Raw genomic sequence first — 66775 nt, forward strand, 5'->3', positions numbered from 1 at the left:
ATGCAAGAACGCTTTCTTGAAAGCCACCAGTTGACCACCACAGAGAGGCTTGCTATGCGCTCAATACGTGAAGAAGGAGGCTAGGTATATGTGTTTAGAAGAGTGAAGTCTCCAGCATGAAAATTTCACAAGAGTGGGAATGGTATATAGAAGAATTGGCTAGGTTCTTTTGAAAAACCTTAAGGAGGAACTCACCAACTAGGCGCACAAGAGAGGGAGAGAATTAGTGTATCAAATCAGAATTTTTACTTTACTTATAATGAAAGTGGCACACAAGTGAGTGAGACAAAGGTGGAGTTGTTGCAATTCAAAAATCCCAACAACCTCTCCTTTGAATCGTCATAAGACTAGGTCTTTATCTAGTCAAAATTCTGAACCAATGGTCATCATATGACCACCAATTCATGCGCCCCTATTCAGCCCAAAAAGGGTCCAGATACATTTGAGTTGTTGCATTCAAGTTTGAACCAACTAGCTCACTGATTCTCTCAACAACCAAATCTGATTGGAGCTTGTTGGTTTGAGAAGATGACAATCATCTCCCACCAAAATGGCGCCCCAAATCAGCCCTTGGAGATCTCCATAGATCGTCTCTTGATACAAGGGATTTGTTCCAACAAGATCTCATCTTATCCTTTTGTTATGAAACAACTTTTCATAGCCAATTCAAATTCGAATTCAAACATTTAAATTCAAACGTTCAAACATTTAAATTCTAAATTCAAATTCAAATTTCAAATTCAAATTCAAATTTCAAATTTCAAATTTCAAAATTCAAATTCAAAACTCAAATTCAAAATTCAAAATTCAAAATTCAAATTTCAAATTTCAAAATTCAAATTCAAAATTCAAATTTCAAAATTCAAATTTCAAATTTCAAAATTCAAAATTCGAATTTCAAAATTCAAATTCAAAATTCAAAATTCAAATTCAAAATTTAAATCTTTGATAATTAATTTAACTAATTAAATTAATTAGTAATGTCTTGGACCATCCAAGCCCATTAACAACACCATGCGCCCTCTCCCTCTTAGGTGGGCTTCCAAACTTCATCTTGGGCTAACAACCATTATTAGGCCCAATACCTTTAATGCTATATCATCATGACATTAAGGTGTTAGTGTGTGACCCATTAGGTCCAACATAGCCACTGACATAAATGGGCTCGGGCCCAACAAGCCCACAACTCATTTAATGACAACACAGAGCACTAGCAATGCTTTGTTGCCCCAGAGCTAGTTAGATTAATGACTTGATCATCCTATTACACATATTTGGTTGCCGTATGTATTTCTTTTCGTCTCGGTTATCTTCCCATAAAACCTAGGGTAAGGAAGCGTATCAACCCTTGCGGTTTAGGGTAAGCTTTATTCGAAATAGGGAATCTTCAATTTACTGACTCTAAAGGCAGATCATCTCATGATCTTTTTTACTATGCATAGATTCCCGAGTCCTGTAAATGTCATCCTGATTTCTCCGGTTTACAGATAACCTAATCTCTCACAGAGATTTGACGAATTCCTTCAGCTTATCACCCTAGCCCTGTGCTCTTTCAGGACAAGCCCAACAATATACCTATGAGTCTCCATGTTTCAGGCAGACGAGGTATACAGTCAAAGCATGCCTTCTAGAACACAGTCTAGGTAATAACTTCTGGTCTAAGGAAAGACATACCCAAATATAAAGAGACTACTCTAATGATACTCTCTGTGAGATTTCCTCATAGAGTCTCTTTTGTGGGTCTGTTCAGTGCGAGCTATACCCTTATAGATCAACCCACGACTTTAGCTAAGACATCTCTATATTTGTAGCTCATGAGGTCTTTACCTTGCATCCGAATACAAGTAGATAAGTCGTTCTAGTCTTACCCGAGATCACTGATCCCCATTCTCAGTGTCTCTAGACTAGGAACATAAAATTAGGAATAAATATCTAGTATCCTTGAATCCTCATGATCGATACTCAAGAGATACCTATTTTATTCCAAGGGGTTTATCCAGTTACTCATATAAAATATTAACAGTAATATTGAGACAAAATATGAAACAGGATAAATAGTGCTTTTATTTATTTGCGACAATACAAAGGTCCACATATGTCCTAATCTAATTAAAAGATTGTCTCTAGGACATCCGTATACTAACAATTGATAGCGACCAGTTTGACCTTCTGGTCTTCTATCAAGTCTCTGATATCAAAGACTCTTTCGACGGTGTGTAACCAGTCGATGAACTCATCTGGATGAGTGGTTCGGGATCTCAATCTTCACCCCAATATTGGCAAGAAAGGATTGATTTCCAGGTTGAATTCGTCCTCGTTGCTCCTGGTTCCAGTCCCATAATGGGTTTTCACTCATTTCCTCCTCATGAGAAGATTTTTCAGATTCTCTTCCTTCATCTAACTAGTCCAACTGTGTTTGGGCAAACTGTTGTTCGAGCTCCTGAATTTGTTTACCTTGTTCTGCCATTGTAGCGGCCATTGCTACAATTATGGTGTCTCGCACGTCGATGTGTGGTTGTTCGCCGTTGCCGTTAAGGGTGTTACCACGTCCTCTACTGCCGTCGTTGCCTCGACCTCGTCGTCCATGACCTTGACCTCGACCGCCATTGTTCTGTTCAGCCATTTATGTGGCAACCAGAGCTCTGATTACCAAATAATACCAAAGCATTAACTTATTGGCTAAATAGAAAGAAGAACGAAACAAGAATTGCGAGAAAATACTTTTCTCTTTTCTTAATTTTATTTAACCAAAAACAACCAAATAATAATAGGGTTCTCCAAGCCTTAAATAGGCAAAATAAAATAACAAAAAAGTAAATAACTATAATCATGTGCAATCAAAGGAGATAACACACAATCAACGCACACTCAAACATAATCTAAAAATAACAAAAAAGAAAATAATTAACAATTATTGAAAAATCCTAAACTATGGAATAAATTATAGAAAAGCCCAATCCAAGTCAGTCCCCAGGTGCATCATAATTGATCCCAAAAGCTTAAGCTGTTGGGAGATGACATTTTTAATGGTTTATATCATACCCCTCACGCAAGAATCATTTGGGCTTGAAGCGTGGATATTACACAGACCCAATTTTTTATTTTATCTTGTGCTTACTTAATTCCACTAGAAAGTAAGGGGGGATGAGAATCGAACTTGTGTTGTGATTTCGTGGTTCCTGAAGCTCTAATACCATATTAAAAAACCAATTCAACCCAAGAGGTTAAGCTGTTGGGTGACGACCTTTTTAATGGTTGATAAGATTTCGTAGTCCGTGATAATAAATGGATGGCCAATTGTTGTTATCAAAAGAATTAACAAATAAAGTGAAAAAGTTTTGAACAGTGGTACTTATCATTACACCTGAGAAATCTTTTGCATGCTTTAAGCGGGAATGTAAATTATATGAAGGAAACATCAAAATCAGTAACACAGAACTCACATTTAGCATAGATCTCATTAACTTTCTTGAAGTCTTTCAAGTCAGCCAACCTGGAGAAAATAAATGGTATAAACCCAGTTATCTTGCCAGCACTCAACACAATCTAAACTAATGAAGAGCTAAGAATTCATACAAAATTATGGTCTTAACAAATGATGAGTAGTTGGCACCCCCAAATTTTAGGATCTCTCCTCTGCTTTTAAGAAGCTGCAATGTGTAATTATTTCAAATGTCAACCACAAAATCAACAAGTGCACTTTCATAATAATGGAACATCAAGAAAACATTAATTGGATGTTACTGGGAAGCGAGAGAGGAATTTACATGGACCTACCAGACTATGATTAATGGCATTCAAAGAAATGTCGCAAAAAATGTTGATATATCTATTTTCCACTTATACATAAAGACATGCATTAAGAATAGGTGATATATTAAGTATCAACATTATTAGAATATTAGGATTCTAATGACTCTTCTTGTTTTAGGAGTCTAATGATTTTAGTGGTTTTAATGGGTTGGGGTTCTACTAGTTGTCCTAAACTAATACTTGACCTAGTCAATTAGAGAAAAAAGGAATGTTGGTGTTGATTGCCTTTTCTGCTCTTTCAATTTTAAGAAGGATTTCTTATCCTCCTTTCCCTCTACACTCTCCTTCTTGTTGTCTTAATGAAATTCTTCTATAATCAAATAAAAAGAGGAGTAGTAGTGTTTTGTATACGCATCTCATTTCAAGCGAAATATAATAATAAATTAATAATGAGATTCCAATAATCATTTTGTTCAAAATTTCCAAAGTTAGCTCCTATATCAACCAAGTTTTTCCCCCAAAAAATCCATTTTCCTGGAATGACCAAGGTCTCATGTTAGTTTCACTAGCATATCTTGACCAATTAAAAATTCTTTTGAAAAGAGAAAGTGTTAACTCAGCTTCATGCGTAATCAGTTAGTAAGCTTTCTCACTCATAGTGGTCATTCTAAAGCATAAACCATATAGGGAGGATTTATGTTGCGACTCGGCAAGTGCACCGGTCGTGAAGTAATAAAGTGTACCTGAGTACGAGATCGTTTCCACGAGGATCAGAATTTCAAGCACTAGTTCGCTAATCGCGTTTTAGTTGGACAATCAAAAATTTAGATGAAGAGAATTGTATTTGAAGAACTTAAAAATTAAAGACAAATAATGAGATGCAATTAAAGAATTTTCATAATTAAAAAGACAATTGGAAAAGATGATGATTGATTAAAGATTTAAAAAACAAGCGTAGTTAAGGTTTCGACTTCCCCCAATATCCTCGTGATGTTATGAATTAAAGAGTCAATAACCTTTTCTTAATATAATGCCAATCAATTCTATCTAAGTTAATTAGGGCTCAATTCCTTGTTACCCTAAATCTATGTGATCTTGAAAGAACTCTAGTTCCCCGATTATTCCCCAAGAAAACATGCATTAAGATCAAGAATTTAAAGATTGCACAATTACCCTATGTCTTTCCCTAGATCACAAGGATTATGATAAATTTATCAATTCAGGGTTCATGCACCAACATCCATATTGTCATACAATTCCCCTAAATCATTCTATAAGGAGCAAACTCATAGAAAGCATTAAAGACAAATAAATTTATTCAATTATAAAAAGAAAAGAATTCAAAGACAATTTAATTCATAAACATAAAGATTCAATTGGGTTCCATCTACCCCTAACTACATAAAAGTCTAGCCTAGCATACTGAATTCAAAAACAATAATGAAGAAAAGAGAACCCCAAGCCTCCATTGGTGTGATGTAGACTTGGTTCCTCAGTGTTTCAGCGCTCCGCAACAGGATTCCTCCTTCAGGTCTCTATGTAATTCTCTGGACTTGTTTTGGTGTTTTGGTCTTGACCTTCAGCTCCTTATTTATAATCATTGGAGTTGTATCCTTCATTCAATCTCCCAACAAATCTGTATCAGATTTGTAATTGATTCTATAATTGTTTCCTCTTTGCATTTAAGATCTTGAAGATTGGTTGACAGATTTGAGCTTTGAATCTTTGTTGTGATCTTCCATCATATCTTCCCATGGATTTATATCTATTCTCAATCAAGATTCATTTGTTTCCACTTTGTATTTTTTGTAAAATCTGATGCATATTTTGATAAAGATATAAGATATCTTTTGGATTTAGATTTGGCCGTGCATGGATATTTTAGCGTGCTGTTTGTGTGCTAAAACGTCCTCACAGTGTGTTGTTGTTGCCTATGGGCGTTTTGGCGTGCTGTTGGGCGCCAAAACGTCCTCTTCGAAGAGTTTTTGGTTGCTTCTGGAGCATTTTGGCGCTCTGTTATACCGCCAAAACGCTCTGGTCCAGGGAGTTATTGTGGTTTTCTTCATTTAGAGCGTTTAAATGTTCTTCTTGGACGCCAAAACGTCCTCCTCCAGCTTGCAGATGCTTGGAATCTTGCTTCCTTGAGGCTTCAACTCCTCTTGTTGCTTTCTTTTGGTTCCAAAGGGCCATAATAGATGTAAAAATCCTTTGAAATAAGAAGTATGACAACATGTTAGCAAGATATTCAATTATTGTGACTTCACGGTATAAAACCCTAATTTTCATGCAATTCATGATATATTTTAAGTATAATTAAGCCTAAAACCATGGTAAACCAAGGGTTTGTCAATTTCTCACTTCAAGATTGTCAACACTTAATATCATAAAAATTACTCATCAGTTAGGAGTAAAGTCATCTAATTAAACCACATCTCAAGCCCAAATTCTTATAAATGAACAATCAAACCTCATAAGCCCAAAGTAAAAAGAAATGTGACAAAAGTACAAATACTAAGAAAAGATCCATATATTACAAAATGAAATACTGCAAGTTTAGATTCAGAGTGATCTTCTTGTACCTGCTCTGTCTGATCTTCAATATTATCAGAGATAAACTTCCTCGTCTGCATCAGAAACAAAAATCTATATTATCAGGGCATCATTTCATCATGCAGCTAGCACATGTATTCTGATGCTGAAAGATTAGAAGACTGAATTGATGAGTGAAATTTAGAAGGACAACACCAAACCTCAGGAACAAGACCAAGAACACCTGACACAAACAAAAGGTTGTCGGCTTTAATTGCTTAAGAATATGGCCTCAACGCTGCTGGGGCCTTTTCAGTCTGAACAGCTGTGATAGAAGAGTTAAGGTACAATTTTGTTTCTACTTTCTACCTTTAATGCAACTCATTTAGACATAGGGGTTTATGGGGACCAAAACGCGCAAAATTTAATACAAACAAATTGTTTGATTGAATTAAAATTTAACCTTGCATATTTGGTGAAGGCTTAACAATCCACATCAAAAAGTTTTGGAAAGTACAAGAACACTTGTTCAACCCCCTCTAGGTGTTGTTCGTTTCGCATCCGCATCAAGTAGCCACTTGCCCAAGAGCAAAGGGGTTGAGTAAGCAAATGAATGCTCTGATTGCTCTCAGAATAAAGGTGGATAAGGTAAGGTTCAGAAATCTTGCTTGGAATGAGACCTATATAAAAAATTCCCTTTGTTTTGTATCCATTTATCCACTGATATAGCTGAATATATATGATATGGATATTCTTTATATCTATACAATGAGCAAAAAACATAAAATTTCTAAGTAATTCATGATGTTGAAGAATCTATGGATTAAATATGAGAACAAAATCCAACCTTTGGGGCCTTTTGAGGAGGAGTTGCAATCTAACGGTTCAATTACCATTTTGAAGGTCATTCACGTCTACTCATGGATGTGATTAATTAGGTTGAGATTAGAGATGAAAGGCATATTGAATATGGAAGTGGAGATTTTGTAGAACAAATAACTTCTATGACTTCCATAGAGGGATATAGACCAGCTTCAATATTAGATATCCTCAATTGGGTGTAGATGAACATGACCATACCAATCCTGTATCAACTATAAAAAGGCTTATCTTGAATCCGAAATATGACCAGTCATTTAGCAAGAAAGAGCTGAGACAAGCAAGAGGAACAAATAAGTATTGCCTTGAAGGAATTTTATCGTAAGCTTCAGCTTCAAAAATGCTACAGGTGACATGGCATCCGCCTTTCCCTGTTAACTTAATAGTGATGAGAGCTTGATTATCTTTTACAAGGCTAATCATTATGCTTGATTGGTATGCAGCTTCTTAAACTGGTTGGCATTCTAAAAAATTATGAAGAAGTATGACATGGTCTCCTCTATGATTTGAATGATAATCTTAGGTTGCAATATTTTGAGTTCGGTTTTGTCTGACTTATAACATTGCAGGCCAGTTCAAGGAAAGCATAAAAGGTTGCTTAAAGATGTTGACTATTCTTATGTTGGCAGCTCAAATGAAGTTGTATCTTAAATTCATATTCTCTTATATTCTTTCAGTTAATCAATTATCTTCCAAAACCAAAATGCTGCCTGCTCCATCATTTATTGTAGAAGTTAATAAACTGATGGAAAGGTTGGAGCATGCCTTAATTAAGCACTTTGCAAATGGGAGTCGCAGAAAAGGAATAAACACATTAAGACCAACTGCTAAGAGGGAGCGGAATAGAATGACATTCTTATTGGGTAAGGGCACCAAGAAGTGGTTGATTTTAAAATAATGGCAGCAAATCTTGAGGTGCATTTGTACTATGGTGAACGTTGAATAATAACCAAGGAGCAGTGCAGACACTAAGTAAAATGGATATATAGTAATATCTACTTATTTTTTACCATGTTATGAAACTATTTCCACTAGCTCTCGTGTTTGCAATCCTTGATTCATTTATGCTCACTAAAATTTCAATTCCTTCAATCTTTGTCAGCACTATGCTTAGAAAGAACAAACCATATTCAGTTTAATTTCTCACTCTGGCACTTGACTATTTCTTAAGTCAGGGTTGTTCAGTGGCTGCTCAATTAACCTCATTCTTGCACTTATTGCACTCATACATGCAAGAAATATTCTATAATGTGTGTTTGTATATTTGGAAAACACATTTCTTCTTTATAGGTAGGTTGGAGATGTTCATATCTGTTATGCAATTACATAATTGTGTGTTTGTATATGTAATATTCCAAAAAATTAACAGTAATTTATAATAATAATAAATTAATAATAATAATAAACTATAAATTAGTAGTAATAATATATATATATATATATATATATATATATATATATGATGGTTATATTATAGATAACAAGTTATAATATAAATTTTGATAAAATAATTGTGTGCGATATGAGTGCTATTGGAAAATAATTTTGATACTTTGTAACGCTCTAGATTATTTATAATAAAATAATATTAATATGTATATAAATAATCTAGAGTATTACAAAGTATCAAAATTACAAAGTATTACAAAGTATATATATACATATTAATATTATTATGTATATGTATATTAATATTATAAATAATCTAGAGTATTACAAAGTATCAAAATTATTTTTCAATAGCACTCATATCGCACATATATCGCACACAATTATTTTATCAAAATTTATATTATAACTTGTCTATAATATAACCATCATATATATATATATATATATATATATATATATATATATTATTACTACTAATTTATAGTTTATTATTATTATTAATTTATTATTATTATAAGTTACTGTTAATTTTCTGGGATATTACAGGAACGTTCCCAATTTAGCATGGAATCGAGGATGCCAGAAACTCTATTTCACTGGCTGTCAAGAATTTAATAACCTGTTTGGAAAGTAGGGAACTTGAACATCTTTTGTTCAGAGTGGGAACGACCGCAGAGTGGAAACGTCCTTAGTACTGGGAACGCCACATCTTCCAAGCTTAGGAATATAAGGAGTTTTACACCATGTTAGTTTATATGGACTACATGGTTGATGATATTAAGCTCATGTAAGATGTTCCGCATAATGTATGACTTACAACTAAGTATTTGAGTTATATTGGTTAAGAGGTAATTATTCAACAGAAAATAGAAAACGAGTAAAAGAAAAATTTAGCCATATTTAATTCAATTACTGTAATTTTAACTGCGCTTAATATCATATGCAATGCTAACAAATCGATTCTAGAACAGGTGTTAGACATAACACAGAAAGATCCTTTTTTCTTTCCTCGGGCTATTGCCAACCTTCCTTTGGGCGAGTTTCCAATTTTCCTGCATTGAAGTAGTTTACCTATTGAGATGAGGTTGAGTCATATGTTTGGAAAATGTTCGACCTCCTTTAAAATCAATTTTCAGCTCACATCGGTCATAATGGTGACTTCACAAATACCGACTATCTTGTCAGTAACTTAGTTACCCATCTTCACAATACCAAAATGGTCACTTTGATACAATGTGAAAAATCCTTTATAAGGAGTGACATGGAAGGATGCTCCTGAGGTCATAATTCATGAACAATCATCATATGCTACATTGAGATAATTGTCTTTTCCAATTAGGAAGACATTAACCTTTAGTCGTGGTACTATTCTAATCTTTCTTCCTCATACTTATTTGGTTTGGCTCAACATTGCCTCTTTTCTGATATCTCTTTAGAGTTCAGTACTAGGATCTCTCGTGACTCAGTTTCCCATAGCAGAAGCAAGTAAGGTTAGTATTGACTTTGACCAATTTTGAGACTTGTCTCATCCTTGACTTTTACTTCTACCTTGGCACTCCACTCTCCCATGGTTTTCAACGACATTTGCTTTATACTGGCTGGTTATCCCTCATTCTTTCCTCCTAGCCTCTTCATTCAGCAGGTTGTCTGTTACTAAGTCCATGTTCATCTTCCTTTCTGAGGCTGAGTAGTTTAGCGTCACAACCAAAGTATCCTAAGTCTCAACTCTCAGGCAATAGCTGAGAAGAAAAATAGCTTGCAACTTATCATCAATTGTCATATTGATCTTTATCAACTGATTTATGAGCCCCTTGTATGTGTACATATGCTGAATCATGATTTCTTCTCTCTGGTATTCCAATTTCATCGTACCTAAATGTGCTTTGTTATGTGGCGTCTTCTTCTGAATCATAGATCTAAGCTTTGTCCATAGCTCATGACCAATTGTGTAGGTCGAACATGCTTGAACAAACTCTTGTCAATATATTTGCAGATCATAACAATCACCTTCTAATTTATGAGCTCCCACACTTTTTCAATCTTCCTTTCTGCCTTCTCGACACTCAGGATTGACTCATACACATCTTTGCAATAAAAGTGATGCTCTATGAAGGGTTTCTAGTAGAACATGTCACCATCATAAGTGATGGTACCTTCTATCTCTAACCTCGCATAGCCCTTCATTTAAGAGCTCTAATACCACTGTTGTGGAAGGAACTAGATGCCCATAGCCAAGTTAGCAAAAATGACAAAACAAAACATAAAAAATTAAGGAGATAAGCAATAATACTATTCATATTAATATTACATGTATTATAAAATATGGATTAATACATACAATGATAAAATAACATCATAAACATATGATTACGTAAATAAAAAAGGGTTATACTTGTAACATCCCAAGAGCTGGCAAGGGCAGGGAGTGATCGCCGGTGCGAAAGGGCACAGACAATGAGCGGCTCATGCCAAATCTTGCAGCTTGGGGGTTCATGAATGAATCGAATCAACACCCGAAAGAGAGGAATTCCAGAGACTGTGCTGGTATGGGACGGTACAGTTAGGAATGGCTTATAAGAATTAATTGGTACTACCTATACTAACAAGATGCATCTACTTTTCGGTAGCCCGGATCGGAAGAACTCCACAGTTAAGCGTGCTTGACTTGGATCAATTCTGGGATGGGTGACCTCCTGGGAAGTTTTTCCGGGAAGTGTACGAGTGAGGACAAAACACACTGAAAAGTCTCGTGTTAGTGTGTGGGGATAGTCATTGATTCTTGCAAGTGGCCGGGCGTTACAAGTGGTATCAGAGCAGGGCCTCTCTTCCAGTACGGTGTGGTTCGAGGACGAACCAGGCGGAAGCTGGTGGGCATGTAACATCCCAAGAGCTGGCAAGGGTAGGGAGTGATCGCCGGTGCGAAAGGGCACGGACAATGAGCGGCTCATGCCAAATCTTGCAGCTTTGGGGTACATGAATGAATCGAATCAACACCCGAAAGAGAGGGATTCCAGAGACTGTGCTGGTATTGGATGGTACAGTTAGGAATGACTTATAAGAATTAATTGGTACTACCTATACTAACAAGATGCATCTACTTTTCGGTAGCCCGGATCGGAAGAACTCCACAGTTAAGCGTGTTTGACTTGGATCAATTCTGGGATGGGTGACCTCCTGAGAAGTTTTCCCGGGAAGTGTGCGAGTGAGGACAAAGCACACTGAAAAGTCTCGTGTTAGTGTGTGGGAACAATCATTGATTCTTACAAGTGGCCGGGCGTTACAATACTTCTCTCATTCTACATTAGATAAACCAAATTTCTACATATACATAATAAAGTTGGGTTCCACCTCTATTTTCTCTCTCTTCAATTATTTATGGATCTCACTTATAATTTTGTTTTAGCAACATAAGATAACTCATTTTTAGTAACAAAAGAAAAAAAATTTCCATAAAAAAATTGCCTAACTTAAATGGTAGAATTTAAAGATGTCAACCCCCGATCACAGGGTCTGCCACATATTAAAGATTGGGATATGACAATGTAGCATAATAGCGTAAATAAAAACTTTTGACATTCTACACCGCTATTTTTTATTTTGTCTTTGGTAACCAACCAAATATAAAGAAAAAATTCAAAAAAATTCATGTTTTAATCTCTTAAAAAAATTCAAATTCAATTAAAAGAATATTTTAAAATTTTCATTTTCTCAATAATATTATTATTTATAAATCAAATAATATTTTTTATAACTCTCAAAAAGTATTTCAAATTATATTTATAATTTTTTAATAAATCAAATCATTTCTCAAATTTTGTGACTTTATAGTATAAAGATAATTAGAAGCAAAGGTTAGCGTTAGGGGTGTTAACGGACCGAACTGAGCCGAGCTTTGATCTTAAAAGACTAAGACGTCTGTGTTTAAATGTGTCAGCCTGACCAAGCCTATTATTTGTTATGAATATAATTATCAGCCTGTGGACTGACTTATTTACAAAAAAATAAAAGCCTGGTTTAACCTGTTTAAAAAATAATAAGACAACAAAAATTTATCCAAACAGAATATACAATCAACAGCACTAGTAATTTTATATATATTCATAAATTAAATGTATATCCAAACAGCATGATATAGAACAAAATCATTCAAAAAGTTTGTTTAACCAATAAAATGCATGAAAAGGATTGAGGAGAGAGAATGAACTATTACAAGTAGTATAAAAGATATAAAATAAAAATAAAAATTAATTTATTAGGTCAGCTGAGAGGCTCTAAGGCCGAGTTTTTGAATCGGAGCCTGAGGCCTTTTTATTAAACGAGTTTTTATACAAGTTCAAGCCTGGTTCCAACAACTAATTTTAGACATGTAAGCTCAGGCCTTCACGAGGCAAGCCAAAGACCCCTGGTTCATTTACCACCCCTAGTTAGGGTAATGTTAAATTTTCTCAAAATACTCGCATAATAATCTTCTTGAGCATTATCATTAAAAGGTAAAAAAAGAACATATTAGAATTTACTATTTTTGTAAGCATGAAATTTTCATTTTTTTTATAAACCTTTTGTTTCTTCCTTGAATAATTATAAATATGGTTTATTTTTCTGCAGTCAATATAGATAATGTAGCTACATTGAGTCTAAAACAACATCGTCTTGTGACAAAAATCAAGGTATTTTTATAATTATAATTTATTTTAGGGTTATAATATTTTTTCTCTTTATAATTTTTGGCTTTAATGTGTCTACAGTGAATGTAGTCTAGGGTGTAAATGGGCCAGGCCAGCCTACAGGGGCTTATGGCCTGGCCTACGAAGTAATTAGAACATACGAAGTAATTAGAACAGGTTAAGGCTTGTATACGAGCCTGTTTAGAAACAAGGTCGTAGGCTAAAAATAAAATGCTTGGCCTTTTAGCCTATAGGTCGTCCTGTTTAATATTTAAATAAAAAATTATTTTACATATTTATTTATTTATTCTAAAAGTTAGATAACCTAATTGCTTTTGTTTTAGTATGTGCCGCTCTTCTCACTCACACTATCACCCAATTTCTTCGATCCCATTTTCTCTTAAGTCAGCAAGTTGAAGTCCCTCACCGCCGTTCATGTGTGATTCGTTGCCTGTTGATAAACCCTTGGTTTACCATGGTTTTAGGCTTAATTATACTTGAAATATATCATGAACTGCTTGGAAATTAGGGTTTATACCGCAAAGTTACAATAATTGAATATCTTGCTAACATGTTGTCATATTTCTTATTTCAAAGGATTTTTGACATCTATTATGGTTTTTGGAGCCAAAGAAATACAACATGATGAGTTCAAACCTCAAAGAAGCAAGATTTCCAATGTGTACCAGCTGAAGGAGGACGTTTTGGCGTCCAAGAAGCACATTTAAAAGCTCAAAATGAAGAAAACCACAATATCTCCATGGACCAGAGCGTTTTGGCGCCCAAACAGCACGCCAAAATGCTCCAGCAGCATGAAAACACCCTTCGAAGAGGACGTTTTGGCACCCATCAGCACGCCAAAATGCCCAGAGGCAGACAACAACACACTGTGAGAACGTTTTAGCGCACAAACAGCATGCTAAAATATCCAGGCACGGCCAAATCTAAATCCAAAAGAGATTTTATATCTTTATCAAGATGTGCATCATATTTTTACAAAAATACAAAGTGGAAACAAATCAATCTTGATTGAGAATAGATATAAATCTATGGGAAGATATAATGGAAGATCAAAACAAAGATTCAAAGCTCAAATCTGTCAACCAATCTTCAAGATCTTAAATGCAAAGAGGAAACAATTGTAGAATCAACTACAAATCTGATATGGATTCATTGGGAGATTCAATAAAGGATACAACTTCAATGGTTATAAATAAGGAGCTTGGGAGCAAACACCAATACACAAGTCTAGAGCATTACACCAAGACGGAAGGAGGAATCCTGTTGCGGAGCGCTGGAACATTGAGGAACCAAGTCAACATCACACCAATGGAGGCTTGATGTTCTCTTTTCTTTATTATTGTTTTTCAATTCAGTATGCTAGGCTAGTCTTTTATGTAGTTAAGGGTAGATGGAACCCAATTGAATCTTTATGTTTATGAATTAAATTATCTCTGAATTCTGTTCTTTTTATAATTGAATAAATTATCTGTCTTTATTGCTTTCTATGAGTTTGCTCCTTATAGAATGATTTTGGGAAATTGTATGACAATAGGGATGTTGGTGCATGAACCCTGATTTAATAATTTATCATAATCCTTGTGATCTAGGAATAGACATAGGGTAATTATGCAATCTTGGAATTCTTGATCTTAATGCATGTTTTCTTGGGGAATAATCAGGGAACTAGAGTTCTTTCAAGATTACATAGATTTATGGTAACAAAAAATTGAGCCGTAATTAACTTAGAAAGAATTGTTTGGCAATATATTAAGAGACAGATTCTTGACTGTTTAATTCATAACATATTGAGGATATTGGGGGAAGTCGAAACCTTAACTACACTTGTTTAAATTCTTTAATCAATCATCATCTTCATTCATTCTTTAAATTTTGAATTTTCTTTAATTGAATGCTATTACTTGTTTTTAATTTTTAAGTTCTTCAATTACAATTCTCTCCAATCCAACTTTTGATTGTCCAACTAAAACGCGATTAGCGAACTAGTGCTTGAAATTCTGATCCTCGTGGGAACGATCTCGTACTCCGGTACTCTTTATTACTTTACGACCGATGCACTTGCCGAGTCGCAACACCTGTTCACCACCGCAACATCTTCGTCGATTTTGATTTTTGTGATCTATCGAGGTTTACAAACCCTACCCTACCCCACAAACCATTTCTCTGTCGGTATGTCCCTGCTTCATGATTGTTCGATTTCATGCACTGATCGATTGCATTTGCTATGTTGATGCAGAAGTGGTTTGGATTTCAATAGATTAGGTGCTCACAGTGATTTCCCAAAAGCAAAAGGCAGCCTTCAGGGTTTTTTTCTTTGGATTTGCCTTCACCAAGCAGCAGGTACTGCTTTTTCTTTTCTTTTCTTTTTTCCCCCAAGAAAGGTGCAAGTAATGTGCTTATGTATGTTTTTCTTTGTTGCCTCTGTTTCTTTTTATCACCTAAATGTACAATTTTTAGATCTTTGTGAAGCTTGCTTTGAGATAGTTTGTTGTTTCTTTGTTGCCTCTGTTTCTTTTTATAACTTACATGTATAATTTTTAGATCTTTGTGAAGCTTACTTTGAGATAGTTCGCTGTTTCGTTGTCTCCTTTTTTTGTATTTCTTATGGATATACTGATGTGTTTCAAAAAAATTATAAATTTATATGCTTGTCATTGCATTCCTTCCTAAAGTTGTAAATGTAGAGATACAAAGTTAAATGAAACAGAAAAAAATTATATGAATGAAAAGCATAAGAAATTCTTGATTAAGTGTTAGGCTAAGTTGTGGTTTGGCTTCCCAATGAATAATCGGTTAATGAGGTTAGGAATTAGGATAAGGGTATGGAACATCGAACTCTGTAGGAGAGCGATCAGGGATGTCAATTTTCCATATGGTATGTCCATTTCTTGTTCTTGTGTATGTTCTTTTTTGGGAGTGTGAAATTGAAATGAGCTTTATGTATCAAATGAGTTATGAGATGGGATATTTAATATTTTGAATTAATTTGTATTACATTAATTTTTTATTTTAACCTAAAATACAAAAACAAAGATCGGTTCATTCCAAACTGTTTTTTAAATTATATTAGATTGAACCAAATTTAAATTTAGAAACAAACTAGTTAGATAATAAAAATATGACTCGAAATTCTTTTTTATATAAAAGAAAATTTAGAAACACCGTACGATTGGAATTTGCAATCTAATCAAGGAAGATGATAATTAAGGTGTTAGTCACTATCAAATTGGCAATAAATTCTTTTTGGCCACCTTGCTATTAGATATTAATATTGCTTTGATCACAGATATTGCTCTGAATGGAATGGATTGATTCTTAATGGAATTGATTGATTCTTAAGGGGTTAGTCACTAACATGTATTGCTCTGAATGGAATGGATTGATTCTTAAATTTGTGCTAGTTTCGTGTATTTTTTTTTTCAAGTTTGTCTGCTTTATATGTTTTGCAGGTTACAAGGTTTTTACCTCACTCACTCTAATGATCATAACTTTATTTTGCAGGAAGATGATGTTTCATAGATTCAAAAAGTGAAAGTGTATCAAAGTAAGAGGAAGATAAGAAGGCTCATTAGAAGATTGTGACATGCCAAGAAAAATTCAATCTTTGTTGTCATGAATTTTTATAATATGTGTTCTTGTTAAAAAATCTGTTGTAGAATTTTTATAATTTGGACCCATGCTAGAAATATTGTTTAATGAATGAGATATTTCATTCTTTTTTTTAAATTTAATTTGCAATATGGTAGGCCTAAAAGGCCTTATTGGCCATGTAGGCTTTTTATTTTTTAATAACAGGACAATCTTGACCTTTAAACTAAGCCTTTGATAGGCTCATAGGCTAGATAGGCTCAACATTTTTTTGTATAGGCCTAGGCCATGAAGGCCAAAGCCTGCCCTGTCCTGATCTATTTGCACCCCCTAAATGTAGATAAGTTATCTATATTTACTAAAAAAATGACATCTTTTTGGGTTAAAAAATTAAAAATAATAATAAGAAAGGTTGTTATAACTCTGAAATAAATTATAATTATAAAAATACCTTGATTTTCGTCCGAAAACGACGTCGTTTTAAGCTCAATGTAGATAACTTATTTACATTGACCGTAGAAAGAATGAACCCATGATTTTTTAATATTGCAACCCAAAATAACGTCGTTTTAGGAGTGAACGTAAATAACTTATTTATATTCACTGTAGAAATATTAAAGCCTTATAAATGTTATTTTTGAATGATTTAATCTTTTTCATAATTATACGATTTTATTTTTTATGAATAATCACACGTTTATTAAAAGAGTTTATCATTGGGCTCTGGCCCTTTAATTTACAAAAAAAGAGTTTATCATTTTATGTAATCATTATACGGAAATTTTAGATCTGTAACAATATATAATTGTATAATATTATAAAAAAAATTAAATTCCAATATAAAAAAACATAAATAAATAAATAAAAATTTGTCAAATTTGCACATGCCGTGGACTGGAATTAAACTTTCAATTAGAAATTATTTAAAATAAGAAATGGTGTTGGTATGAATGCTTTTTTTACTAAAATAATTTACTTCAATATTTTATTTTTTAAATTATTTATGTCGGAGCATTAATTTCAAAATATGTAAAAAAATTTATATTGGAATGTTCGTTTAAATACCTTTTGCTTTTGGGGGAGAAACTCACATTCCATGATGATTAGTTTTAAATGATTAAAAATCAAAACTTAGGAAAATAATTTGTCATTTTTAAATTGATGTTATTTTAAGTACTGAAATAATCATATTTTTGTGCATATTTATTGATTTTTTTCCTCTGAAATGCTTTTTTTTCTCTTTGCCTCTAATTTTATGAAGGAAGAAAAATTATAAAAGATCAACAAATATATACAAAAATATAATTATTTCATTTAAAATGAAAGAAAATTATACTTACAAATGTTTGCCAAAAAAAATAAATTACAAATGTTATTCCCAAACTTAAACCACTTTAAAAAATAATGTTTGGACACAAATAACTTGAGATATAAACTATTTAAACATAGGGATAATAAATTGTGAAAACTAATTAAAATTATTACCAATATTACTATCAATCAATTTCACTGTTAGATTGATTATGTTGATCTAACGATTATTTTTATTTTTATTTTTATATAATTATAATTTTTCATATTCAATACTTTCGCATTAAAAATAAAAAATTATATGCATACAAAAATAAAAATAAAAATAAAATATTAAATATGAAGAATCAGATTAATATAATTAGATCCTTTCCCCTTAACAACAACAGGCAAACCGTGTTTGTTTCTGGGTTTTGGTTACCCCTACTCCTATTCTTACCATGTTACTCGTAACTCACTCAGCTTCTACGCTGGAAATTCAAGCTCTTCTTCCTCTCAACTCAAAACCCCTAATCACCACTACAAAAGGATTTGTGGACCCAAAACGCTGCGTTTTGATTCCACTCACAGTCTCAGACTTAACCCAACTCTTCTTCTGACCCTGAGGTGGGTGATTTTTTGCTTTCTTTTTCTTGTTTCTTGTTCATTCACAAGATTACATCCCAAAAAAAATTGGATTTTGAGAATGAAATTTTTATTTTTATTTTAATTTTGGTAATGTAACAATTATTATTTTTGTCCCTTTGTAATTTTGTGAGAGCCAAGTAGTTAAATTATTATCACTGGGTTGTAATGGCAATGCTCTTTGAGAACTGTAAAACTGTAAACATGATTTTGGGTCAGCAATTGTGGTGAAAATATTGTATTTATTGGAGATAATGTGATATTCTCAATGTATACTTTTGTTGAAGATGAAGAAAAAAAGGGTTATTGAATTGAATGGTTTCTCTATATTTTTTGAAGTAACAAATGGGCAGGTGTTCTGAAAAAATTACTCTAATTATAGGTGGAAGTATTTATTTTGAATTGAAGATTGCAGTTTACAGATTTTTATGTGGTTAATATATTCTTTGAACAAGGCAATGCTGGTCTAAATTACCCCAGTCTAATTTCCTCATAGTTCAATGGAATTATTGTAGTTGAGCCCATGTTAGAAATGAATCCTTAAAGTTTGTTGATTTATGGCTCAATAATCCTGTTGTAACTTTTTCTGGCTTTATATATTGAAATTTTTTATTCAATTTAAAAGTTTTTCAGTTGTGAGAGTTTTTATATTATTATGTTCTTTATTATCCAACTTTCCAACTTGATGCCCGTTGTTCTTTATATAGAACAAATTCACACATGTAGAAACTTCTAACATTAACGTGTGAACTACTTTGGGGATGATTTTTTTATTTTTTTTTAACTAAAAAATAAATTAGTTTCATTTCGCGCTAACTTCAAGTTAATTTTTCAGTGAGAATTTCTCCTCTAGTTTTAATTAAGGGTTTTCTGAACTTATAAATAGGAATTTTCTCAAATATTTATCAAAATTGTGACTTTGTGGATCTTAGACCAAAACTCAGATGTTTTTAATTACTTTACCCTAGCTGCCTACAACCACCCGTCCAGGGTTTAAATAAACTAGTACTTTCATGCTGTAGGATCTATTAGTATCTGTAATCAGTTGAAAATATAGGTGATTTTAGCATTTTAAATTTTGATAATTCCTTCATCTAAACTACTTCTTCTTCCTTTCCAATAATCAATTTTTCTTCTGGATTCCAGTAATTAGAAAATTATTTCCTATGTTTATAATCATATATGTTCTACAATCTATTCCATACATGATGTTCTTAATCAATGCCTTGTGTAGGTAGATAATGCTGGCAATTTCCATCATTGCTTGAGAAGGATAAGCATGAGTCACTTTTTCAAATCCTTTCCAGGAAAGCCTTTGAAGTGCTCTTATCTCTAGCTACACTCTCATGGATGTTGAAGCAGTAGATGAAGGGGAAAACATTGATAGACCTGCTTCTGAAAATGTTGAAACTGAAAAAGGCCAGGGACATGTTATGACTGTAAACTTGGCTGAAAGAGAAGTAAATAATCAGTATGGTGATGCATATAGGAAACCACAAGTGGGCATGCTGTTTGAATCTGAAGACGCTGCAAAATCAATTTATGAGGCATATGCAAGACATGTAGGATTTAGCACCCATGTTGGTCAATTCAGTCGTGCTAAGCCTGATGGTCCAATTATAACTTGGGATTTTGCTTGTTCTTGGGAGGTATTTAAAAGGAAGAACGTAGTAAGTTGCAATGCAATGCTTAGGATTGAGAGAAAAGATGCAAACTGGGTAGTGACAAAATTTGTTGAGGATCATAACCATTCCCTTGCTTCCCCTAGAAAGGTGCAGTATCTTCGACCCCGTAGGCATTTTGCAGGTGCTACAAGAAATGTTGCAGAGACATTTGATGCCAGTAATGATTCTTATGTTCCCTTGAATGGCAATCATTTAGAAGCAGTTAGTATAGTTCGGAGTTCCTCTCCAGCAGAAAAAAGTCATCCAACAAGAAACATTGATTCTTTTACCAATGTAAGATCTTCCCGAAAGAGGACCCTTGGAAGAGATGCTCAAAATCTTCTAAATTATTTTAAGCAAATGCAGGCAGAAAACCCTGGCTTCTATTATGCAATACAGCTTGATGATGAGAACCGCATGACCAACGTATTCTGGGCTGATGCAAGGTCAAGATCAGCTTATAATTACTTTGGTGATGCGGTAATTTTTGACACAATGTATAGACCAAATCAATACCAAGTCCCATTTGCTCCATTTACAGGAGTCAATCATCATGGTCAGATGGTTTTATTTGGTTGTGCATTACTTGTAGACGAATCTGAGTCTTCCTTTACTTGGCTGTTCAGGACGTGGCTAACTGCTATGAATGATCGACCACCTGTTTCTATAACCACTGACCAAGATAGAGCCATACAAGCAGCTGTTGCCCAGGTGTTTCCAGAAACTCGCCACTGTATTTGTAAGTGGCACATTTTGAGAGAAGGTCAAGAAAGATTGGCTCATATTTACCTTGCTCATCCTTCATTCTATGGGGAGCTATATAGCTGCATCAATTTCTCTGAGACTATTGAGGATTTTGAATCAGCATGGAAGTCTCTCCTAGATAAATATGATCTCCAGAAAAATGATTGGCTTCAAGCAGTGTATAATGCTCGCAAACAATGGGCCCCTGTTTACTTTCGTGGTACTTTCTTTGCTGCATTTACTTCAAACCATGGGGTTAGCTCCTTTTTTGATGGCTATGTAAATCAACAGACAACCATACCTTTTTTCTTTAAGCAGTATGAAAGATCTCTTGAACATTCACTGGAAAAAGAAATAGAAGCAGATTATGATACCATTTGTACCACACCTGTGTTGAAGACTCCATCACCAATGGAGCAACAGGCTGCAAATCTGTATACTAAGAAGATTTTTGCAAAGTTTCAGGAGGAACTGGTGGAAACTTTTGTGTATACAGCAAATAATGTTGATGATGATGGTGTGGTCAGTAAATACAGGGTTGCAAAATATGAACATGATCACAAGGCATACATGGTTACATTAGATATCTCTGAAATGAAGGCAAATTGCAGCTGTCAGATGTTTGAATACGCAGGCATTCTTTGTCGGCATATATTGACTGTCTTCACTGTTACAAATGTTCTTACCCTTCCATCGCACTACATTTTGAACCGATGGACAAGGAATGCGAAATCCAGTATTGGAACAGATGATAGAATATCAGATCCACTTGGCATTGAGAACCTAACCATACGCTTCAATAGTTTATGTCAAGAAGCCATTAAGCTTGCAGAAGAAGGGGCAATAGCTGTAGAAACTTATAATGCAGCAATTAATGCTTTAAGAGAGGGTTCTAAAAGGGTTGCTTTTGTGAAGAAAAATGTTGCAAAAGTCATACCTCCAACCACTCAGGGTAATGGAAGCAGTCAGGAAGACAATGGCAAGAGGAGCCCTTCATCAATTTCTGAAGTCATCCCATCATTATGGCCTTGGCCAGATTCAGTGACACATCACTTTAATCTTAATGACATTGGGCTTCCTGTTACTGATCTGAATCGTCCTATTGCAGATCGTGTTTCTATTCACCGTGATGGTGGCCCTCCAGACAACAATGTATTTATCTGAATTACCCTAATATTTATTACTGTTAAGTTATGCTGGTCATTGCTTCAATTGACTATACTTTATTGATGCAGGTTGTCCTTACTTGTTTCAAGGCTATGACTTGGGTTATAGAAAATAAGAACTCAAGCCCACCCAGTAAAGTTGCAGTCATCAACATGAAGGTCTGTATATAGGAGCTTTATATGCCTGCAACCTCTGTTCTCTTCTGAGTTGCTGTGTGCATCTTTTATTTCTCAAGAAGCAGATATCTGAACATTTTTTGTCAGATACTCTGATTAAATTTAATGTGGCATCAATATGCTCTGTAGTTGGAAGAGATCAATTTTTTTCCAGATCTTCATTTAACATTCATGAGGACGAGCCTTAGAGCAGTGGTAAGGTTGCTCTTTGTGACTGAAAAGTCACGAGTTCGAGTCTGAGAAACTGTCTCTTTACAAAAAATACAAGGGTAAGGCTGCGTAGAATCGAACCTCACTCCTATCCTCACAATTCGGGAAGGTGTACCGGGGTTTGTGCTTTTGCTGTTTTCAGAAAATATTAAAAATCTAGGTTACTTCACTTACCATATTGCTTCCTATGCCTATGTATAGAGGACTATTGAATTGTGCGTGGATAACATGTATAAGGTGCTCAAAAGTCAAAACATTCTTTTTTACCTGTTAATTATGTTTTGCTCCCTTTTGTAGCTGCAAGATTATGGCAAGAGCTCTTCAGGAGAGACAGAAGTGCAATTCAGTGTGACGAGGATCACTTTGGAGCCTATGCTGAAGTCTATGGCTTACATCAGTCAGCAGCTCACTGCAGTCAATAGAGTTGCTGTCATCAATCTGAAGGTGCACAAACTTGGATCATGATCCTCTACTCTACCTAACTCCTAAACGTTTTACAATCATTTTCACTCACAAGTTTTGTGGGTGAAATCATTTTCTTCAAATGCTCTCACATCATATAAATGAAACCTCAGAATGGGAGGTTTACTACTTACTTTAAAGTTTAAGCAGTTTCACTGATAATTTTCTTTTCATTTTTTGAATGACATCCACCAATAATTTGCTGAAGAAGCCATCATTATTTATTGATAAACTGGTTAACCCTTCCATTGTGTTGGGTATCACCTCTACGCCTTTAGATGATTGAGGTAATGTACCACGTGTAGAGAGTCTGAGTAGTATGAGTTGAAATATGAGAAAATTTAAATATGATTTCTTCATACTTATTGATGTAGATTGGTTTGATCTATTATATAGTTACAATACTATGACAACATACACCCAATATTTACAATGTTTACATCATCAGTATGTTTCAAATATCACCTTATCTCCTCCAAAAATGTTGCTATGAAGAAATACTATGTCAAAGACTGACTATCCTAAAAGCTTAAGCTTAAGTTTTTATATGGAGGCCAATGAATTATTTATTCCTCTAACATGTGTGCAAAATCCCTTTGAGCTTTAAGCACAGACAAAACAAAGACTCACACATACTGTGTTGAAAAAATAGCTTATCGAACCATCCATTGTTTATAGATGCTTTGATCTAGAGAGTGTTTTACTGAAAGAATGTCACTGATTTACTAGGTGTACTGGTATTTTCATTTAACATGATAGCTTGAGTACAACTGTATCGCAAGAGGCAGTACAGCGAATATACTTATGAGAGAGTGTTCTACTAGCTAATATGTAATGTTAGATATTGATGGGCCTCTCAAACTCTATGACGAAGTCTACAAACGAAGAGCCCATAACCCAAAGTTAGTTACTGCGGTATAGACACGTGGCAGGCTATTAATGTAAAGGCGAATATTGGAGTGAGTGGAATGGAAGATTCAGTAATATAAGTTAGTTAGTGGAGAGGGAATGGGTGTGAAGAATATTGTGTAAAGGCGTGGGTAGTGGCACCGGGCATGGGTAGTCTCAGTTGTTGTAAAGGGATAGGAGTTCATTGTAATTCCTCTTTCAATTGGGTAGTTGATTGGGAGGATTGTGTCTTTCATTACTGTTCTGACTTTTGAGTTGTATTCATTGTGATGTATATGACTCCGTTTTTCCATTAATCAAAGCATTGTTAGTCAGTGTAGTTGATTCGCTCTCTTTCTCTATTAGTTATCTTTCTTGCTGAATTACTGGTATCAACATTTTTGTATCAGAGAGTTTACGATCCTTGAGTGTTGTATGTACGAATGAGAATGAAGAATCGACTTGAAGAAATCGAGCACAGGTTAGAGGGAATGGAGAACCGATTGGGTGGAGTGGAGGTAAAAGTCTGATAGTTGAGGGAGGCCTTCACGGAGTTCCTGAATCATTTTGACAACCGAGGAAGAGGTGCAAGAAGAGGACGGAGGATTGGCGGGCTAGAAACAGAGATGGGGAATGGTGCATCTGGAAGTGGATTGACTTGGAGGGATGAAGAGAGGACGCGTCAGGTGGTAGTTCCATATTTCTCCGGCAATGACAGTTATTGCTGGATTTTTCGAGCGGAGCGTTATTTTCGAGTAAACCGAATACCACCGGAGGAACATGTAGAGACAACTTTAATTTGCTTGGAGGGAGAAGCTCTTAGTTGGTTCCAGTGGAGCGAACCAAGAAATCCGCTGATCGATTGGGCGATATTCAAGGCCGCGATTTTGCAGTGTTTCCATGTCTGACCTTCAGGAAATCCATATAACGCTTTAATGGAGTTGAAGCAATCCGACACGGTGGCGGAATTCCGGAAGCAATTTGAAGTGTTGTCGGCTCCATTGAGACACGCTGATGAAGAGATGATGCAGGACGCTTTTCTGCTCACGCTGAAACCAGAGATTAGAGCAGAGTTTCGCATGCATTCACCTAATGACCTTGGACGGATGATGTTGCTCGCTCAACACGTAGAAGAAAGGGAAATCGTGTTCTGAAGAGCGGAATCAAATATGGTCCGAAACAGATTTAGGCTTGGAAATGGTTACCATTCGGGTGGGAGGCCTGCACTAACAAACAAAGGTGGGGGTCAAGTTTGGGGGGGGGGGGGGAGTGGAATGGGCCAGCTGCTTCGGCCCAAAACACTACATCTACATTCATGGGTTAGCTAGCAACTCGAATCCCAACCTAACGAGGAGTGTGACAACAAGGCATGGAGGGTCGTCGCATCAAGCACAGACGTCGGTCAGCACGATGGACGGATGCCGTGGTAGTCGATTCCTCCGTCTAACACCAGAGGAAGTAGAGGATCGTCGGCGTCGAAACTCATGCTTCCGTTGTGATGGACCCTTTGGTCTAGGTCATGTTTGCCCGAACTTGTAGTTGCATGTAATGATTATGTGCGAAAGCATGGAGGAACCGATGGAGGAAGAGTTGTGTCAAGGAGTAGACAGAGAGCAGACCGACACTCTCCAACTTAGTGTTCAGAGCATGGTGGGGATCACTTCCAACCGGCCCTTGAAGTTGTGGGGGGATGTGGTGATGCTCTATGAAGCACGGATACGGCTAAAAAAAAAATTTCACGTATCGGATTCGCGTTTTAAACGGGTACGCTTTGCAGACGTTATTTCACGTATCAGAAAAGTCAAAAAATTTAATTCGGTCAAATGGCAAATTTTGTAAAATTTTAAAAAATAAAGGGTGAAGATTTTAGCTTAAAAGAAGCCCTAAAACTAGATGTAACTCACTATATCATCGTCTGAAACCATTCTCCCAAATCGAAATCTGACTCAAGTCATCTCTGCTGCTGGTCGCCTCTGCTCGTTGCCTCTGCTCGTCGTCGTCTTTGCTGCTGGTCGCCTCTGCTCGTTGCCTCTGCTCGTCGCCTCTCGCCTCTGCTCGAGTCATCTCTGCTCGTCTGCCATCTCTGCTCTTCTTTCATCTCAGCGCGTCCATCTCTGTTGGACTTTCAGTTAGTTTTTTTCTAATCTCTCTTTCGTTTTATTTGCTTAGAATTCGTCTGCCATCTCTTTCGTTTATATGTGCGTTTTATTTTGCCGTTTATGTGCGATTGTGCGTTTCATTTTTTTTATATTTGCTTCTTTTATTTTTTGCTTTATTTAATTTCTTTTGCTTCTGCCATTTTGTTTTGTTTTGCCTTTTTATGTTTTGCTTTTATTTTTTGCTTTTTATAAATTAAAAAGAATCATGATTCTGCCAATTTTTATTTTATATGATTTAATTTTTAATTTAAATTTTTAATATGATTCTATATTTCTTTATATTTTCCATTTATGTGCCTTTTCTTTATATATTTTTTATATTTGCTGCTTTTAATTTTTCTTTTTAACATGATTATATATTTTCTATTATTAAATATGATTCTGTTTTTTTTAATATGATTATGTTTGTAAATTATATTTTTTGATTTTAATTTAATATATTATATGATGTTGTTTATGCTGTTTTTAATCTGTTTGCCAATTATGTTTTTTTAATTTATTTGTAAATTCTGTTTTGAATTTAATAGAATGGAGTCAAACATAAATGAAAGCAATAGTTCAATACAATCCAATGTACAAGTTGTGGACACTGAAGTTGAAAACTTGAACAGACCATTGTGGAGGTATGTTACTAGAGTTGAGGATGGAACAAATGCTGGAGGGAATATGAGTTGGAAGTGTAAGTTTTGCCAACTTGAATACAAAAGTTCATACACAAGAGTAAAGGCCCATTTGTTAACATACATAGCAACCTTCGGCTCTTGTCAAGAAAGAGTCCAAAATATAATGAAGGAGAAAGTCAATATTGGGACATTAGTGGAGATGCAGTTGATACCTTTAATGATGTTGGAGCTTTAGATGGTGCTGCCCTTTCCCTAGATGAGCCAGAGTTGGAGGCAAATATTATTAGTAGCACTCCATATCCACATACTAGTTGATGTTTTTATCAATTTTGTATGGATAATCTATTAATTGTGCTTATGATTTTCCTTTTATTATATTTTGTTAATGTGAAATACACTATATATTTAAAAAAATATTTTTATACTAAGACGTATCGGGAATGTATCGAAATATTAGTATTTTGAAGTAACGTATCGACATCGCGTATCGGGAACGTATCGAAAACGCCGTGTCGGTATCGGTGCTTCATAGGTGATGCTGATCGATACTGGAGCATCTCACAATTTCATTGGTGAACGCACAATGAACACTTTGGGGCTGCTGGTGCTCCGATCGAAGTCTTTCAGAGTGGAGGTTGGAGATGGCTACCAGGTACAGGGTAAAGGAACTTTTTGCAAGGGAGTGACATTGGTATTACCGAACTTGTTGATAACACAAGATTTCTTCGTCTTTGACCGTAAGGGTTTTGATTTGGGTTTTACTTGACTGGAAGGATTGGGGGACATTCAAGCTAATTTCAGCAAACTATTGCTTCGAATTACGTGGCAGGGGAAGATTGTAACCTTGAAGGGAGACCCTGAGTTGTCATATAGCCAAGTATCTTACAAGGGAATGACTTGTTCGTGGAGGAAGGGGACAGAAAGGTACTATGCGGAGCTGGGGTACTATGCGGAGCTGGGGTACTATGCTTTGGAATTATCAAACTCACAGATAGAAGACCAACAAATTTCAGAACTGCTTCTACAGTATGAAGATGTGTTCCAATTCCAACCACCTTCAGAGTTGCCACCTCCAAGGGAATGTGATCACAACAAAATCATATTGAAGCAAGGTGCCGATATTCCCAACATATGCCTATATTGTTATCTGTATTACCAGTAGGAGGAGATCGAGAAGTTTGTGAAGGAGATGCTTATAGCGGATGTGATAAGACCGAGTTGCAGTCCATACTCTAGCCCCTTGATTCTTTTGAAAAAGGACAGAAGTTGGAGATTCTTTGTCTACTACAAAGCCCTAAATAAGGTAACGAATTCCTGATAAATTCCCTCTTCCAGTGATTGATGAACTCCTGGATGAATTAAATGGTATTGGACTTTTTTCGAAAATAAACTTGAAATCAGGTTATAATCAAATCCTCATGATAGTTGAGGATATAGAAAAAACTATTTTTTGGACACATGAGGGTCATTATGAGTATCTTGTAATGCCTTTTGGGTTGAGAAATGCCCCTTCTACCTTCTAATCTTTAATGAACAGTGTTTTCAAGCCTTTTCTAATGAAATTCGTCTTAGTCTTCTTTGACGATATTCTGATTTATAGTAACAGTGTGGAACAACATAGTGAACATTTAAGGGTGGCATTGGATGTCCTGAGGCAGAATCATTTTTCTGCAAATTTAAAGAATGCACTTTTGCAAAATATGAGTTGGAATATCTGGGTCATTTGATTTCCCATAATGGTGTGAAGGTTGATACGCATAAATTGGAAGCAGTACAACAGTGGCCAACTCTTAAAAATTTGAAGAGTCTTAGGGGATTTTTGGGGATGACAGGGTCATTTGTCGGGCCATTAACTCAGTTGTTGAAGAGGGATAATTTCTTATGGAGTGATGAAGCCCAACTGTCATTTGATTCTTTAAAACAAGAAACGTTGAAACTATTGACCTTGGCACTTCCTAATTTTGATGACACCTTTGTAGTGGAGACGGATGCCTCAGTCTTTGGCATGAAGGTAGTTTTTATGCAAGGTGGATGCCCGATTGCTTTTCTTAGCAAAGCTTTTTTTGAAAAAGATAAGTCTTTGTCAGTTTATGAGCATGAACTAAAAGGCTATTGTTTTTGTTGTTCACAAGTGGCGTAATTATTTATTGGGGCGCTATTTTGAGATTAAAATTGACCAAAGGAGCCTTAAATACTTAACGGAACGACGACTTGTGGTAGAGGGTCAACAAAGATGGGTGGCTAAGTTGATGGGGCATGACTTTGAGATACAGTACAAACCAAGTGTTGAAATTACTGCTGATGATGCGTTGTCGCGTGTCAGGGATTGCAAAGAGCTCATCTAAGTCACAAGTCCAGATTTGCAGAAGTTGTCCGAGGAGGTGCTGAATGATCCAATCAGAAAAAAAATTGTTGTAAATAATTGTAATTATTTATTTATTTATTATTTCATTCTATTATAGAATCTTCTTTGGGCTTAACTCATTAGGTCATTTAACCTCTTTAAATAGACAGTTCTTGTATAGTTATAATACACAATTTTTCAATATAATATTATCCTTCCTTTTATATGGTATTAGAGTCTTGATGTCCTGGTTTAGATCCTCGCTGCCGCCCCATTTTTTGGGTGGAATTTCTTAACACAAGTAGGCTGGGTCTGATGCATTATCCATCTTTCAAGCCCAATGAGCTCTCTTGTGAGGGGGCATGTTAGAGATATATAAAACCATTAATGTAGCCTCACCCAATAGTTTAAGCTTTTGGATTGAATTAGTTCTTTACAAAAATTTTAATTGAGGTGCTATTGGATACCAATTCTCATCCTGGATATCATGTCTTAAAAGGTTGTTTGTAACATAAAAATAGGTTGGTTCTTCCTAAATCTTCCCCACAAATTTTTGGGCCTTTTGAGATCAAGGAATGAGTGGGTCCAGTTGCTTATAGACTAGAGTTGCATTCATATTCAAAGGTTCATGCTGTTTTTCATGTTTCGCAACTAAAGAGAGTTGTTCATCCTTCTATTCCTCTGCTGGATTTGCCTCGTTGCTTGTCTGATTCCTTAGAATTACAAGTTCATCCAGCTACTATTCTTAAAGCTCGACGTTTACTTGATGGACAAGTGGAAATTTTGATGCAATGGGAAGGGTTGGCTGATTATGATTGCATTTGGGAGAATTTGACAGACTTTCAGGCTCAATTTCCTTCCTTTTATCTTGGGGATAAGATGAATTTTGAAGGGGGGATGTTGATGGGCCTTTCAAACTCTATGACAAAGTCTACAAACAAAGGGCCCATAAGAAAGGAGCTAAGGACAACCCAAAGTTAGTTACTAGTATTTACACGTGGTAGCTATTAATGGAGAAGGGAATATTGGAGTGAGTGGAATGGAAGATTAAGTAATATAGATTTGTTAGTGGAGAGGGGAATGAGTGTGAAGAATATTGAGTAAACGCATGGGTAGTGGCACTGGGCAGGGGTAGTCTCAGTTGCTGTGAAGGGATAGGAGTTCATTGTAATTTCTCTTTTAATCGGCTAGTTGATCGGGAGGATTGTGTCTTTCATTACTGTTCTGAGTTGTATTCACTGTGATGTATATGACTCTGTTTTTCCATTAATCAAAGCGTTGTTATTCAGTGTAGTTGATTCACTCTCTTTCTCTGTTAGTTATCTTTCCTGCTGAATTTTTGGTACCAACGGATATAAAACCAATCACGTGCCTTCACCTGAGACATGATATTGAAACCAATGGTTTGGCTAGGACAACTATTGGAGAAACAATGGTATAAGCCGGTGGTCAAGTCTTGTTGTGACCGGTGATGTGGTGGTCAAGACATGGCTTGGTTTGGCGATGTGTGGTAACATGTTGGTAGATATATGGCCTTTGGAAAAGTGGGCTTGGTGCTTGGAAGAGGATTTTTTGAAAATTAGGAGGAATGTTAAGAACTAATACTTGAGGGTGAGATTGTTGGGAATTAAAGTGTGAGCGAAATGTGGAGTTTGAGTGAAGAAGTTTCATATTAGAAAGGAATGGGGAAATTGAGGACCATATAAAGTGGAGAGACCCATTAACCTAATGCAATAATGTTTTGGGGTAGGTTGTGGTGTTAGGTTCGCTAGTGTGTTTTCTGGGCAAGTCCATTGAATCAAGTTTTTTTGGCATTTTGAACTCTTCTAAAACCAGCATGTGGTATCGAAGTCTCCATCATTAAGTGGTTAGAAGCTCAATACTTAATAACCCATTCTTCTATAATGTTGAATTTCAACACATGGTAAACAAGGCTTGTGTATTGTGCACACTTTGAGTTCAATGGGTTTTTATTTGAGGGAGTGTGTTAGATATAAAACTAATAATGATTTTTCATATATTAAGTTTTTAGGAAAGTTGGTCTATGACATACAATATTGTTGTTTGGATTGAGAAGGTTGTTCATATTATATTGAGAAGGTTATTTGGATAGTCTCTAGAAATGATATCTTGAAATGCTAAATAAAACTGTTTTTGACTATGTCAAGGACTTGAATTCTGGAGTCACCACTTTAAGGAGGGCTTTACCAAACCACCACTCTCGCCCGGAATATCATGAGCAATTGCTTGCACAATTTCATCTACCCAAAAAAATAAAATAAAATTAGGTTTTGATTATAGAATTAATTGAATCTGAAATATTATTGTATATTCAAGTGTGTGTAACTGTACAAGAAGACTCTCTATTTATAGAGACTAAAAGACCTAATGGGCCAAGCCCACAATCTAGACTATTCTAATAATTCTAATAATAATAGATTAATATTATTTCTAACACTCCCCCTCAAGCTGGTGCGTATATATCAAAAGCTCCCAGCTTGTTACAAATATGATCTATTCGGGGACCTCTAAGAGCTTTAGTGAATACATCCGCAAGTTGATCATTGGAATTGACAAATGCTGTCTCGATCTCCCCTGACTGGATCTTTTCTCTAACAAAATGACAGTCAATTTCTATATGCTTGGTCCTCTCATGAAAGACTGGGTTAGAGGATATATGCAAAGCGGCTTGGTTGTCACAAATGAGCTTCATAGGCCGTTGTTCACAGAGATGGAGTTCCTTAAGCAATTGTCTCAGCCAGATGAGCTCACAGGTTGCATTTGCCATTGCCCGATATTCTGCCTCCGCACTGGATCTGGCGACCACAGTTTGCTTCTTACTCTTCCAAGAGATCAAATTTCCTCTGAAGAGAACACAATACCCTGAGGTGGATCGTCTATCTGAAGGAGAACCTGTCCAGTCAGCATCTGAATAACTAGAGATCTCTGAACTCCCTTTATTTGTGTATAATAAACCTCTTCCTGGCGCCTTTTTAATATATCGGAGAATTCTAATAACTGCATCCCAATGGGAGTCACAGGGAGAATCAAGAAATTGACTTGCAACACTCACTGCGAAGGAGATATCAGGCCATGTCACAGTAAGATAATTCAATTTTCCAACTAGTCGGCGGTAGCGACTAGGATCTGGCGGTGGCTCCCCCTGTCCTAGTAATAACTTAACATTGGGGTCCATAGGTGTATCAATGGGTTTACAGCGTAACATGTCTGTCTCATCTAGGATATCCAGTGCATACTTCCTCTGACAGATGGAAATGCCCCGCCTAGACTGTGCAACTTCGATCCCCAAGAAATATCGAAGTCTGCCAAGATCTTTGGTCTGAAATTGATTGAATAAATGCTCTTTCAACTAATCAATCCCGGTCTGATCACTGCCTGTAATGATAATGTCATCAACATAGACCAGGAGATAAACGCACTGGCCAGAAGAGCTATGCCGGTAAAAGACAGAATGATCGACTTTGCTTCTGATTAAGCCAAAGGATTCAACAACTGAACTAAAGCGGCTAAACCAGGCCCGAGGAGATTGCTTCAGGCCATATAAAGATTTTCGAAGTTTACATACCATTCCAGAACTCTCCCCCTGAGCAACAAAACCTGGTGGTTGCTCCATATAAACTTCCTCCTGCAAGTCACCATGTAGAAAAGCATTCTTAATATCAAGTTGAAGGGGTCAGTGATGAATGGCGGCAAGGGTAAGAAACAGGCGAACAGAAGCCATCTTAGCAACAGGAGAAAAGGTATCCCCATAATCAAGACCAAAGATCTGTGTGTATCCCTTGGCCACTAAGCGAGCTTTAAGACGATCAACAGTGCCATCAGGACCAACTTTAACTGTGAACACCCATCGACAACCAACAACAGACTTCCCGGGAGGAGCACGAACAAGATCCCAAGTGCCATTGGAGTGAAGTGCCTGCATTTCATCAAGCATCGTCTGGCGCCACCCTGGATGAGATAGTGCTTCACCTGTGGTTTTAGGGATGGAAACAGAAGAGAGACTAGAAACAAAAGTAAAATGTTGTGAAGAAAGTCTGTCATAACTCAAGAAAGAATAAAGGGGATGAGGATTTCGAGTGGATCGAATACCTTTCTGAAATGTTGAGAAGAGCCGACGGGAAAAGGCGATGAGTCATCAAGAGGCAAAGTCGGAGGAGGTGCAGGCTGACGACGCTTGTATGTGAGGAGAGGACGATCTGCAGATATGGAGGTAATGGGTTGCTCCTCTGGAATAGGGTCACCTGCAGCTGGTAAAGACAAGTCAAGAAAAGGAACAGGAAGGACCTAATCAACCTGTGACACTGGAGACGGAGTAGAGTGAAAAGGCTGCTGATCAAGGAAAGTGACATCAGCAGAAACGATATAACGCTTGAGATCAGGAGAATAACAACGATACCCTTTTTGAAAACGTGTATACCCAAGGAAAATACATTTGAAGGCCTTGGATGTCAACTTGTCTTTACCTGGAGTAAGATCATGAACAAAACAAGTACAGCCAAAAATATATAAAGGCAGAGGATAAGAAGGTGCGCCGGAAAACAAAATACTGTGGGGAACATCATTATTTAGCACAGAAGAGGCATGCGGTTGATAAGGAAACATGAGGTGATAATAGCATCTGCCCAAAAACGGAGTGGGACGTTCATATGAATGAGAAGGGTACGTGCAGTTTCAACTAGATGTCTATTTTTACGTTCAGCGACTCTATTTTGTTGTGGAGTGTGGGGACAGGTAGTCTGGTGTATCGTCCCATGTGTATCCAGAAATTTAGAAAATTCAAGAGACACATACTCTTTTGCATTATCACTGCGCAAGATTTGAATAGAGGCACCAAATTGAGTTTTTATTTCTGCACAAAACTTTTGATAAATTGAAAATAACTCAGAACGATTTTTCATTAAATAAACCCAAGTGCAACGGGAGAAATCATCAATAAAGGTTACAAAATACTAAAAACCCAAAACTGACATAGTCTGACTCGGACCCCAAATATCAGAATGAACAATAGAAAATGGAGCAGCAGCTCTCTTATTGACTCTGCTAGCAAAGGAAGAGCGAGTATGCTTTCCCTGCTGACAAGACTGACAATTCAAAGACTTAAGACCTGACAAAAAAGGAACCATATGCTGAAGCTTCGAGAGACTTGGATGACCCAGACGGCTATGGAGAAGCTCAGGAGACTCTGTGAGAGAGCATGCAACTGGAGCAGAGGGTGCATGCAGATAGTAGAGACCTCGTGACTCACTACCCGCTCCAATCTTCTTCCCCGTACCCGGATCCTGCATAGAAAAAGACTGTTTAGAAAAGGTGATAGAGCAAGAAAGAGAATGGGTCAATTGACTAACAGAAATTAAATTAAAAGGAATGCCAGGGATGTAATAAACAGAGGTTAAAGTCAAGAAGGGAGTTGGTTTGGCTTGCCCAATGCCACGAGCAGGAGCCTTGGTGCCATCAGCAAGAGTAATAGAGGGAAGATTATTAGAAAAGGTAAGGGAAGTAAAAAGATCCTTATTACCACAAAGATGATCAGTAGCACCTGAGTCTATTATCCAGGGTCCAAGAGACGATTGAGAAAAACAAGCAACATGATTACCAGTATCTGGAGCAGGTGGCTGAGAAGAACTCTTCTGGAGAAGGGCCTCATAGTCTGCAGCGGAAATAGTCACTGATCCGGTAGAGGGCAGCACAACATCTGTTTGAGCAAAGTTCATTTGTGGTGGCTTCAAGTGAGGGTACTTTCTGTAGCAATGTTCTTCAATGTGGCCCAGATTTTGGCAATAATTACACCGAGGCCTTTGTCCTCGGCCACCCTGTCCATATGACGTCGTCTGTCCGCGCCCGCCTGGGCCATATGATGTCATCGGCCCGCGACCGCCTTGTTCGCGGCCACGACCACGACCGCGTCCACCATTGTTCCAATTACCACGAGAGATTAAAGCAGCAGAATCAGACAAGAGGGCAGTAGAGTCAGTAGCTAGCACGTGTGCGGGGGCCACCTTATCTTGAAGATTCAGGAGGCGCTGAAAGGTCTGGGATATGCTGGGAATCTCAGTACTGGTTAGAATGTTCTCACGAACACTTTCTAATCCGTCAGGGAGACCAAAGAGAGTCACAACCGTAAAGAGACGCTCCACTTGCGTCCTGTACACTGTAGCATCCGCAGCATGAGGTAACATAGCCAAAAATTCCTGCATCAAAGAATGAATCTTACCAACATAAACTTCCATACGAGCGTCGGGTGATTTGCGCAAATCCATCATCTGGAAGACAATGGAATAAAGTTGCTGAATATCATTGGTGTAGAGGTTTTTGGCTTCCGTCCACACATCATAGCAGGTCTCAAAGGGAATGAAAATATTGAGAAGAGATGAATCAATGGATTGCCAAAGAATACTGAGGAGCTGAGCATCAACTTTCTCCCATTCAGACGTCTGATCTTTGGAAATGTCAGTCTTCTTAGTGGTGAGATGTTTGTCATGGCCTTGACCGGTAAACCAGATCTTAACGGAGGTAGACCAGGTCTTGTAAGTGGCAGATCTGGTCAATTTCAGAGTTGTGATAGATGGAATAGCACTTGAAATGGTGCCGGAAGGATGTTTACTGGTTCCTTCCATCAGACACAGCGATCAGACAACCAAAAAACGGTAAAAGTCACGCGAAAAAGGAACAAAGTAGCAACTTTTGCACTGGAAACCCCCGAACGGAAGAGACCCACAACGAACGGGCACCGGATCTGGAAGGAGGAGGCAGAGGCGAGCCTGTCTGCCTTGGTTTGGCCGGAGAAGGTGGCCAGAACAGTGCACACGCGCCGGAGAGAGGTGGCGCGTGAGGCCCACGCGCAGACGGTTGTGGTAGCGCGTGGGGGCGCGTGCGGCGGCCGTTTGGGACGGGTCTTGGACAGAAACGGTCGCCGGCGTGAGGGGATCCTGATCGCGTGGTTTCTCGCCGGAAAGGTGGCCGGAACAGTGATGAACAGTGACGGAACAGTGTTTCTGACGATGTGAATAGTGTTTTCCGGTCAAATAATGAAGGAGGATGACGATCTGAGATCGAAAAAAGGGTCTAACAATGTTCGGAGGGTTGAAAAAGGTTGCCGGTATGATGCACGGCGGTAAAAGGGTTTGCCGGTATGATGCACGGCAGTAAATAAGAAAGGAAATGATATATATGCGGAAGCAGAGCCCTCGGATCGAGAGCTCTGATACCAAATTGAATCTGAAATTTATTGTATATTCAAGTGTGTATAACTGTACAAGAAGGCTCTCTATTTATAGAGACTAAAAGACCTAATGGGCCAAGACCACAATCTAGACTATTCTAATAATTTTAATAATAATAGATTAATATTATTTCTAACAGAATTCAAAATGTTAGTGCTTTTGTTACCAAAAAAATAAAATAAAATATTAGTGATTTTAGATGGTCTAATAGTGTTTGATATTATTCTTGGATTTGATAGCGACTGCATAATTTCAATTCCATACTTCTATGTACAGGTGTGCTTAATTATGCAATATTGTACAGTCTAAGCAAATTTATCATTTTGTATTCCATTAGATTGTGTCCAAGGTATTTTAGCTAAATTTTATTGTTCTACTTTTTCCAGCTGCAGGATACAAAGACAACTACTGGGGAAACACAGGTGAAATTCCAAGTTTCTAGAGATACACTGGGTTCCATGTTGAGATCTATGGCCTACATCCGGGAGCAGCTTTAAAAGTTGTAAGCATTATATTTCCAGCTCTTCAATTCTATCTTTCTTAAAAGTAATTTTTATTTCTCATACTCATAACATCTCCATATGTCATTTGGTACATTTATGTGTAGTTGAAAAATACCCAAATGAGGGTATTTATGAAAACCACTCTCCCGTTAAATCTTGACGATCCTTGTAGTCATCCTTACCTTTGCATATTTGCAAAGAGGCTATTTTTCGGATTCAAACCCGTGATCTTTCAGTCACAAAGGAGTAGCTTTACCACTTTCTTCAGGCTATGAAGCACGTACACTTCCAAAAACCTGAAGATTCAGCGTCAGACACCCGACACTTGGTCAACATTTCTGTCATGTTGACCAATCTGACATGCGAATTTGAATTTGATTGTGTCTGACACGGTCAAATGACATTTTTATAATAAAATTATAATCTTTAAAAAATTAAAATAGATTAATAAAATTATGATTTTTAAAAAATTAAAATGCATTTAATAAAAAGTTAAAAACCAGTGTTTCCTTCCCCTCATAGCTGAAACTTGCGAGAGACCAACCGGCAACCCATTTCTCTCCTGTCAAAAACAAAACCCTAAGTCCCTAACCCAATCGGTGGTGCGGAGGCTGGCGGTTCCTGCAAATGTGACAAAAGGTGGTTGTGGCTGAAGGACAAGATGCGATGGTGAGTGGTTGAGCGCGCGGCTGTTCCCTCACCAACAATAAGACCCCTGTTGTGGTTAAGGAGAAGAAGTCTAATGTTCTTTGGAATATTTGACATTCGCGCCAGCTCAGACGTGAATGTCGTCAGGTAAATTACTTAATGTTCTTTGGAACATGCAACATTTTGATTTTAGTTCATGTCGTTACGAAGACAAGTGTCGCTTCAGCCATGATTTAGAAGCCTTGAAGGCACAATTATCGAATTGCTTTTATTCCTTCAATAGTTTGTTTATTTTTCTTGGAAATATTGTGTCTACCCTAATTACAAAGAGGCATTTGTAAATGCATAAACCAGCTGATCTAGAAGGAGAATGTTCTTTCTTAAAAGCCTAATTAACTTTTGTCAAACTTCCTGATAAATAGATTTGTTATAATTCTGTTTCAAAAAATATAATTTAGGATTGTTCAAAAAAAAATCTCTAATTTTTTTGTATTAATGTTCTGTCCTTTTTTATAAAAATTCCATACTCAAATTGTTTTTTTTTTAATGTAGTGTTTTATTTTATTTTTATAGAATGGATTCAAGTATCGCAAGTAGTGCATCGCAGCCAAATTCAGGAGATGATGGATTCTAAGTAAATCATTATGGAAATATGTTACCAAAGTAGACACCGGAATAGAAGCAATAGGGAATATATCTTGGAAATGTAATTTTTGTGGAAAGGATTATAAAAGTTCATATACTATAACAAGGGCTCATTTGTTAAAATTATCGGGTAAAGGAATTGCAAAGTGTGTAAATATGCAGACAAAAGACTTGCTAGAGATTGAGAAATTAGAACAAGAAGCTAGTGAGAGATTAAAGGATACTGGTCCCAAAAATTTACCTTTACCCCTTTTAGATTTTCCATAGATTTAAACTTGAAAAAACGAAGTGAGAATGAGGGTGGAATCCTCTTGAGAGGGCATTCAATGTTGGGGCGCAGGAAGAATTAAATCACTTGATTTCTATGATGTTTTATCCAGCAGGATTGTCATTCAATTTAGCAAGGAACCCATACTTTTAAGCCACCTTCATTTATGCTGCGGATTATAATATTGGAGCTTATTTTCTATAAGGATATAACTCGTTGCATACTGCCCTTTTGCAAAAAGAGAAGGAAAATATTAATAGGTTGTGTGCACCTATTCGAACTGAGTGGAATGAGAAGGGTGTTAGTATTGTGAGTGATGGATGGAGTGATTCACAAAGAAGGCCACTTATTAATTTCATGGCAGTATCTAATGGCGAAGCTATGTTTTTGAAATCAGTTGATTGCTTATGAGAGATTAAGGATAAACATTTTATTTTCATGTTGTTAAAAGAAGTAATTCTAAGAAGTTGGGCATGAAAAAGTTCAAGTAATCACGAATAACGCTGCAAATTGTAAGGGAGCACGACAACTTATTGAACAAGAATTACCGTCTATTACTTGGACACCTTGTGTTGTTCACACACTGAATTTAGCTGTGAAAAATATTTGTGCTGCTAAAAATGCGGAGAATAATCAAATAGTATATGAGGAATGTTGTTAGATTTTTGAAATTGTTTGAGATGTTACTATAATAATGAATTCCATAATGAATCATTCTATTAGACTATCAATGTTTAATGAGTTTGTGGGATTGAAGTTGATTTCTATATCCGAAACCCGTTTTGCTTCCATAATAGTGATGCTAAAGAGGTTCAAGTTATACTGAAAAATAGTGTTTATAAAGATGATAATCTAGGAAGGGCGGGATTTGTTAAGGATAAGATATTTGATGATCTTTGATGGGATTCAATTGATCAAATACTTACTTTCACTGTTCCTATTTATGATATGATCATGATTTGTGACATTGATAAATCTTGTCATCATTTGTTTTATGATATGTGGGATGAGATAATTGAGAGACCTCAACTTTTTATGAGGTAGTGCATAGCATTCTTGTGGATCGTTGGAACTCCACTTCATTGTTTGGCGTATGCTTTGAATCCCAAGTAAGCTTTTAAATATGAATGAGTTTAATACTTCTCTTAATTGATATAATTTGTTAATTGTTTTTCTTTTTTTTCTTTTAGATACTATAGTGAACCACAACTTAATGAAGATTCTAGTTGAGTTCCTCCGCACAAGGATCAAGAGATTAATCAAGAAAGACAAAAATGCATAAAGAAATACTTTCCTAACTTGGAGGATCGAAATAAAATAAATTTGGAATATGTGGATTTTGGTAGTATGAGTGGGGGTTTTAGAGATTATGATGCCATCGTAAATCGATATTCTATTGTGCTTAAAGCTTGGTGCTTGTTTCATGGTGCTTGTTTCATGGTGCTTGTGCACCTATGCTTCAAAAGATAGCATTGCAACTTGTTGAGATATATAAAATTATTAATGTAACATCACCCAACAGCTTAAGCTTTTGGGTTGAATTGGTTCTTTACATGGTATCAGAGCCTCGGTGTACCGGGTTCAATCGTCAACGCCTCTCACTTTCCTTCTAGTGGAATTTCTTTCTTCGCACAGGTAGGTGGGCCTGTGCATTGTCCACCCTTCAAGCCCAGTGGGCTCTCGTGTGAGGGGGCGTGTTGAGATATATAAAATCATTAATGTAACATCACCCAACAGCTTAAGCTTTTGGGTTGAATTGGTTCTTTACACAACTCATTGCACAATCCTCTTTTTCATCATGTGCTAAACCAATTGGAGTATTTATTCTTTTGTGCATTATGTAAGGAGGAATAAGAAGACTCTAAAACATGCTAAAATCTTGGTTTATATATATAGCAACCTTTGACTCTTATCAAGAAAGAGTCTGCAATATGCACAAGGAGAAAATAAAATGTGGGACGGTGGAGATATATTTGAAATTGTTGGAATTCTTGAAGTTGCTACTCTTGCATTTGATGAGCCGGAGATGAAGTTAAGTGTTATTCTAGATGAAAATGCTCAATGAATGTAGTCTACATAATTTATGATTTTCTATGGATATTATATTATTTTTTCTTTATATTAATGTAATGGAATTATGGAAAAAAAATTACTCTCTCTGGATCATTTTTGTTTAAATTGATGGATATTATCAGTTTAGTTTTATTTTTTTTATTAAATTATTGAATATGAAATATAATATACACTATTTATATTAAAAATATTATTTAATATTAAAATATGTTCCAACATGTCGATATCTAAAAAATTTTAAAATGAATTTGTTCGAGTGTTTTAGATACGGTATCATGTCGCATGTCAGTGTTGATGCTACATAGGCTCCAAATTCACCCTTGAGACGAGGGTATTTATAATTTTCAGAATTAGAAAAGCAGTATGATGCAGTCTCGTCAAAATTCAGATGTCAACGTGATTTATGCTAATAATAATCATTATCTTATCTTTGTCATAATTGTCATTGTCATTATCATGGTTTTCATCAACATCAACCATAGAAGGGGTGAAGAACATGTGTGCTGGTCTACTGATGTTAGTTCAATTTTTTTTCTTTCTTTTGTTCTTTCTCTTGTTTATTTGTAAGACAACTAGTTACATGTATTTTAATATCTAATTATCACTTTCCTTTTCTTTTTTTTATAGCAGATACTATAAATTTTGGCTCAGACAGTGACTGAAATGCCCTGGTGCAGTATCATGGATACTCTCAGATCCATATTCTGAAGGACTTATTATTTTTTGAAGGTTTGCCGTGTTGATAAACATTCATGTACCTAGTGACCCTTCAATGTTATATAGTGTAAGTAACTACGAAATTCTGGCATTTAATCCATCAATAATACAGAAATTGGTTAGATTTTTTTGTTCTTTTCTGCTTTTCTTCCCCTCACCTTTTAGATTATAACTATTTCCATTATAGAAATTTATTTTGTACATGGAGTCCCGAAGATCATGAATATAAACATAGGAGCATTTCATTGTCTTATTTTATTTTTACTATTTTTTTTTTTAATTTAAATTTTTTTTGGATGAAGAGAGGCATTCTACATTGCAAAGCCAGGGAGGTCTATTAAACCTTAGCAATGGTGAAGTCACCAAATAATGAGGGTAAGGTTGAAGAGGACAAACCTACTCTCTCTCTCTCTCTCTATTTATATATAGGGAGGTTATTCTCACACTAGTATAAAAATAAGAAATTTTATATCAAATTTTGATCATTAATTTATTTGCATTTAATAAGAATCATAATATGAAACATTTTCTCTTAATATGAGATGTATATGATAACATTTCTAAAAGTATTCTTATCATTATTTTTAGTAAGACTTGTTTTAGTTTTAAGACTTGAATTTTCTAGTGGTTTATAATTTTGAATTGCTTTATTTTAATATAGTTAGTGATTTGTATGACTGAAATTTTAGGCATTTTGAAAAATCGAAAATCGATCTAATCTAGACTGAATAAATTTGAATTAGATTGGATCAGATTTAAAAAAAAAAAATCCAAATTGAATGATGATTAAATGATCAAATCGAAGGAATTGAATCGGGTGATTTTTGCTTCAAAATCGATCTAATCCAGACCGTGAAAACCGTACAATACACCCAAATGAAACAAAAGAGCAGTTAAAAAAAAAAGAAACAAAAGGAACACCAGGGGAACAAAAAGGAAAAATAAATTGACAAAACGTTGATAAAGAAAATGTAATAAACTACACAAAACAATCAAGTTAGTTCTAGTTAGAAATTTTGAGAGTCGTCCAATTTTCTTTTCTTGTAAAAACCAAATAAAAGTGTGTACGTCTCCATTGAAGCACATTGTGGGGTCATTAGCAATATGTCTCCACCATTTCCAGTAAATGGAGTTTAAAGGTAAGAAAGTGTGTTTATTTATCAAGAATAAAAATTAAAACTTGCAGTTGAGAAAATCAAAGTGAAATTGGAAGGTATATAATTCCAAAATGAATGAAAAATAGATCCAGCGACACACTCAGAAAATGGATCGAAAGTTTTTTTTTCCCAGATCTGAACCATAAAAGAGATGTGGACGAAGGAGAGTGGTGATAGATGATGAACGGCGTGGTGAAGTTCGACCAAGCTTTGACCGATCAAATAGATCCAGCGGTACAAATCAGAAAATGGAGTGTGCAAGAGAAAAAAATTCTTCTTTCTCCTTTTTAAAATAGGATTCACTTATTTTTTATGTGAATGTGTCAGAAAAATTTTCTACAGTAGAATAGAAGGGAAGGTTATTGTAACAATCAATTAGTGTTATTACCAATCAAATCAATTTCATCGTTAGATTGATTATATTGATCCAACTGTTATATTTATTTTCAACTTTGTATGGTTATCATTCTCCATATTTAATACTTTATATTTATTTTTATCTTTGTATGGTTATGATAATCATACAAAGATGAAAATAAATATAAAGTATTAAATATGAGGAATGATAATCATACAAAGATGAAAATAAATATAACTGTTGGATCAACATAATCGTTCTAACGGTAAAATTGATTGGTAGTAACATTGGTAATAACACTAGTTGGTTGTTACAATATCCTACTCCTAGAATAGAAGCATAAAAGTTTTTCCCCTATCATATTATAACAATTAACCTTTTTAATATTTTTATGACAAAAATACCCCTCCTCATAAATTTTAAGAATACTAGGGAAGTGTAATTGATAGGAAAATGGTTGGAAAGTGAGTTTGGTAGGAAAATGTAAAAAAAGTTATTTGGTTGGAAAAAATTTACCGGACAAATTAGGTAAGATTTATAAAATCTATGTTTAGTTTGAGGTAAAATATAGATAGAAAAATAAGTGACAATTACGAAAATATCTCTGTTTTTAAAATTTTTGGGAAAATAAAAAAAATTGCAAATTAGAGAGAAACGTGAAAAAAAAATAAAAATGGAATTGCGGAGTTCTTGCTAACTGATTGAAATTTCAGTAAGTAAAAGTACCAAGTTGAGCAATTTATTTTTTGAAGATATCAATATTTTAGTACATGCCATCTTTACAATTGGAGCATGGGCAGGTGCATCACATGGTGGAGTTCTAGCATCTGTGGGGTTGTTGCTCCGAACGTAACCGAAAAATTTCCCTGAGTTGCCACGGTGGTGCCTGCCTCTTTGTCCATGGTGACCGCCGCGGCGGCTGTTGGTGGTTGCAGGTGGCTGCTGCTGCATAGAGACGGTGGAAAGAAAGAGGAGAAGGATTACGAAGGGGTAGTTTGGTCTGCTTTATTTTCTCATTTTCCAACTTACCCAGCTATCCCCAGAAAACCACCACCAACTTCAAATTCTAAACAGTGCCAATGGCTGACTTTCTACAACTAAATGGGAAAATGCTATGCAAATAGCATAGATGGGGAACTTCAATGAATCTCTCTACCAAACAACAACTTTCTGGAATGCCAAGTTCATTTGTATGGGAAAATTTTCAAATCTCTTCAACCAAACACCACCTTAGTTATTCCACTGGCCACCGTCCTGTACTATGGATTTTTTTTCGATCCAAAGAAGCGCACTTGTATTTTTAGAGATGGAAAAGAAAGAACACAATCAAAAGCATCAGGTTTTGGAATAAGCTTGTGTTATTGACTCTCAAAATGCTTTAGAATAACATATGTGCAAATCTGGTTAATGCTTCCTCATTTTCTTTGAGTTGAAAATCCAAATGTGTGTTATGGTTTTTTATTTTTTTTTTATTTTATGAATTGTTGGGTTGTTTAAGTAGTGGGTAGTTATTTTTATTTCAACTTTCCTAAATGGTAGGTTATAGTTATTAGTGGAGTCTATCTAATGCTAGTAGGTAGTTATTTCTAAAGTAGTCTTGATTATTTATTTAAACCTTGAAGTATTTGAATAAAGATAATAGAAGAATTATCTGGAAAAAACACTTTGTGCAAGAGGTCAGGCTGAGATTCCTCAGTAAAGCCATTTGAGGTCAGGCTTCCTCAATAAAGTCAAATTCTCATTTTTATTTATTGTGTTTGTAGCAATTGGTATCAAAGCTCGGGCATGGACAAACGCTTTTAGAAATTGGAAGACGCGGTCCAGTCTTTGTCGGAGCAATTCAAGGAGATGTTCAACCAATTCTCCAACCGGTTGGATGTCTTGGTAGCTAACAAGCCCAACACCCTCTCATCTACTATTGGGCTGGCAAAACTATACGAGACCCGCGATCATAAGATCATCTTTCCTGCTCAGAATGTGCAACTGACCATAACAGTCAGCAACACCAAGGGTTCGCCTTTATCCATTCCCACCAGCGGTGCTGTATCTTCCGGCAGTGGCGCCTCCTCCACCGTTTCGACTCTCGTTTGCTGTAATGACGCATTCACTCCAAGCCATCGCTGCAAACAATTATTCACCATCCAAGCAGTGACAAAAGAGAGCGACAACGAGGCGGTGATGGACGAAAGTGAAGGAGAAGCGGATATTGAAGATGATTCAATTACTTGATGTTGAATTTACTCTTGAGGACAAGAGTTATTTTTAGGGGGAGGGAATGTTACGGTTTTTTATTTTTTATTCTATTATTTTATGAATTGTTGGGTTGTTTAAGTAGTGGGTAGTTATTTCTATTTCAACTTTCCTAAATGGTAGGTTATAGTTATTAGTGGAGTCTATCTAATGCTAGTAGGTAGTTATTTCTAAGCTAGTCTTGATTATTTATTTAAACCTTGAAGTATTTGAATAAAGATAATAGAAGAATTATTTGGAAAAAAACACTTTGTGCAAGAGGTTGAGATTCCTGAGTAAAGCCATTCGAGGTCAGGCTTCCTCAATAAAGTCAAATTTTCATTTTTATTTATTGTGTCTGTAACAATGTGTTTATTCAAAGGATTTTCGCATGAAAAGGTTTGTTCAAAGGAAAAAGTAATAGTTAAAATTTAGTGCATTTTAATTTTTCAGATGTTCTTTCATGAGCCAAGCCATCAACGCCTTCCATTTAAACCTTGTGAAACCCTAACAAAGTCTTCCATTAAGTACCAGTTTTCACTCCATCTAAAGTTAAGGCATAAAGCGATTGTACTCCTATTATTTAAAGAAAAATTGAAGTTGTTTTGCTCGTTCTTTGCAGCCATTTATTTTTTAATCTATTCCTCTCCTAAAATTTTCAGTGCAAATGAAACCCAAACAATGCCCCTTTCATAGTGTATGGAAAAGCGACATTTTTTTCATAAAATTATTAAATAATCTTAATTGTTGCAATGTAATAGTCTAAGGAGGTTAATTATTCCAATTGAAAGTACGAGGTACTTTTTTAGAAAGAAAAAAAGTAATTAAAAGGTGGTTTCGTGTAAAAAATATCATTTCTATCTAAAACCAATGTCAAAGAATAAAATGATTATCATGTACACTCATAATGAATATAGTAGTGAGGGAAGGTTTTTTTAAGACATTTAATTGAAGTTTATTTTTTTTTACCCTTTATAAAACACAATCGAAGAATAAATTCTACGCGTTCAAAATTTTGGTATTTTAATATAAACTTTATCTACTTAAGACATTTTAGTTAGTAGAAGTTTAAAAAGTATTGGATCAAACACTCATGACTAGACCAAAAGTCATAACTTTTAGTTAGAGCAAAACACATTTTACTTACTCTTAGGGGACGTTTGGTAGAGGAGGAATTTTTTTTTGTCCGAAAATCTCAATTTTCAAAAATATGATTTTTGTATTAAGTTTACGATAATATCCGAAAATTTAAAATTTAAAAAAATTTAATTTTTTGAAAATTCTAAAAAAACTCTCGTACCAAACAGCCCCTTGCTATAAGCATAAATGGTATGGTTCAATTTCGATTTGACTCCGACCTCACACCGGACCTTCCTATGGCAAAATATTGTGGAGAATGTGTAATTGAAATTGAGCTAACTTCATTTTCTACATTTCAACAGGCCAATTTTACGTAAATGCGAGAGAAGTGAGAATATAATATCATTTTTTAAAGTAAAAAATAAAAAGTATTAACCGAAAAATGAGTTCTTAATATGCAGTTTTATCCCCTAACACCATATTGTATCTCTAAAAATAACATTTTAAATACGGATTGCTCCATCAAAGTAAACCAAGTAGCAGATTATCATGCAAATAATGATGTTCCTGGTATTATAAAACCAAATTTGTAACGCATGTTACTATGCAAAGAATAGTAATTCCTATTTTTGGGAAATGAAATACGGAATGAATTTCTACTTTAATGCTAATAAGTAATGAATACGAAAGTACTTATTCCATGAAATAAATATAAAATGAAATCCCCCTTCAACGAACCAAATATAACATTAAGCTAATGAAAAAAATTGTTATTTACGTAAACTGCGAATCTCTTATATAAAACTATATTTTGTTTTCAAAAGTTACTGGTTTGGTTATGAATTTTATTTTGCAGAACATATAAATATTATTAGCATACAAACTATTAATCCATAGAAAATATAAATCTGGATGGAAACGGGAAAAAATTTTAAAAATGGTGCAAAGGTATGCATGTCATCAGTCTAAACTCTAGTACAATATTAAAGTCTATTCCCCAGGACAAATTTCCGCAAATAAGAATAATAAGATTCTCCAAATTCAGAGAAGAATATAGAGCCTTAACCCCTGCAAAATATTGACAGGAACATCTTTCAAGTTCGCTGGTTGCCCACCCATTCAATCTCATTGAATTTATTGAAAACCAGCCACCCCAATGACACCTACAAACTCCGATAATCTATCACAGTGACCTCGTCCTCTGGGGCATCCAGATCTTGATAACTGCACCACCATTAGCAAAATAAGTTTATCATACAAAGTCAATCAAAGACAGCAAATAAGAACTTGACTCTTTCCATTAACAGTAAAAAACAAAATTGATATCTTTTTTTTGGATACAAACAAAATTGATATCTACATTCATCTTTGCCAGGCACACGCTTTATGTTTACTAGGATATCCTCCTGATCCTTATCCTAATTTTCTGGCCATAATAGCTAAGGAAAGAATAAAAGAACTTTTCTTTTAAACGAATTTCCCTTTCACAAACAAAATAAATAAAGCAAAGGCACTCTCTCAATATGTCAGATTATGGACAAATAAGTAGAGAACTGAAGAAATTTTACTATTTTTAGGCCATGTAAAATGGACTTAAATATCACCCATGTACCAAATAAAATGGATATAAAAACAATAATGCTATTTGAGAGGACTTCCAGATGAACGATCACAGAAATGAGTGGGAAGGAACTGAATGGAGATAAAATAGGAAAATATCTGAGCAAGGGTCATGCAAAACATTTACCTTCGCATACGCCGAGGATCTGGTCTAAAAGCTGGAGGAACAGCAATTATTGGTGCTGGTCCACCCATATGAGGACCTGACCGCATCTTTCTTCCAGAGGCCTCATATGAAGATGGTCCTCCTTGCTCTCTTAGCATCTGCATTGCAACTTCTGGTGGAGCAGGAACAAAGGGTCCTAAAGGCCTGTAGATATACATTATATAATCACTAACTAAATCTTAAGAAACCAAAAAAGTGCATCAGACTGTGAAGAGAAAAGATGATTAGAAGGGGCAACCAACCCAGCACCAGGTACAGGCATCAACACTGGTGGAGGAGGGGGCATATCTGAGGCAAATGGAGGTACACCTGGCCCTGCATAAGTGTCATACATTGTTTCATCATGGTTTCCCATCTCAAGTGCTTTAGAATGCCTTTCACGAGATGGGGAATTCTCAGTCCTATCTCCATCGTTTATTCTGTCACTCCGATCATGATCTCGCCGATTACCACGATCATCTCTCAATCGACCCTCAAGACCTAATCTTCGTTTTAAAGGCCTGTCCTTCTGCAAATAAAAAAATAAAAACATAAGATATACATCAAATAATTTGCACTCAGATATGCAGCATACTGTTGGAGGAAAATTCAAAAACTTCACTATTTGACAAGCTATCAGAAATCATCCACAACGTTGCTAAAAAGCCATATACCAAAACTTGGACAGAAAGGGTTCTCATAGCACAACTATAACGATAGTTTTATAAAATCATGCCTCATTCTAGTAATGTCTTTCTTCTAGGTATATATACTTATGGTAAAACAAAATCAGTAGTCCACCTGAGGTTGCTGCATGACAGGCGTTGCACCAGGAGAATCTGGATCACTACAACAATAGTAAGGCCAGTATCAGTGATATTTCCACCAACACTTGCAATAATAACCCCAAATCAAATGAAGCCTCAGTTATTACTTACTTCATGTAATTTTGAAAATAGAGATCCTCACGTAGTTTTGAAGTTTGATCAATAACAAGCTCTGGGTGTTTTAGCTTCAGATGTTTGTACACAAATTCAGCAGCATGAAAAAGCTTTGTGCAGCCCTTAGCTCCACAACCATACTTCCATCCATACTTTTCATCCCTAATTTTTCTAACATATGGATCCAACACTTCAGCTGCTGCAGCATCTATCTTCTCCTTGGCAGTCATTACTTCCAAGGGATCCTGACCATTCAGCCTTCCCTGCCAAAATGAGTCAAGTTTCTTCTCCCATTCAAACCCTGATTTACCTTTTTCTTCATGCCCTGTTCCTTCTGCTCTCACATGCCTAAAACCCTTAGCCTCACTAGTCTCAATCATGCCATAATAATCTACACCATGAATCCGCCAAAGATATGTAATAAGTGTGTCCAGAAGCTCAACACCCTCTAAACCCTTAACAGATGTTAGGCCTCGTATAATTATTATAGGACCCACAGATCCACTATGAGTCTTATCATCATTTTTGCTGTGATCACTGCTGGATAAAATATTATCTTCAATCCCCTTTTCTAAGTCAAGTTTACGTACAAGGGCCTGAGCCTGTTGAATATCTGCTTGTATTCGTCTGGGTTCAGAACTGATAGGGTGAGACTTTGGAGCAGCTGAGAAATCATTTTCTTTATTAGATCCCCTACCATGTCTTCTTCGTTTACCTCCAGTGTCTGGTTCCTCCTCTGAATTTGGCTCGCTAGCTTGCCCTGATTTGCTGGATGAAGAGGTATTTAATCCGGGATTTCTGCGTTGATAGTAATACAAATTATGCATGATGGCCAAACAAAGAAACTCACGAGAGCAAGTGAAAGAGAGAGTAAGAGAACTTACAGGTCTAATGTTCCACTCTGCAGATCAAGCAAAAAATCCTTTGCCAGCTGGCGAGCACTTTCATTCCTCCTAAAGATGATGAACCAGACAAAACTCAATACAAATATGTCTTAATATGAATTTTAATCCACTTGCCTATATAGTTATCATCCAACGAAAGAAAAAAAAAACATCCATCAACATTAAGAGGAAAAAATGTTCAGTTCTTCATTAGACGGTAAGGTTGATATACACTCACCTTTCAATGACTGTAAGCAAATTTGTTGGATGATATTTATCTTTCAACCTACATCAAATAGTAAAACATATAATTGAAAGAACATCAGTACATTTGAACTTGAAGCAATATGATAATATTTACTTTTAATAGTAAGCATTTCCACAATGAACTACAAATTTTACAAGAGGAAAAAACACATACCACTCCTCATCCTTGTGAGCATTAAAATAAGCTTGTTTTTGGGTAGAAATGTATTCTGATTTGTATTCTTGATACCTAGAAAAATCAATTGCAAGTCATTTGTCAATGAACATACAATAAATTCTCATGATACTCAAATGATGAGTCTTGAACAAAAGATATTATTTTCCAGAACTTACCTACGTTCTGCTTCAGCCGGTAGAATATCATCCTCAAGCTCCTGAATGAATTGCTTATAGGACATCAACCCCTCTCTGGAACAACTCACAGATATCTTAATGTTAACATGTTTTCCCAGAAAGGTCTATTGTCAGACAGTAAATTAAGATAACATAGAATCATTAAACAAGAAATAACAGAATCATTGTTTTCACAAAGCGTTAATTTTGCTATTTAATGAGAAAACTCAAAGTTGAAGACACACTTAGGTATAGAAATATCATGAATACATATGGGATAATGAGCACAGAAAACAACTGTTCAATTGGTTGAAAGCAGAAAAATCAGACAGGAAATATGTGCTGGGCGCTCCTGAAGTTCAGGAAAGAATTTTGTTAAAGTTTCTTTTGCTGAAGCAACAGTTCATGCACCATTAGTTGAATAGGACAAGAATGTCAATTAAAATCAAAAACTGAAATTATAGTAGTACAACTTTTGTGAAGGAAATTCAAATTAAGGTTTTACATTGAGACATCACCAAAACCCAGCCAGTAACAAGGACATTAAGTGTTGAGCTGCTAGATATACTCAGTACCCACTCCCATCAACAACAATAAGCTCAGGAGACTGTTTTCTCCATTCAGACATCTATAAGGCTCTCATATATATTTGGCAGATGGATAGGTAGAATGGATACAATGTATTCATAAATGGGGTGCTGGAAATTTCATTTATTAATGGTAACAAAATATAGTTTTGCATGTGCCAAAAAAGCATGCAAAGTCAATGGCAGCACGTGGCAGCCTCTTTAATTTAACTTGGGGATTTCCCACAAACAGTACACAGTGAATTCAAATTATAAGTAAAAGGAGTTTTACAAATTTCTAAGAAAACTGTTCAATAAATTAGCTTTCACAAATTTCTACCCAAGCTTGTCCAAAAATTAGTTAATGCTTATATTGGATATTATCAGAGTTTAAGAGAGAGAGAGAGAGAGGAGAAGCCATTGAATCGATTGTGTATTCTGAATATATGTTTCTGATACAAGGAGGCTCTTTATATATATATATAGAGCAAGGTGATGACTCAGATCTGAGTCATCAACATAACAAAATCTCTAACAATACAACAGAAAAGTATAAGGAGAAATCTGATACAAACAGCAGTAGAGTAAAAATATTACATTTACACAAAAACGCTACTTTTAAGTGGCTTTATAATATTTGATTTACGAGTATATACTGTTTGCAGCCATAGGCTAAATAACAGAGATATGCAGTTAGGGGGTGTTTGGTTGAGGATAAATTTTTTGAATACTGGAAAAATGTAATTGATAGGGAAATGGTTGGAAATTGAGTTTGGTAGGAAAATGTAAAAAAAGTTGTTTGGTTGAAAAAAAAATTACTGGGCAAATTAGATAAGATTATAAAAGTCTATGTTTGGTGTGAGATAAAATATAGATGGGGACATGTGTTACAATTACAAAAATATCCCTCTTTTTACATTTTTTTAAATCACCTACCCTTTACCCTTCCTTCACCTTCCACGCCGCTTCAAGATGTGATTGGGGTAGGATTATAGGGATCAGCTAATTTTGCACAGCCACCATCCAAGTGGCAGAGCAATCAATTTCTCAGGGGAAAAAAAAAATCAAGCCTACCAAAATCCTAAACACCCCATTTGATCTCTTTCTCTTATTCAACCTCATCTGGAACATCCCATTGTACCTCATTCTCTCATCTGAACCCTAATGCAATGGTCCGTGCTTGGGGCAACTTCAATTTGTGGGTGGTTTGATTGGGTCCTGCTTGGGTTGGTTTGACTGTGGCTAATCTGGGTTGTGGCTGAACTCTTTCTCCTTCAATCTGTTACTGTTTTGATCTGGGTGGGTGGTTATTGGTTTGTCTTTGCCTATTGTGCTCTGTTTCAGTGTTTGGTTCTGTTTTGGTTGCTGGTGGTGGTGTGACAACGTCGTTCAGTTGCTGGTATCCGGTGCCGGTGCGGAGAGTGGTCGTGTATGTACAGCTGTCACCTTCCTTCAGATGTGATTTGGGCTCCAAGTTGAGGGTATGGTGGTCATGTGGTTAATCATCCATTTCTTCATTTAGGTAGATATCCTCAAATACCACATCTCAGATGGGAATCGGTTGCCTTGCATTTAAGCCAAATTGACATGCAAACTTGATGGATGGGGAACTGATTTCGCTGGAGAAATTTTTGAAAATCTTCAACCAAACATGGTGATTCATCTTTCCCACTTATCAGAATCCTATCTATCTGATAAGATACCTCCGACCAAACGCCCCCTTAGAACTTTTCCTTGCATATATCCTTTCATACAAGGGGTGTTTGGTAGAGGGTTTTTTTTTAGATTCCCGGGAAAGTAAAGGTGGTAATCCTATTTACCCACGTTTGGTATAAGATTTCTGAAAATTTTCCCAGAAATGTGATTTTCCAGGGATTTTTTTTAAAGCAAAATGTAAATTAAAATACCATCCAAGAATACCACCAAGAGAGTGGTATTTTTGGATTCCTGGGAAAATGGAAACTTCCGCACACAAAAACTGACGAAATTAACCCACACTGCTTTTGCTTCACATCTCATGAACAAACTCGTTTTTGCATTTCCCAGATCTCTTTCTTTCATTCATAGCAACAGCAGCAAAGTGGTATTTTTGGATTCCTGGGAAAATGGAAACTTCCGCACACAAAAACTGACGAAATTAACCCACACTGCTTTTGCTTCACATCCCATGAACAAACTCGTTTTTGCATTTCCCAGATCTCTTTCTTTCATTCATAGCAACAGCAGCGGAAGCAGAAGCTTCTAGAAACTCAAAAAGAGAAGGAATTCGAGATCTATGAAGCACCGATACCGACATGGCATTTTCGATACGTTCCCAATATGGGACGTTGCGTTACTTCAAAAATACTACTATTTCGATACATTCCGATATGTCTTAGTATTAAATAATATTTTTAATATATAGAATGTATTTCACATTATTTAAGTATTTGTTTATTTACTTAATGAGTATAAAATATGAAAATTAAACAGCACCCATTATTTACATTCACAGCATGTATTTGCTTATTTTAATTTACTGCATTATTTATTTAGTTTTATTATAATTACTTGTCTTTTTAATTTTATGATATTTTACCACAACAAATAATTGCTTAAAAGAAACTAACAGTCCAAGATTAATGGGCTTAGTGTACCAAGCCCACCAAAACAAACTACATGGACAAAACTTGCTTGGGCTCTTTCTTTTAAGAAAAATATTGACATCACTAAACCTAATCTTTACTTTCTTGAAAACCTACAGCATCTCAAGCGGTGGCTAGTTTTAGGAAAGGAAGATAAAAAAAAAACAGTGGTGATGTGTTGCAGCAGGAAGCTGAAGAAGACCAGCAGACTAGCAAGATGGCGGGTGCAGAGCTCTGGTTCGTGAACGACACGGAGGAGCTCGAGGTGGGTTTGCGGTGGTGTGACGTGGCAGTTGGCTACTGGTCCGCGATTGGAAACGAGATTTGACTGTGTCGAAATTTTGTTGACCAATCGATACGGCAAAATGGATATCGGAAGCGTATCCGTCTGGGACGCGTGTCCGATACGTTGGAAAAAAAATTTAGACGTGTCGGTGCTTCATAGTTCAAGATGGGTTGCAGAAGCAGGGTTATGAGAAAATGGGTTGCAGAAGCTTCTTTCTCTCTCTCTCTTTCCTCTGCATTGATTTCATTTGAAGCTCAAATGGGTTATGAGAATTTCATATTTTGCCCAATTCCCATGACCCTGCTTCAATAATAATGTGTAATTGTCATCTCGGTTGTCTTTTTTTTTTTGCTCTTCTTTTTTTGTTTCTGTTTCTTTCACTGTGGTAATAGTAACATGTTTGCTCAAACATGAATCATGGTTCCTAAGACAGTTGATAGTTTTTGGCTGTTATTCATTTTGTGTTGCTCCTATTAGCTGAGAAAATTTTAAGAATTGAATTAGTGATTCGTTCACCCAACGAACAGCCATGTAAATCGTGCTTGAAAGAAAAGAATTTAAGGTAGGGTTATTTATGTAAAATCATCCCACATTCCCAGTAACATTTGACAATTAACCAACATGGAATCAGGAAACTTAAACCAATATTTCCAGTAAACATTTGGTTACATTCTCAAAAAATTTACTTTCCCACCATATACCTGGGAATCATGATTCTCGGAAACAAAAATTTATCCTCTACCAAAAGTCCCGTATAAGTTCAAGTAAAGTGAAAATCTAAGTATGTCCACAAAATTTTACAAGGCTAAATCAGAGAATGAAAAGTCTACAGTAGAGATATTGTAACATATGAAACATCCAAACATAAGGGGGGTGTTTGATTTGTTTTATGTATTAGTATTCAGTTGATATGTTTTCACTATTTATAACAAAAATGCCACCTTGTTTTGATTCTATTTCCTTTTTCAAATTTTTGTAAAGGAAATAAAGAAAAGAAAATATTGTTTTTACTATTTATATATATGCAACATTAACTCAGAACATCCATAATCTCAACAGAGATATCATCTTTGCCTTGTCTAGTTGTAGCAGTAAGGTGCATCTTCAATTGAAGCCACCCTTCCAGATGTGAAGTTAACATGTTCCCAAATTATTTAAAAACTCCTCAACAGCATAGACCTATAAAGCTAGTGTCCTAAAAGGTTTATTGAATTATATTGGCATGTTTGCCATATTTCCTTACTCAAATACCTTCCCAGTGATAAAATTCCTTGTTTATGTTGGACAAGAAACAACAAACAGAGCAGGTAAAATTTATTGTTCGGACAAAAAAATTATAAAGCTAACCTTTGTGCACCGCCACTTGGCAAGTCTGAATAACCACGATTGGGTTCCATATCTGCAAAAGGTAAGTACAAAAAACATATGAACATATAAATAGTAAGTTGTCTTTATCCAAAAAAAAAATGTTGACACTTGAATCTTGATACCACGTAAGAGTTAGGATGTACTGTTCTTCAGTTAAGTGGACAAAAAAGTGTTCAACATTTATACAAAAAAATTAGGAATTTAACAAAAAAACTGAAAGAGAGAGGAAGACAAATTTTTTTATGGCCAAGTCCGTTTCACTTGATTAGTGTAGAATAGTTTTATAGATGTCATTAAATAACAAAAAAGAATTACAATCTACAATAAAATGGATAAAGTTAAAATCAAGGGAAACGAAAAAGTAAAAGGGTGTTTGGTTTGTTTTCTGTTTTAATTTACTTCACTAGAAAGGTTGTGTACTTTGAACAAGGATGAAGGAATGGGCGCACAAAAAAAAAAGACATTATCACTCAATGGAACAGATCCAGTGCAAATTACAATTACATTGTCAAATTAAATTATAAAAAGGATTGTAACATTGCCACTTAACAATACAGTCTGAAACACAAAAGGCTGCAATGAATAAATGTACTTATGCCTTTGGTTATGGTAAACTACAACCCATTAATACTCATAACCTATGAAACACCGACACTTCAAAAATCCCGATGTATCGTGTCCGACACTTCTCGACACTCGAACGCGCGTTGTAGAAACTCAAAAAAAGGTTCAAAGGTTGCATTGTGTTTCTAGTTCTAACTATTAGATTTGTTGGATTACTATTACCATTTTATTGAATTTAATATAAATATTTGTGATATCTTATGTTTCTTTGCAAAATTAATGGGTATTATAAGTTTAGCTTTATTTTTTTGTTAAAGTATTGAATATTAAATATAATATATGCAACATAAATTAAAAATATTATTTAATATTAAAACGTGTCCTAACGTGTCGAAATCTAACATTTTTTTGAATTAACGTATCGGAGTACCGTGTCGTGTAGTGTCTGCGTCCCATGTCGGTATCGGTGCTACATAGCTCATAACAGCATCTTATCCAGACCATAACTACTGATTATAGAGTAGTAAACAATAATCATGCATTTATTACAAGTTTATAACCAAACATGAGCAAAACCAATCAAAGTCCAAACATATATTAAACACAATAGATACAGGTTTGCTAATTAGGGGTAGAATCAAGCCAAGCTAAGCCTAAATACATATTCGAGCATAGATGGGATCATGTTTTCTTAAATTCAAGATCAATCCCAATTCAAATTAGAATTTTAAAATATTATTTTAATTTATTTAAAAAAATTATATTAATACAATTTTTTAATTAGTTTTTTATAGTTATGATACCATAACACATAATAAATTTTAATACAAATAAAATTAATCAGACTCGAACTAAGCTTATCAAGCACCAGCAACGGATGTTAAATTTCAGCTTAGGTATATAATTGAGCCCTATAATGTGTTCAAACAAGACATTTTCAAGCTTTAATCGAACGCTTATCAAGCTTCTCATTTCGACAGCTACCCCTCTTTGTTACCAATAAAATCAGGGTAGTTAATTCTCCGGTTCGAGGTGGCTGTGCCAAATAATGTGGCCTCCCCTAGATGAGCCACAGCTTCGAATTGTATCAAATAGCGACAACTACATCATCAGGCAGGTAAAAAAAAACTCCAATTAGCCCCCATTTCTGTGTGCCCCACTGATATGACCCCTCCATTGAGGATGCATACTAGAAAGAGAAACAGAAGATTAGTGGCACAGGCTGAGTCAGAAACTAGGTGGTTAGTGGCATGGAATGTAACGTTGCTAGGGATAAATAGTGGTCTGCAAGCAAGACACATTTCATAACTTTGGTCGTATTGGGAATCTGGGACTAGAAACTTGGGAGAGATCTCAGAGCCTCTTGAATTGCTCTGAATCTGTGTTACTATTCTTTGTTGTTCTTTGCTTTCATTATCATTTCCATTGCTATGTTTTACTTTTTGTAAGCTTACGTAGCTGATTTCATTTTGGATCAGCTTTTATCAATACAACCTTCCATATTCGATTTCTATTTTCATTTATCAATTCTTGGATCCTAACACCCACCTAGCTTTCTTTGGTTTTTTTATCATTTCCGTCAAGTTCCCCAACTCCCCTTAGGGTTCGAGGGAAAGCCTCCCGAACTCCCACTCCCCTTTTGTACGTGAAATACACTGTCTCCACTCTCCAGTCATTGTCCATCACCTCCCGTCGTCACCATCCAAAACAGTCCCGTCCATCACCGGCTCTCCCACCTCTGCTCTGTTCTTTTTGCTTTTTGTTGTGTAATTTGCAATTCACAGCCCTCTCTTTTTTACTTCCATGACAGTTCTCATTACTTTGGCAGCCATTACTATTGCTTTAAGTTCCTTAACTTTTTTAATATCAAAACGTGTCATAACGTGTCGAAATCTAACATTTTTTAGAATTAACGTATTAAAATCTAGCATTTTTTAGAATTAACGTGTCGTGTTGTGTCCCGTGTCGGTGTCAGTGTAACATAGATCTTAAGTAAACGCCCATTTGCTATGGGTTTTTGGGATTGACAACTATGATTAAGGGCCTGTTTGTTTGAACTTTTTTAGAGAAAAAAAAACACTTTTAATTAAAAAATGTTTAATTTTTTTATAATGATTAGATAAGTTTTATTAAAAAGAAAAAACCTCAAAATAAGCTAACAAATAGTAGCTTCTGAAAAAATAAAAGGTACGTCATAAAAGCACTTTTTTCAATGCTGAAACAAACTAAGTAATAGCATTACCATATTTAACACACCCCACATGTACAACATGCAATGAAGAAACCATGAAATCTAAGAGTAGTAAACTCGTGAACTATTACGCAAATATACTTTTGTGTTGAAAAGCAAGAGATAATGAGTATAACAATTCAGTTAAAAAATAATGATAAGAATATAATTAATTCTACAGATAAAATGGGGGGTATAGGAAAAACCCAAGTTATTAGCAACTATAAACATACCAGAAATCCCATTTTGATATCCCCCTGCAGAACGATGTCCAAACCTGCCATAAGACTTCTCATCTACATAACCAAGTCGTCCACCCACTCCCCGATCGTAACCGCCATAATAATCATATCCAAGTCTGCTGTAATCAGATAAGGAGGTGAAGTAAGAAATATCAGATTTGGAAAAAGCATGATGTACAACTTAAGGTACTAAAGGGAGGAAACAGAATTAAAGGAACTCAATTCAACTAGCAAAGAAAAACATAAACTATGATTGCACTAACAGAAGAAAAACCCAATTCCAATAAATCCCAGATTTCTGACAAGGCACCATTAGGAAACAAATAATCTCTCCTCTTCTACATGGTGAGACTATTGCTGGTTAGAAACAAGAATGACAACATCAAATAAAACATGAAAAGCACTTCAAATCATTTTCCAGAGTCTTCTCATAGTGACAGAAACCCCCTAATTCAGAGGAATAAAGACAGTTAGTTAGTTGGATGATATTCCAGCAGAAGTACGGAACTAAAGTAGAAGTTAGTTAGAGGAAAAGGGTGAGAAGTTGTACGAATAAAAGGGAGTGAGGAAAGAAGAAATGGTAGAGAATTAGTACAGAAAGTAGAGATGGCTAGGGTTCTTGTTCCCTGGAGTTGAGAGACAGAGGGAAACCTCCATTGTATTCAATTTTCCATCATCGTCTACCTATTCAGATCCTGGGAAGAGGCTATAAGAAAAAGGATTCAATCAACATCCAATATCCAATTTCTTATCTGGTATTTCCTAAATCTTGAACCAGTTTCTACCACATAGTTCCTACGGGAAACAGGTTTAAGCTACAAACACCTAACTCTAAAGTAAAATCCTCAGGTTTTTTTCTCAACCTAAAATCACATCAAGTAGCTAATCTATTAATTCAATTCCTATAATCGCACAACGAGAACAAATTCATTCTAGCTGTTACCATTTCACGCGTTGAACCAAAACTAAAACCCGAAAAAGCATGCATCACCTGTCATCGGGTCCGTAACCGCCGCGTGGACTGCCCCTCCTAGGCCGCTTGTAAGGCGGAGGCGAGCGCCGCAACGCTGGAGAATAACGCCGGTCGCGATGGGAAGGGCTCGGGCTGCGGCGGCGCTTGAAGTCCCGGTCTCTGTCTCTGTCCCTCGGCGGGGGCGGTGGCGGCGACATGTTCCTGTCTCTGTCGTAGTAATCGGCGCCGCCTCCTCCGCGGCGGTTCGGAGGTCGATCGTAATCCCTATCGTCCCTCCTGTCCCTGGAATCCCTGTCCCTCCTCCGGAACGAGGAATGCGGCGGCGGAGGGAGATCGTCATCGACGGCGGAAGAAGAAGGAAGTGGCGGCGGAGGAGGAGGAGGAGGGGGAGCGGAAGAGGATGGAGATTTGTCGAGAGAATCAGGGGGCATGTTAATAACCTCTGCCATGGAAATTGGAAAACCCTAACAGACCCAGAAAAAGAGAGAAACAAAGTGATGTGAATATGAGGAAGTGAGTGTTGATTCTTGTGTTTGTGTTGTGTTCTCAGATTTTCTCGGAAACCTGATTCGGGTTTCACACTGATTTACGGACACTTTTCACGGCTATTTTGTTGAACTCTCAAGATTGATGTAAAATTATTTAAGATAAGTTAATTAATGTTAGATGTTTGTGATTTTAAATGAAATAAATTATGTAATTTTAAGAGAAATAGGAATTAAAATGAAAATTATATGAGAGAAAGTGGTTGATTTTTTTTAATTTAAATCTTAAATAAAAAATTATTTTTATGTCTATCTCTCTTAAAATGACATAACTTTATGTTATTTAAAATGACAAATATTTTTTTCCTAATAATATTATAATTAGATTTACATTTAGTTAGAATTTATTTTAAATTAGTTATGGGATAGGATATCGTGACAACCAAATAATGTTACTAGCAATGTTACTACCACATCTTAACCGTTAATTTCCACCAATCAACGGTTATCATTTATTGCGAATTAATAATTAATTAAGGATCTGGATCCTCTGATGTGAAAAATCACATGACATGGTAAAGTGGGAAATCATAACCATACAAAGGTGGATCAATGGTAATAAAAGAGGAGAGGGAAAAAATAGTAAAATAGGTAGTTATAAAATCATAACCATTGATTTAACTTTGTATGGTTGTGATCTTCTCACATGACCATGTCATGTTTTTCTCACATCAGAAGATCCATTTCCATTAATTAATGAGTTTGATTTGAAAAATGATAACCGTTATTGGCGGAAATCAACGGTTAAGATGTAGTAGTAACATTATTTGGTTGTCACAAGATCATATCTCATTAGTTATTATCTAATCTATTCTAGTTTTTTTTTTTAATTTGAAAATTTTAACATTTTTACAAACTATTAAAATAAATGAAAGGGAAATATTTTTATCATGTTACATGAGAAATCTTATCTCCTATTACACACATCGAAATTTGAGCCAACATTTCTTTTTCTTTTTTTTAATTACGAGACCCACCTAATTATGTCCCTACATAAAATAATATATCTCATATAACATGAGAAAAACATTACATGAGAAAAACATTGTCCATGAATGAATGATCCTATATTTATATCGTACCCAAAAAAGTATCATCAGATCTAGCAGAAGCACTGTTGTAAAACTCAGTCCGACCCAGTTGGGTCGATCTGAAATCTGATGAATCAGTCATTGGATCTGTTCTGTCCTCGAGACAGAGATGTCTAGCCCAGTCAGGCTAGTACGTTAATATTGGATCTGATGCCCTCTCCAAGGTATCTATGAGGGAGATACCTTTGAGTCAAGGAGATCACTGTGCACAGAATACTATAATGGCGTTAGCCAATGGGGTGTGTGTGCGCGCAGTGACAACATAACAATGAGAGAGAATGTGTGTACCTTTAGGGTTTTCCCTGGTATTTATAGAGGTTACCTGTAGATAGTTTGGATAGCTATGCTGACACATTAAGATTAGTAGGATTTGATTATCATCAATCCATATCTTGGATTGCCCCTTGTTGGACTTACTATTTAATGGGCCCATCATATGGGTCCATAACAGTTGCCCCTCAGCCGGGCTACCTGGGTATCCGGGTAGTCGGGATGAACCTATGAGTGCCTTTTTCCCAGTTGTTAACTCCCGAATGTGTTTGCGCTTTTGTAGACTTGCACGCTCTTCTGACGAGCGAATTCTTTTTTCTCACGGGATGTTCTTTGCCCCTCTTATGCCGACGAGTCGAGTATCAACCAGGTGGGATATTTTGGGTACCTTGCAATGTTTGAACTAGGTACAATGTCGATCTGTTTGGTTGCCTCCCAATGTCGGCAGACACGTTGCTTTCGGGTTCTCATCTTCCCTATGTGCAGCGTCGTTTTTCTTCGTTTTGCCTTGCTGGTTGAGCATCAACCATATTGCTATTTTGAGTGAGGAATACGCTTGAGTTGTTTGAGCCTACTTGCGGATTGCCCCCAAGCGGTATTCCTGATCTCAGAATGCATCTGCATATTGATTTGGTCAACGGTTGTGTACGATCCCGTCGGTATTTTCATGAAGAACCTGCGTCGACATTGTACCCGGGTTACAAGGGCATGTATGTATGCCTACTGCTTCCTTGTGTAGCCGGGTAGAAGCTATGCTGAAATAACCTTGAGTTGATTATTACCCCAGCATCAGCTCCAAACTCGGTGAACAACTGTATGTTCATACACGTGTTGTCTCATATGTAGGTTTGTGAACGATGATCATTGCGTTGTGCCACGTGTTCCAGCCCGCGTACTATAGGGTGCCGCGGCCGTTCCTATGCTGTCATTGCGTTTCGTGCGCATTTATTGCAGCATCGCTTCAGCTGTCTTATCATCAAAATTTTATTTATTTATATATATATATATATATATATATATATTATTATTTTTTTGTGAGGTGGCAGTTTTGCCCTCGCCCTTTAGCCTCCTCTGCGCTGTGATTTTTGCGCTTGATGATTGCGGTTTCCATCCACGATCGTGGCAGTTATAAGTTGAGGGTGAAAGTACTTAAATAACCCTGACCTTTGCTATTCATACTCCAGTAGTCGTTTGCTTGGCTATATAAGCCATCTTCCCCTCTCACCTGCTTTTGTTTAGCTTTTGAGCATCATGCACCAGCATTAGTTTTTTGTTTTCGTGTGCGTGTTTTCTGAGTTTTGTGCCCCATTTCTGCTTGGGTTTTTCGTCTTCCTTTAACAGGTATTTGCACATATTTGTAGTTTTTTGTCGATTCTGTTGTGAGTCTACACTTGAACATTTTGTCTTACTAGTAAGTGTTTTTTTTCGTTGAAGATGTACATGTTGCATCGTCGATTTTTGCTATTTTTCCAGAACCTGTAAAAAACTTCCATAGGGTCATATTTGCAGCAGTTGTATGTTCCCTCTTGTCGTGCGGATGATCATCATCTTGCTCTTCTCCTCCTCCTTTTGCTATTTGACATTTAGTATTTTTCAATTTTTGACCAAATGAGGGGAAAAAACCCTTTTCCTTCAGCTTTGTGTTTTAAAGGGCAGAGGGAGGAAAACCCTGATTTTTTCAAAAAGATTCCTCCAGGTGCTCATTTTTGGCTTTGGGGGATTCCCAGGACTAAAGAAGAAGAGCAAGAGGCTATGCTTCGAGGCTGCCGTGGTGGTAGATCTCGGCGAAGGGCCGAGGTGTCGAATATGGAGTTAGGGTCTCAGCGGGGTAGAGGTTGTTCTTCCCGGAGTAAGTGCCTCAGAAAAAGTAGTCCTTCAGTTCCATGTTCTCTACCCAAGACCACCTCAGGTTCACGTTCCAACATCCCTGCTTTGCCCTATCTTTCCTCTGTCTCAGGAGGTGTCCCATGTTATTCTTGCGTCTACCTTAGTTCTAAGCTTGTCGAGCAAGGATGTGACTCGTTGGCCGAGTCCACTTTGGAAAGTTGCCAGCATGGAAATTTTGTTGGATCGAAGTCGGCATCTGGTGGGGCCAATGATCCGATTACTCTTTCCGACGTGCCAAGCTCTTCATCTTCTAGTGACTCATCGTCTGCTAGTATTTTTGATGCAGGTATAACCATTCTTTCCTTCTGATTTAAACTTTCTTGTTTTTCTAGGCATATATGGCATCTCCCCCTCGAGAGGTAGTAGAGGAATCTGGTTCTGCCGAGTCACGTTTTGGGCCTTCGCCATCCTCATTGACATCCCAGTTTCCCTGGGTGACTCATGAGGTTTTGAATACACGTCCGAGCTTTCTGCGGAAGACGTGTCTAGACTTTCAGTTGGGTTGGTTGAAAACTTTGACATTGTAGCCCTTGTAGAAGACGAACACGTATGTTCTGGTGGGACTGAAGAGGGTCCTTGCTTCTTTTTCTTCTACCGAGATTTCATTACTCAACTTGGAATCCGATTTTCATTGACCGAATTTCAAATAGAGATACTCAATCATCTTCAAATATGCCCTACACAACTCCATCCCAACGGGTGTGGTTTCGTTAAGGCCTTTGAGCGGTTTTGTGCCTACCTTGTTCTTCGCCCTTCCGTTATGGTTTTCTTTTTCTTCTTTCAAGTCATCTCTTGCCGAACTGGTCGCGAACCACCAGAACTGAAAGGTTGGATTACTGTCTGTGGTGTTCCTGGCCGTAGACTCTTTAAGGTCTATACAGAGTCCTTTAAGGGTTTTAAAAACAAGTTCTTTAAGGTGTGTGCGCATCCCGGTAAGGAGGTATGGTTTCTCCAATACTGTGGCACGAAGGAGGTAGAGGGAAAATTTCTCTTATGTTGGTCACCCGATCATTTTCATTTTCCTCCTTCCAGCTACCGCTTTAAAGAATCCCAGTTAGACTGCAATGATATTAATACCGTGATCACCATCGGTACATATCTTCAGACGCATCAACATGCTAGCGTTGCGTCTCTTATTTATAAATCTCAAGAGGAGTTTGATGCCAAATTAAGTATGTCTGATTGCTATATTGAAATGTTTTATACTCCGCTTAACAACTGATTTCATTATTTTGCTTTATTTTGTTTGCTTTTCAGTTCCCCAAATGGAAAAGCAACCAAACACTCCTCCAAGTTGGTTGGCCGCTTTGACCAAAGGAAAGAACGAGTCTACCTCCGGGTTGTTGCAGAAAGATATTTCCCCTGGGGTGGGGAAAAAGAGGAAGGTGTCCGAGCTGAATCCGCCCAAGGATGTTGTTAACAAGTCAAAAGCCAAGGTGACAGAAAAAGGGGAAGTTGGGAACAAAGGCAAGGAGATCCCTACCAAAAATGTTCCGTTATCCCCTCCTCGGCAAGTGATGGAACCCCCTCCTCCTACTTCGGGTTCTGGTTTGGCCAAGCATGCCGTATGACAATCTGGGATGTTTGATGCTATTCGAGAGGCAGTTTGTCTGCCTGAGTCTTTCTCCAGTGCAAAGACCTTCACAACTGAAGAAATCAAGGTACTGGATGATCTGGAGCTTAGTGGCCTGAAGTTGTCTGGGTTAACGAGATCATTACGTTTGTTGAAGCGTAAGTATCTTCGTTCCCTTGATGAAGCTGCTGCCTCTCGGGAAGAAAAAGCAAAGACTGTTGCCGAGTTGATCAAGGCGAAAGAAGATTTTTCATCGATGAAGGAGAAATATACCCAAAGTTCGTCTGACTTGGGAAAGGCAAAAACATCCTTGACGCAACTTCAACGCGATCATGAGAAGCTTCAATATCTTCATGCCAGCAACAACAAGAGTTTGAGTGATTTCAAAATCATGTATGAGAAGGCAGAGGGGGAAATGAAGTTAGCACAGGACAATTTGAAGGAAGCCAGGGTCCAGTTGAGTGAAGCTCAGGACAAAGCTCAACTCTACCGGGGTGAACTTGAAAAGTCTATCACTGGTTCCTGTTACAATGCATTAAGCCAACTGCAAATTCTGAACCCAGATTTGCTTTTGAATGTGGTTGGCCTAAGCCCTCGTGCCTATGTTGTTGATGGCCAAATCATGTTTCCAGCGATCGCCTCCCCTTCCCGTGTTTCGGTTTCACAATCTGAGAAAGTTGCTGCCGTCGAGGATGGTGAGGAGGCTACCAACCAATTCGGCAAGGAGGTTGTGGTGCTAGAAGATCATCCCGCCAACCCGACGAAATGAAGAGCCGGAATGCCGGTTGGATTTGTAATTTGTTGGGATCCTTTGGGTCCCTTTTTGGTTTATCATGAATATTGCCGGTTTTATTCCGGTTTGAATTTTGTTTCCTAGACATACAACTTCGTGTTTGAATGCCTTACTTTAAGATATGTCGTTTAGCATTTCTTGATTCCGAATTCGCCATAGATGCATTTATCTAGGTAGTTGATTTGTCAGAATCTAGTATGTCGTTGCAATAATGCCTTTGCTTAGGCAACTTTACGAGGTGGCCACACCCGGATCTGCCCCCAGCATTAGGAATTCCTAAGTGGACGAGTTACAAATCCGAGTTACATAGATATACTTCACCTTCGTACTTGATAAGTGATACACCAATGTTGCATTATTTTTCACTATTTTTTGGGTGAAATGTTCATCCCAATTTGTTGTCGTAAACTCGTGCATCATACGAGTTTTTTAATTCATGACTTGGCCGAGGTCAAAGCATCGTACGGATTCCGCTTTATGTCAATTCGATGACACATGTTTGTTTAACTTACTCATTCTGGTAAGCTTGCATATGTAATGGGCCTTGCCTTTTGACTTAGCCATTTAATTTGAATTTCGTAACTCAATTTATCTAAGGTAAAAACAACAATGCCATCTGCCACTTTTTGGTATCATGACCAAAATAGTGGCATTTTGACTTGATCAGAGTCATTATTGAAAATTGTATTTGTACCTCGGATTTAATATTGATATATCAAAGATAGACAAGAAAAATTCCTCATTTATTGATATCAAATTACGAATGACATGAATTTGCCGGCATATTCGGGTTTTATCAAACCCCTAGTAGAGGAAAGAAAAGTTGCATTTTGATATACTTAAGCGGAGGAATGCAGATTTAGCTGTAGTACGTCTTCAGCTTATCTGCATTCCAGGTCCGCTTAACTTCTCTGCCTTCAACTGTCTCCAAGATGTAAGCTCTTTTTCCGAGTTTTTCTTTAACCCGGTAAGGTTCTTCCCAATTTGCAGCTAGCTTTCCATCTCTGGCATTCTTGTTGCCAATATCAGCTCTCCTGAGCACCAAGTCATTCTTTTCAAAATTCCTTGGTCTCACTTTCTTATTATACTTTGCTGCAGTCTGTTGTTTCGCCATCATATTCCGGCAGTGAGCATAACTTCATCTACAAGGTCTAATTCTTCAATAAGCATTCTACTGTTCTGTTGTTCGCCTTGTTCAAGACTATTCAGTCTTCTCCAGGAGGGTTCTCCAATCTCCACCGAGATCAAGGCTTCACATCCATACGTTAGCCTATAAGGGGTTTCTCCAGTTGCAGTTTGGGTACTAGTTCTGTAACCCCACAAGACAAAGTATAACTGGTGAACCCAGCTTTCTTTCGCTGCAAATATTCGTTTTCTGAGACCCTCCACAATCACTTTGTTGGCCGCTTCGGCCTGCCCATTCGACTGTGGGTGCACCACAGATGCGAAACGATGG

The 66775-nt window shown here is 36.4% G+C and overlaps 2 protein-coding genes and 1 pseudogene across 10 annotated transcripts; 1 reads left to right on the forward strand and 2 right to left on the reverse strand.

The window, feature by feature from the left end:
• LOC133290003 (reactive Intermediate Deaminase A, chloroplastic-like) overlaps nt 1-7584 on the reverse strand; it is an 18401-nt pseudogene extending 10817 nt beyond the window's left edge.
• An 11006-nt stretch (nt 7585-18590) lies between these two features.
• Nucleotides 18591-41699, forward strand: LOC133290001 (protein FAR1-RELATED SEQUENCE 3-like). 7 transcript variants are annotated; one of them, XR_009748565.1, is made up of 8 exons: nt 18591-18743; nt 19996-22321; nt 22405-22494; nt 23020-23166; nt 36826-36941; nt 39548-39612; nt 41204-41360; nt 41596-41699. XR_009748565.1 is itself a non-coding variant. In XM_061488042.1 (6 exons), the coding sequence occupies exons 2-5, from the start codon at nt 20108-20110 to the stop codon at nt 36934-36936; spliced, it is 2562 nt and encodes an 853-aa protein (XP_061344026.1). In that variant the 5' UTR covers nt 18591-18743; nt 19996-20107; the 3' UTR covers nt 36937-36941; nt 41207-41376. The 7 variants fall into 7 exon arrangements, 1 of the variants encoding a protein (XP_061344026.1); XR_009748568.1 differs by having other exon boundaries at nt 36832-36941; XR_009748564.1 differs by lacking the exon at nt 39548-39612.
• Nucleotides 41700-46974: 5275 nt separating this feature from the next.
• LOC133290000 (serrate RNA effector molecule-like) lies at nt 46975-59721 on the reverse strand. 3 transcript variants are annotated; one of them, XM_061488040.1, is made up of 12 exons: nt 59179-59721; nt 58179-58303; nt 55131-55182; nt 50308-50382; nt 50129-50203; nt 49946-49993; nt 49708-49776; nt 48821-49621; nt 48684-48729; nt 48146-48411; nt 47865-48047; nt 46975-47341 (listed from the first exon to the last, which is right to left on the reverse strand). In XM_061488040.1, exons 1-12 carry the CDS (start codon nt 59607-59609, stop codon nt 47281-47283), a joined length of 2232 nt encoding a protein of 743 aa, XP_061344024.1. In that variant the 5' UTR covers nt 59610-59721; the 3' UTR covers nt 46975-47280. The 3 variants fall into 3 exon arrangements, with proteins under 3 accessions (XP_061344024.1, XP_061344025.1, XP_061344023.1); XM_061488041.1 differs by having other exon boundaries at nt 48146-48408; nt 58179-58306; XM_061488039.1 differs by having other exon boundaries at nt 58179-58306.
• Between the last annotated feature and the right edge of the window lie 7054 nt (nt 59722-66775).

This window comes from Gastrolobium bilobum, unplaced genomic scaffold (genome assembly GCF_033153095.1).
Source record: "Gastrolobium bilobum isolate Gb01-03AN ecotype WA unplaced genomic scaffold, APGP_CSIRO_Gbil_v1 utg9343, whole genome shotgun sequence".
Lineage (NCBI taxonomy): Eukaryota > Viridiplantae > Streptophyta > Magnoliopsida > Fabales > Fabaceae > Gastrolobium > Gastrolobium bilobum.

Excerpts from the sequence above, each read along its gene's own strand:
- LOC133290001 (XM_061488042.1), top strand. The coding sequence starts at position 20,108 with ATGGATGTTGAAGCAGTAGATGAAGGGGAAAACATTGATAGACCTGCT. Across the intron at positions 22,322-22,404 it reads GTGGCCCTCCAGACAACAAT|GTTGTCCTTACTTGTTTCAA; the intron begins GTATTTATCTGA and ends TTATTGATGCAG. Across the intron at positions 23,167-36,825 it reads TTGCTGTCATCAATCTGAAG|CTGCAGGATACAAAGACAAC; the intron begins GTGCACAAACTT and ends TACTTTTTCCAG.
- LOC133290000 (XM_061488039.1), bottom strand. The coding sequence starts at position 59,609 with ATGGCAGAGGTTATTAACATGCCCCCTGATTCTCTCGACAAATCTCCA. Across the intron at positions 49,994-50,128 it reads GCTCACAAGGATGAGGAGTG|GTTGAAAGATAAATATCATC; the intron begins GTATGTGTTTTT and ends TATTTGATGTAG. Across the intron at positions 48,730-48,820 it reads TATTTTCAAAATTACATGAA|TGATCCAGATTCTCCTGGTG; the intron begins GTAAGTAATAAC and ends CTATTGTTGTAG.